Genomic DNA, 72089 nt, shown 5'->3' with positions numbered 1-72089 from the left:
AGCTTAGGTGTTTGAATCTGGAGTGAGCTATGATTGTGCCACTGCACTCCAGCAAGAATGACAGAGCTAGATCCTCTGTACAAATATATACATATTGTATATATTGTCAATGACCAGTCGTAGGTCTTACAATGCTATTTATACAATATGGTGAAAATGGTGTCGATAAAGAAATTAACAAAATAATAATAAAAGCCCAGGATGTTATTATATTATGTAAGTTATTTATACATTTAATATAAATGAGGCAGAGTATGAAGATCTGTGGACAAATCATGTCTTTTTTTTTTAATCTCAACATAACAGAACTTTTTTTTTTTTTTTGAGATAGAGTCTCACTCTGTCAACCAGGCTGGAGTGCAGTGGCTCGATCTTGGCTCACTGCAACCTCTGCCACCCTGGTTCAAGCGATTCTCCTGCCTCAGCCTCCTGAGTCCCTAGGATTATAGGCTCCTGCCACCGTGCCTGGTTAATTTTTGTATTTTTAGTAGAGATGGAGTTTCACCATCTTGGCCAGGCTGGTCTTGAGCTCCTGACTTCGTGATCCATCCACCTCAGGTTCCCAAAATGCTGGCATTACAGGCATAAACCACCGCAGCCAGCCAAAATTTCTTTTTAAAAGTATGCAAGCTCTTTGACTATCATGTCTCTGTACATCACTGTAATAAGACATCCAGAGTAACTGTTTCCACTGTGGAGTTGGAGGAGATAAAGACACATCCTTTGTACTTTGGATGCTCTGGTCAGGATCAAGGGAGGTCCTGCACTCTGACTTTATCTCTCCTAAATGTGCAAAGTGCAGAGATTTTTAACATGAATAATTTTAGGAGAAATTTAATATTCTGTTATATTCAGGGACATGCGTGTTTCTATTGATCGTGTTTCTTCTTGATATTTTTAGGCCCTGGCAGGCCGCAAATGAATAATCTCTATCATCATCATTGTGTTCCTTTGTGTTTTAACCTATCCTGATTCCATTCTCTCTGCCTTTTATTTTGAAAAAGAATAGACACCGGAAAATCCTATCCCTGCCAAATGCAAAAAATAACCAAAATTATAAATATTAACATTTACAAGTCACGTTTGTGAATAGATGTTTTGATTAAAAAATTACAACTTGAAAGTTTCAGAGGAAATGGTAGTAATATAAAACAGAGGACATTTTTATAATAAGGAACTCTTATATTCTTAATATTTTGCAAATTATTATTCTCTCATCACCAAATAATCTTACCTAAAGTAATATATAACCAATTTAACAACTTTAGTTAAAAAAAAACACAAAATTACAGAATAATTAATACAATACTTGAAATCATGATGCATATTGCAAGCCTCCCTTCGGGTAAAGTTTTATTAACTCTACAAAACTTTTATAAATGGCAGATGTTACATTTCCAGATAGTTTTATGGTAACCAATAAAGAATTGATTTATTAGCAATTTTTGTAACACATTGAGACAAAATATTATATGTGATAAATGTCATTATTGTAACACATTTAGAAGATCTCAGGTATTAAGAAATCACAATTTAGATGTGGCCAAGCTGGCCGATTAGAAGCAACTGTGGCCAGTGGCTCTCACTGAGAGCAATGAATACTACAGTGAATTCTGCACCTTCAATTGAGGTATCCACGTTCTTGCATTGGGACTGACTAGGCAGACAGCTAGACCCACAGAAAGTGAGGAAAAGCAAGTGGGGCGATGGCCCACCCAGGTGTGGGGCGGAGCTAGGGCAGCCCCCACTCACAGACAAGAGACGCGGTGAGTAATTGTGCAACTCTGCTCTGGAAATCATGCTCCTCCCACGGATCTTTGCGACCTGCAGATCAAGAGATTCTTTCGTGAGCCCAGCCACCATGGTCTTGGGTCTGAAACACAGAGCTTGTGGAATCTCAGGTGAGTGCTCGATGGCTCACAGGGGCATGCGTGGAAAAGCAGGAGTTTTTCATACTCTGCCCCAGGAATTCCAGCAAAGCAGGAGATGCATCCATGCATTCCCCTAGGAAGGGTGCTGAATCCAGGGAGCCAAGTAGCATCATTCTGCGGGCCCCACTCCTGCAGCAACTCACAATTTTAAGACCTACTGGCTTGGAATTCCAGCTGGCCAGCAGCAGCAGGCTGGACATAGCCAGAGAGGGACCAATTTCCCAGGGTGAGGGGCAGCGCTATATCTGTGATTTGAGTTGGCCGCTCTAGGCTGCTGGCACCAGGGACCAGGAGGAGTTCCCCACACGCAACACAACTGCTGTGCCTGATCGTGGCCATTCTGCTTCTTTAAGTGAGACCCCAATCCATCCCTCCTCATTGGATAGGGCCTCCCCATCGGAATTTTAGCAACTCCAGCCAGAGTTGTATGGACAGAACTCTGATTTCTCCCTGGGATGAAGTCCAAAGGGAGAGGTGCAGCTGCTGTCTCTGCAGTTCAGCCGCCATACTAGAGATACAAGATTTGTTCAACATAGGCAAATCTAAAAATGTAATTCATCACATAAACGGAACTAAACACAAAAACAACATGATTATCTCAATAGATGCAAAAAAGGCCTTCAATAAAATTCAACATCTCTTCAAGTTAAAAAAGGCAGTTAGCCTTTTCAGCCTGCAGGCTCTGGAGACCCCTGGCGGTCGGCACAGCACACCTGCTCTGCCAAGGGACAGCCAGACTTCTTTAAGCAGTCCCTGATCCTGTTCCTCCTGACTGGGAGAGAATTCCCAACAGGGGTCTCCAGACACCTCCTACAAGAGTGTTCCAGTTGGTATCAACTCGGTATCCCCTTGGACGGTGCTCCCAGAGGAAGGATCAGGCTGCCATCTTTGGTGTTTTGCAGCCTTCACTGGTGATACCTCCAGGTGCAGGAGAGACAGAGGTGACTAGGGTCTAGAGTGGTCCCCCAGAAAAGCACAGCAGCCCTGGGGAAGAGTGGTCTGACTGTTAAAAACAAACAAACAGAAAGCAACAGCAACATCCACAAAAAAGACCCCGCAAAAACCCCATTCAAAGATCAGCGACCTCAAAGATCAAACGTAGATAAGCCCACAAAGATGAAAAAGCATCAAAGCATCAACAAAAAAACATTGAAAACTCAAAAAGGCAGAATGCCTCTTCTTTTCTAAATGACAGCAACACCTCTCCAGCAAGGGAACAGAACTGGGCTGAGGCTGAGATGGCTGAATTGACAAAAGTAGGCTTTAGAAGTTGGGTAATAGCAAATTTCACTGAGCTAAAGGAGCACATTCTAACCTAATGCAAAGAAGTTAAGAATTATGATAAAACAATACAGGAACTGATAACCAGAATATCCAGTTTAGAGAGGAAAATAACTGACCTGGTGGAGCTGAGAAACACAACATGAGAACTTCACAATGCAACCACAAGTATCACTAGCAGAATAGGCCAAGTGGAGGAAAGAATCTCAGAGCTTGAAAACTATCTGTCTGAAATAAGACAGGAAGAGAAGAATAGAGAAAAAAACAAAAAAGAATGAACAAAACCTTCAAGAAATATGGCATTATGTAAAAAGACTAAATCTATAACTGATAAAGGTACCTTGGTCCACCATTACAATCAAGATGGCTTCATCCCCGAGATACAAGGTTGGTTCAACATAGGCAAATCTACAAATGAAATTCATCACATAAACAGAACTAAACACAAAAACAACATGATTATCTCAATAGATGCAGAAAAGGCCTTCAATAAAATTCAACATCCCTTCATGTTAAATACTCTTAATAAATTAGCTATTAAGGGAACATACCTCAAAATAATAAGAGCCATATATGACAAACCCACAGCCAGTATCTTACTGAATGGGCAAAAGCTGGAAGCATTCTCCTTGAAAACTGGCACAAGACAAGGATGCCCTCTCTTACCATTCCTATTCAACATAATATTGGAATTTCTGGCCAGGGCAATCAGGAAGGAGAAAGAAATCAAGGGTATTCAATTGGAAGAGAAGTCAAATTATCTTTGTTTGCAGATGACATAATCCTATATCTAGAAAATCCCATCATCTCAGCCCAAAATCTTCTTAAGCTGATAAGCCACTTCAATAAAGTCTCAAGACACAAAGTCAATGTGCAAAAATTGCTAACATTCCTATACACCAGCAACAGGCAAGCAGAGAGCCAAATCATGAATGAATTCCTATTCACAATTGCTACAAAGAGAATAAACCACCTAGGAATACAGTTAACAAGAGATACAGCTAACTCCTCTTCAAGGAGGACTACAAACCACTGCTCAGATAAATCAGAGAGGACACAAACAAAAGAATAAACATTTCATGTTCATGGACAGGAAGAATTAATTATTGAAAATGACCATACTGCCCAAAGTAATTTATAAGATAATTTAATGCTATTCCCATTAAACTACCATTGACATTCCTTATAGAATTAGAAGAAACTTTAAAAATTCACATGGAACCAAAAAAGAGCCCAAATAGCCAGGACAATTCTAAGCAAATAGAACAAAGATGGAGACATTACACTACCCAACTTCAAACTACACTATAAGGCTACAGTAACCAAAACAACATAGTACTGGCACAAAAACAGACACATAGACCAATGGAAGAGAATAAAGAACTCAGAAATAAGTCTGTACACATACAACCATCTGATATTTGACAAACCTGACAAAAACAAACAATGGAGAAAAGATTCCTTATTTAATAAATGGTGTTGGGAAAACTGGCTAGCCACATGCAGAAAACTGAAACTGGACATCTTCTTTACACTTTATACAAAAATTAACTCAAGATGGATTAAAGACTTAAACATAAGACCTAAAATCATAAAGACCCTAGAAGAAAACCTAGGCAATACCATTCAGGACATAGGCATGGGCAAAGACTTCATTACTAAAACAACAAAAGCAATGGCATCAAAGGCCAAAATTGACAAATGGGATTTAATTAAAGAGCTGCACAGCAAAAGAAACTATCATCAGAGTGAAGAGAAAACCTAGAGATTAGGAGAAAATTTTTGCAATCTATCCATCTGACAAAGGGCTAGTATCCAGAATCTACAAAGAACCCAAACAAATTTACAAGAAAAAAACAAACAACCCCATCAAGAAGTGGGCAAAGGATATGAACAGACACTTCTCAAAAGAAGACATTTATGCAGCCAACAAAAACATGAAAAAAAGCTCATCATCATGGGTCATTAGATAAATGCAAATCAAAACCACAATGAGATACCATCTCACACCAGTTAGAATGGCAATCATTAAAAAGTCAGCAAACAAGAGATACTGGAGAGGATGTGGAAAAATAGGAACACTTTTACACTGATGGTGGGAGTGTAAATTAGTTCAACCATTGTGTAAGACAGTGGAGTGATTCCTCAAGGATCTAGAACTAGAAATACCATTTGACCCAGCAATCCCATTACTGGGTATATACCCAAAGGATAATAAATCATTCTACTATAAAGACAGATGTACACATATGTTTATTGCAGTACTGTTCACAATAGCAAAGACTTGAAACCAACCCAAATGCCCATCAATGACAGACTGGATAAAGAAAATGCTGCACATATACACCATGGAATACTATGCAGCCATAAAAAAAGAATGAGTTCAAGTCCTTTGCAGGGACATGGATGAAGCTGGAAACCATTATTCTCAGCAAACTAACACAAAAATGGAAAATCAAACACCACATGTTCTCACTCATAAGTGGGAATTGAAAAATGAGAACATATGGACACAGGGAGGGGAACAGCACACACCAGAGCCTGTCAGGGAGTGGGGGACTAGGTAACGGATAGCACTGGGAGAAATACCTAATGTAGATGACAAGTTGATGGGTTCAGCAAACCACCATGACACATGTATACCTATGTACCAAACCTGGACGTTCTGCACCTGCATCCCAGAACTTAAAATATGACCAAAAAATAAATAAATAAATAAATAACTTTACATAAATGTATAAAGTCTAGTATAGCTAATATATTATAATGAAATGTCAACTATAATCCTAGCTCAAAGAGAACACCACAAAATTATGAAGGCTTTCCACAAATCTCTAAATTTGTGTTCTCATAACATTACGTTTCTAATTCTTCTTGCATAATTTCTTGATTTTAGCTATGGTTCAGTGATAGTAAGATGGTAATTATGAGAAGAAATTTATCCTAACACTCCATTGAGAAAATCCTGCCTCATTTCACCACACACCTGCATCTTAAGCAGCCACTTCTAATGCAGCTGAATAACAGATACTTACCCAGCTGATTCTATGAATTGAATCTATGGTAATAAGCTGGGAATGTCATCACCTCATCTTCCTTCAGGGCTGTATTTGTCATGGTTTCTTGTAGAAGCAGGACAGTGCTAGCATTGGGATTGTTAGAAACAGAGGGTATCAAAGTGAAAACCAGACTTCCTTAATTTTTGGAAAACAGCAGATTGGAAACAGATGGGCTCCAATGTTTTCCATGTATGAGGTCATTGTCCCAGGTGGCCTTGGTCAGGTGGGTGGTCTGGCCTCATTTCTTGTCAGCAAAACAGAAATCAAACAATATTTCTACCTTCCAAGAGAATAAAACATGATGTCAGAATTTCTCATGGATTCCCACTAGTTCAAAAAGTTTTGTGGCCTTCCATTTATTTCTTCTGTAGTTGTCTCAGGGTAACCTAGAAATATAAGCTTCTTAGTTGGAGTTTGGAAGATACCTCCTGCTCCAAAACTACTTTAAAGATGTGCTCTTTCTCCTTGGGAACAGAGCCCCAAGTCTAAGCATCTGGCGTGGGAAGCAGAATGTAGGCTGTTTTTCACCTCTCACATAGGAGGACTGCTGTATTTATCAAAGGCAGAAAAAAACACCTCCATTTCAGGCAACACTGATGACTGAGATGGACACTGTCTTTCTTTATATACCTTATTTTGATGTAAATTTCCAGGAACCTGTGTTTGCCATCTCATCCATTTTTCTCCTTCACTGTTTCTAGTCCTGTGGCTGTTTTATTTAACAGATTAGAACACCCACTTCTTGGCAACAGACAAACTTTTTGCCTTGTGACACCCACCAACCAAATGTAATTATAACTTTAACCTTAACACTGATTATAACTGCCACATTTGTGATTCTTTTAATAAAAAAAAACTTGATATTACAATGGTAGCTTTTCTTCCCATAAACCTATATTTCTTTGCACAGAGCACTAGCTCAGGCTGTTTGGGGTGGGCATGGTGTGTTCCCATGCATTGTCTTTGATTCTATAACAAACAAGTCTTCCAATTGACCTCATTATGACACCCTCACCCTCAGACTTCTGCTGTCTGCAAATACAATTCTGCCTGAACTCTCTGACTGAATCCATTCTCTCATTCGCTGCCATAACTACAACCTCAATACTCAACCTTGTTTGTTTCTTAGCTCTTGATTTTTTCATTTAATTTCCTTATTTGAAGTTCCTTTATTTCTTCTTTTTAAACTTTCCTTGGCCAGTGCTCGTAGAAAAAAAAAACTGTCAACTAAGGATTCTACACCTAGCAAAGCTATATATCCAAAATTGAGAATTGCTTGAGTTCAGGAGTTCAAGACAGGCCTGGGCAACATAATGAGACCTCATCTCTGCTAAAAAATAAAAAATATATATTAGCCATGTGTGGTGGTGTGAACCTGTAGTCTCTCAGCTACTTGGGAGGCTGAGGTGAGAGAATTGCTTGAGCTCAGGAGATCTAGACTTCAGTGAGCTATGATTGTGCCAGTGAATTCCAGCCTGAGTTGACAGAGTGAAGTCCTGTCTCAAACAAACAAACAAAACAACAAGAACAACAACATAGAACCTTAGGGAATCTAACAAAAATGTAGTTTTGGTCAATTTTTGCTAATTTAAATTCCTGATTTTCCCTTACATTCTAAAGCAAAGGGAAATGAAAGCACTGGTGAGACCTAGGCTGGAGGGGCTTGCCTTAGGCTTACCATATGTTGCCTCTGGGTGACCCCTGCAAAATCTCCAGAGACATCTGGGCTGAGGAATAAGCCAATGTCAGCATCTCAGAAAAGGTTTTCACTTTAGGCCTTCCTGAAGCAAGATCCTAAGACACTTGGGATCTAGCCGGAACACATTGTGCTCTCTTAAGCATTTCCCACCAAGTGACCTGGATAGAGGGCTGTCTCTAGGATGTGGGTGCTTGGTTACCAGAGTTCTAAGTTCTGTTGGGGTCTGTCACCAAGGAAGTAAGATCACTTTTACCTCCCACTTCCTAGTACTCTTACACTGGGGGCTAGGATTTCAACATATACAATTTTTGGTGGGAAAATGTTCAGTCTATTGCAACTCTCATTATGTTATTATCAAAAAAGCTGTCATTTTCTCCTAGTCACTTTTTTCTGTGTTTTCTCCCTCAGTCTCTCTGTCTCTCTGTTTCTCTCATCTCTTCTACTTACTCTGTCCAGTGCTTTCTCCCTTATTCTCTGCCTATGTCTTTCTCTTTCTCTGTCAATATGTTTCTCTCCCTGTCTTTCTACTGCATTCCTCAAATTCAGAAAACAAGCTTCAGTGTTATGAGCTGCCCTACCCAGAGGCCTACACAACAGAGAATAAGGGAGTGCCCAGGCCCCCAGAGACACGCAGGCTCTCAGTCTACATTGAATCCAACCAATACCCACATGAGTGTGCTTGGGAGCCGATCCTCCCACAGCTTCAGCTGAGAACATAGCCTCAGCCTCATGGAGCCCAATGTGCAGGCAGCCAACAAAGCTATGTCCAGATTCTCATCCACATAAATCATGAGATAGTATTTGTTGTTTAAATGTGATACATTTGGGGACAATGTTGTCAAAGAGAAGCAGATCACTATCTTCTTCTTCCAGGCCACAGAGTCTCATTCTCTCTCCTCTTCTCTTCCCTAGGCTCCCTCTAGCCCCACCAACCTCTTTCTTACATCCTGTGCCAAAGTCACTTCTGCCTGCATGTTTCTGCACCAGGAGTGGCATCTCTCTGGCACACCGTTCCCAGACTTATGCAGGGCTGGCCCTCTGTTGTCATCCTGGTCATGTCATAAATGTCCCCTCAGTAAGGCATCTGGGTCCCTCGAATGCTATGGCTACCCTGACCTCCCTCCCAACATCCTACTTTATTTTTATTATAGCATTTACTCTTCTTTTACATGCACTTGCATTAGTGTTTTCTCTATATATCTTCAGACTGTGGGCTCCTTGAGTGGGGTAAAGGGCCATTCAATCATTTCTCAGCACCACATGCTGGACCCACCAGGGCATTTGGCACAGGTTTAGTTCTGTGACAGGGTTGCTGAGTCTATGAGGAAATGTCTAGCCTCCTTGTCTGCTTCTGATTACCTCATAATGGTATATTTCTTTATTTTTAGAAACACAATGATAATTATAGTTGACAGTAAAATACAAATGGCAAAATAAAAATTTGTGAAGTTTCCTGTTGAGTATTTTTAATAGCTTTTATTATATAATTATCTCTGTTATTGTTAAGATTTTAAGTTTTATGATAACTTTAACATAAGTAGTTTGATTTTTAATGAAAACCTATTTTATTTAACTCTGAGTTGCAATAATAAATTTTATAGTCTATCTCCAAATTCTTCTATAGTTTAATAATTTTATTCTTGTTTTTATGAATGATTTTGACCCTGATGTTTATTTTGGAAAGAGGAATTCTACAAGTTTCCTACCAAGTCAGACCAATTACATAGTGTCATCCAGGATTTAGCATCTGATCTTCTAATTAACAGTTGTGCAAGGTGATATGTCAAGTAACCCTGGGCCATATGTGACCTAAATAATTCTAAATTGCTTGATGAATATTTGATTTTTTGTTTAGTTTTCAAAAGTTGTTAATTATAACTTGTTGGTTCATGTACAACTCTGTACTCATGCACTGGATTTAAATTCTGCAGTTGCTTACATATCTGGCTCATGGTAAAGGTGGATCTTTAGATGAAACAAACAATTTGGGAATTTATGACAGTTGGGAAAATAATTTCAGAACAAAAAGCAAGAAGAAAAAGTCAATGGTGGGGCAGAAGAAGAGAGATCAGAATCATAAGGGGCAGGAGGGAGAGCTGCACACCAGAAGGCAACTGAAGGACAAGGAGGTGAAGGATTTACTAAAAAATGTGTCTAGTTTTGTTGCTTCTGATTATAAAATTTTTCATCATTAGTCATCTTTAACCACAGAATATTTCAGTGGAGCAATGTTTAATTCAGAATTACATGTGGAGTCCTCTGCCTACCAATTAAAAATACTGCCCACTGGACCTAAGGAATCTTTATTTTTCTAAAGTGCCTCTCAAAGGAACAATGTTTCTCTAGTCAACATTCATTAATGTGGCCATTAAAGGTTCAAATAATCCTTGATTATTTTCTATTCAGAAAAATAAGTGTAAGAATTGAAATGAAAGTATATATAATTACCAATAATTTTATCTTACAATGAGTATTTAGAGTACGGTTTATATGTAATTCTGATTTTTATTATACTTTAAGTTCTGGGGTACATGTGCTGAACTTGCAGTTTTTTTACATAGGTATACACATACCACAGTGGTTTGCTATTTGATTCTTCTCTCTTTTCTTCTTTATGAGTCTGGCTAGTGGTCTATCTATTTTGTTGAACTTTTCAAAAAACCACCTCCTGGATTCATTGATTTTTTGAAGGGTTTTTCATTTCTTTATCTCCTTCAGTTCTGCTCTGATATTAGTTATTTCTTGTCTTCTGCTAGCTTTTGAATTTGTTTGCTCTTTCTTCTCTAGTTCTTTTAATTGCGATGTTAGGGTGTCGATTTTAGATTTTTCCTGCTTTCTCTTGTGGGCATTTAGTGCTATAAATTTCCCTCTAAATACTGATTTAGCTGTGTCCCAGAGATTCTGGTTAATTGTGTCTTTGTTTTTATTGGTTTCAAAGAACTAATTTATTTCTGCCTTCATTTCATCTTTTACCCAGTAGTAATTCAGAAGCAGCTTATTCTATTCAATTTCCATGTAGTTGTGCAGTTTTGAGTGAGTTTCTTAATTCTGCATTTTAATTTGTTCACACTGTGGTCTGAGAGACTGTTAATTATGATTTCTGCTTTTTTTTCCATTTGTTAAGAAGTGTTTTACTTCAAATTATGTGGTCAATTTTAGAATAAGTGTGATGTGGTGCTGAGAAGAATGTATATTCTGTTGGTTTGGGGTGGAGAGTTCTGTCAATGTCTATTAGGTCCACTTGGTCCACAGTTGAGTTCAAGTCCTGAATATCCTTGTTAATTTTCTGTTCTGTTGATCTGTCTAATATTAACAGTGGAGTGTTAAAGCCTCCCACTATTATTGTGTGAGAGTCAAACTCTCTTTGTAGGTCTCTAAGAACTTGCTTTATGAATCTAGTTTCCCTTGTATTAAGTGCATGAATATTTAGGATAGTTAGCTATTCTCATTGCATTTATTTCTTTACCACTATGTAATGCCTTTCTTTGTCTCTTTTGATCTTTGTTGGTTTAAAGTCTGTTTCACCAAAGACTAGGATTGCAACCCATGCTTTTTTTTTTTAACTTTCCATTTGTTTGGTAAATATTCCTCCATCCCTTTATTTTGAGCCTATGTGTGGTTTTGCACCTGAGATGAGTCTCCTGAATACAGCACACCAAAGGGTCTTGACTATCCAATTTTCCAGTCTGTGTCTTTTAATTGGGGCATTTAGCCCATTTACATTTAAGGCTAATATTGTTATAGGTGAATTTGATCCTGTCATTCTGATGCTAACTGGTTATTTTGCCTGTTAGTTGATGCAATTTCTTCATAGTGTTGATGGTCTTCACATTTTGGGTATGTTTTTGCAGTGACTGGTACGAGTTGTTCCTTTCCATATTTAATGCTTCTTTCAGGAGCTCTTGTAAGGCAGGCCTGGTGGTAACAAAATCTCTCAGCATTTGCCTGTCTGTGAAGGATTTTATTTCTCCTTTGCTTATGAAGCTTAGTTTGGCTGGATATGAAATTCTGGGTTGAAAATTATTTTCTTTAAGAATGTTGAATATTGGCACCTACTCTCTTCTGACTTGTAGGTTTTCTGCAGAGAGATCCACTGTTGCTTTGATGGGCTTCCCTTTGTGAGTAACCTGACCTTTCTCTCTGGCTGCCCTTAATGTTTTTTCCTTCATTTCAACCTTAGTGAATCTGACAATTATGTGCCTTGGAGTTGCTCTTCTCAAGGAGTATCTTTGTCATGTTCTCTGTATTTCCTGAATTTGAATGTTGGCCTATCTTGCTAGGTTGGGGAAGTTCTCCTGGATAATATCCTGAAGAGCATTTTCCAACTTGGTTCCATTCTCCCTGTCACTTTCAGATACACCAATCAAATGTAGATTTGGTCTTTTCAAATAGCCCCATATTTCTTGGAGGCTTTGCTCATTCCTTTTCCTTCTTTTTGCTCTAATCTTGTATTCATGCTTTATTTCATTAAGTTGATCTTCAATCTTTGATATCTTTTCTTCTGCTTGATCAATTCAGCTATTGATACTTGTGTATGCTTCACAAAGTTCTCATACTGTGTCTTTCAGCTCCATCAGGTCATTTATATTCTTCTCTAAACTGTTTATTCTAGTTAGCAATTCATCTAAGCTTTTTTTCAAGATTCTTAGCTTCCTTGCACTGTGTTAGAACATGCTCCTTTAGCCTGGAGAAATTTGTTATTACTCACGTTCTGAAACCTACTTGTGTCAATTCATCAAACTCATTCTCCATCCAGTTTTGCTCCCTTGCTTATGAGGATTTGTGATCCTTTGGAGAAGAAGAAGCATTCTGGCTTTTGGAATTTTCAGTCTTTTTGTGCTGGTTTCTCCCCAGCTTCATGGATTTATCTACCTTTTGTCTTTGATGTTGGTGATCTCTGGATGGGGTCTCTGAGTGGAGATGCTATTCCTTTCTGTTTGTTAGTTCTCCTTCTAACAGTCAGGCTCCTCTGCTGCAGGTCACCTGGAGTTTGCTGGAGGCTCACTCTAGACCCTCTATGTATGGGTATCTCCAGTGGAGGCTGCAGAACAGCAAAGGTTGCTGCCTGTTCCTTTCTCTGGAAGCTTTGACCCAGAGGGGCAATTGCCAGATGCCAGCCAGAGCTTTCCTGTATGAGGTATCTGTCAGTTATATGTTACAAACAGATAGATGGGAGGATGAAACAATGGATTGATGGACAGATGTTTAAAAAAGCAGGAAGAAGAAAACAGTCAAAAAGAGAATGAGAATATAATTGAAGAATCAGGACAGATGCATGGAATAGAGGCACAATCTCCAGCCTTCTTTTGTCTCATCCAGCCCCACCACCACCTACCTTGAGCAGCAGTGGCATGTGCCTTTAAATGATGTCCCCTGTCACCATGCTGCTGCTGCAGAAGGTGCCCTAGATCTGGAGCCAATCATAGCTCATGAGGATGTGCTGAGGGCCAGTAGGAAAAGCCTCAGCACAATGAAGCCAATGCAGGTCTTTTCATCTGCCATGGCTACCTGACCAGGCCCTAATGTGACATTCAGTGTAAACACCCTGACAGGCTCACAGGGAGGGGTAAAATTCTGTGATCACTGCAAATCAAAGCTTAACGTTAAAGTGGGAGTAAGACCCTTCCAGGTCCAGAAACAGACCCTGGGTCCACAAGTTCAACAGGCCTAGAGACAGCATGCTTTAGTGGATTAATGCACCTACCAACCCACCTTCACTCCTCACCTTCTCCCTGGGCCATGCAGGCCTGGATTGCATGCATAAATCTGAAGAGGGAGCATGCATGAGAGCCAACGCTTTGACATCACTTTATCTGCCAACTGTACGGCTTAACTGGTTGTCTCCAAGAAGCAGTATACAATTCTGCAGCCAAAAGATGTTAGAATGCTGCTGGAGGATTCCAGGATCCCTCAGTCTGGCATTTTAGAATCCTGAACTTTAGACTCATCAAGGACATGTGCTCATCTGTGGTTCAGACATAATACACTATATTTGCTAGATGCTAACTGTATGCATGGCACTGTTCTAAATATGTTTCAGCTATTAAGTCATTTAAGGGACTCCATGACACTGATGCTACTATCCCCTCTTTACAGAGGACACTGAGCACAAACAAGTAACTTGCCCACTGTCACAAAGTTGGAAATGGCTGAGCAGCTGGGATGTGAACCCAGAGGCTGTGTACCTAACCACAGTGCAATTCTGCTTAACTGCAGAACAAGGTTATGGGTGCAAGCTCTGATGACAAGGCAGGCTGCACGGGTTTAGATTCTGCCTCCTCTACTCTGGGGCAGCATGGTCTTGAGTGAGTTAGCTGCTTGTGCTTCAGTTTCCTTCTCTGTAAGATGGGCATATAACAGTACCTCCTATGATTAGAGTTTTGTCAAGACTTAGTATTCCTGGGCTCCTCTGTCCCCTTCTTATTCTGTGCATCATCAAGACTTGCTTGTAATGAGCTCCTCCCATCACCCGCCAAGACTTTGGTGAATTAATGTCCCTTCAGGGTGTGAATGACTGATAACAACTTCCTCAATTTCCTTTCAGCCTAATCTAGTAATGTGCCTTCCTAAGAATAGCATTCTATTGTGGGATTTTATTCCTGAGGACAGGCTGATGGGAGAAATTAGATTCCTTTACAGCATTACTGGAAAATGAGGACTATCAGTATCTCCAAAAGAAAATGCTGTCTTAGAGTGTTGATGGGGTTAAATGGTCAATGCAGGATAAAAGGCTTTCATTTGGCTCCCTGATTTGCTGAGTTTTGGAATTTTCCTGTTCTTGGTTATCACCTTCTCCCTTCTGCTCAGCATGGCTGTGCTTGGTCCCTAACCTTACACCTGTGTTCACACCTACAGGGTGGGGACATTGTTTCATTCACAGCTATATACCCAGGGGCTAGAACAGAGTAGGCTCTGGATATATATGTGTGAATGGAGGGGCAGATTCTAAGTGCCTGGGAGAGGGAGATGGGGATAGGAAAATACAGGCAAGAACCCTCCTGAAGCTGAAGCATCTGATATTCCTCACAGAGGTTATGCAGGGGAGAGAAATGAATCAGAGATTAATTTTCAATTAGGAAACAAAAGATTCAACTGAGCAATAATTAGCAGCTGGTGGATAAATGGGAAATTTCTGACTGGGACTGCCTGGGTTAAGATAGAGAACTCCAAAAAAAAGGGTCACCAGCCCACCCAGAGTGTAACAGAATCCCAGAAATACCCCAAGGAAAGCATGAAAGAGGTCTGAGCTCTGAGGTCCCCTGACACCCAAGCCTCTAGTGGCCAGCATAAGATGGGGTCTGAATAGTGGGTGAAGAAACTAGACAGTTGGATCCAGAAGGAAGAAGACCATGGAGGAAATAGATGCCTACTGGAGGCTGCAGAGTGGCAGAGCTGGCTGTCATGTGGCTTCTTTGTCAGGCATCCTGCCAGTGAGCATAAGAAGCCCATGTACACTGCAAAGCCACTCAGGCTCTTAGAATGGGACAGAGGCCCACTTTGGTCAGGAGACTGTCTACCTCTGTGGCCCTGACTCAGCCCCCTCCAAGGTTCTGGTGACCTTGAGCAAGTCCCCACCCCTCCTGCAGGCTTTTTGTTAGGACATAGATGAGTGGATTAGAGACGAAAGCAGAAAAGGTGTTTCTGTGCTTCCAGCCCTCCCCTCCCCTGTCCCTTTAGCACCTGTCTGGTAAAGTGATGCCTCTTGGTCGTGCATGCAACTCATTAGGTCACCTGTTCTGGGGGATATTTCTCACATTGGGGTTAGGAGGTTCTACTATTAACCCTTTAGGAATTGCAGATGGTCTAATAAACCCAGCCCTATATGTCCAGCCCAATGTCACTTTAAATCTACACCTTTAGACCCCTAGATTACCCTCAGTTAATACTAAGATGGGAGAAGCCATGAAAGGAGAGAAAGAGAGGAAGTGCAGAGACAGAGGAGGGGATCTGGGGTTTGGTGATGGGGGAGGGTAAGGGTTAAAAAAGATCTGCTGGTGTTGAGAAGCCAGGCCCTGAGAAGAGCTTCTGAAGAGAAAGAAGACAGTGCAGAGGGGCCCCAGTGATCTTGCTAGAGCAGAGTGCAAGGGGGAGAAAGTGGAGTACATGGGAAAGTTAGAAGGGAAGGGAAGGGTCAGAATTCAGAGACCCTTTCTCCCCAGACCAGCATGATGATTTTTAAGGGGAGTTAACAGGGGGACACACACTAACCTGGGCTTCAATGCCTCACTCTGGCTTGGTAGTATAAAAGCTTTCTTTGTAGATTCTGGATATTAGCCCTTTGTCAGATGAGTAGATTGCAAAAATTTTCTCCCATTCTGTAGGTTGCCTGTTCACTCTGATGGTAGTTTATTTTGCTGTGCAGAAGCTCTTCAGTTTAATTAGATCTCATTTGTCAATTTTGGCTTTTGTTGCCATTGGTTTTGGTGTTTTAGACATGACGTCCTTGCCCATGCCTATGTCCTGAATGGTATTGCCTAGGTTTTCTTCTAGGGTTTTTATGGTTTTAGGTCTAACACTTCAGTCTTTAATACATCTTGAATTAATTTTCATATAAGGTGTAAGGAAGGGATCCAGTTTCAGCTTTCTACATATCGCTAGCCAGTTTTCCCAGCACCATTTATTAAATAGGGAATCCTTTCCCCATTGCTTGATTTTGTCAGGCTTGTCAAAGATCAGATAGTTGTAGATATGTGGCATTATTTCTGAGGGCTCTGTTCCATTTCATTGGTCTATATCTCTGTTTTGATACCAGTACCATGCTGTTTTGGTTACTGTAGCCTTATAGTATAGTTTGAAGTCAGGTAGCGTTATGCCTCCAGCTTTGTTCTTTTCGCTTAGGATTGATTTGGTGATGCGGACTCTGTTTTGGCTCCATATGAACTTTAAAGTAGTTTTTTCCAATTCTGTGAAGAAAGTCATTGGTAGCTTGATGGGGATGGTATTGAATCTATAAATAACCATGGGCAGTATGGCCATTTTCACGATATTGATTCTTCCTACCCATGAACATGGAATGTTCTTCCATTTGTTTGTATCCTCTTTTATTTCATTGAGCAGTGGTTTGTAGTTCTCCTTGAAGAGATCCTTCACATCCCTTGTAAGTTGAATTCCTAGGTGTTTTAGACTCTACAAAGAACTCAAACAAATTTACAAGAAAAAAACAACCCCATCAACAAGTGGGTGAAGGATATGAACAGACACTTCTCAAAAGAAGACATTTATGCAGCCAACAGACACATGAAAAAATGCTCATCATCACTGGCCATCAGAGAAATGCAAATCAAAACCACAATGAGATACCATCTCACACCAGTTAGAATGGAGGTCATTCAAAAGTCAGGAAACAACAGGTGCTGGAGAGGATGTGGAGAAATAGGAACACTTTTACACTGTTGGTGGGACTGTAAACTAGTTCAACCCTTGCGGAATTCAGTTTGGGATTCCTGAGGGATCTAGAACTAGAAATACCATTTGACCCAGCCATCCCATTACTGGGTATATACCCAAATGATTATGAATCATGCTGCTGTAAAGACACATGCACACATATGTTTATTGTGGCACTATTCACAACAGCAAAGACTTGGAACCAACCCAGATATCCAACAATGATAGACTGGATTAAGAAACTGTGGCACATATACACCATGGAATACTATGCAACCATAAAAAATGATGAGATCATCTCCTTTGCAGGGACATGGATGAAGCTGGAAACCATCATTCTCAGCAAACTATCGCAAGGACAAAAAACCAAACACCGCATGTTCTTACTCATAGGTGGGAATTGAACAATGAGAACACATGGACACAGGAAGGGGAACATCACACACCAGGGTATGTTGTAGGGTTGGGGGAGGGGGAGGGATAGCATTAGGAGATATACCTAATGTTAAATGATGAGTTAATGGGTGCAGCACACCAACATGGCACATGTATACATATGTAACAAACCTGCACGTTGTGCACAGGTACCCTAAAACTTAAAGTATAATAATAATAAAAAAGAAGCTTTCTTATGCAAGAAGGCTGATGTTATAATAGTAGCTAAAAACATAATTGGGAAATATGTTTTCCTCATGGAACATCTCTGAAAAAGTCTCCAATGGCAAAGATACATATTTCACTAGACAAGTTATAAAACTGTTAAAAAAAAAAGGTATTATTTAACAGATACATTACTGCTCAGATACAACAGTCTTGAGCAGAGCTAAATAAATTGACTGGATTGCTTTTGTAATTGAATGTCAATGATAATCAGATCCAAGTAGAGTGGAAAATATGTGTTGACCCTTATAAAATAATCATTATACAGCCTATGCACCTAATAATAAAACCTTATGTATCTTCTGCTACTGAAGTCTAATATTTCTAAATGCAGAAAGGTTTTAATGCATTATGACAAAGCATATTTTAACCAGGTAAAGAAAGCTTTTAATAGTCTGCTAACTGAGGACAGTAAAACCCTTCATAATTTAGAACCCAGAGATTGAGTCTGCTTGCCATCTACAATGCAGTAAGATTTCAGAACCTTAAATCTGGGGTTCATAATCTTATAACTCAGACAGGTCCCTCCCCAAACTCTTGCAACTGTATACCCATTGGAGATCTTAAGGTAAAGCTAAGCAGGGGAGTTTCTCCTCAAAAGCAGATGGCTATCTTGATGTGGATAGCTTTTTTTTTTTTTTGTAAAGGATTCTGCACCCAACCTTATATGTGAACAAACTTATGCCTTGATAGATAAAAGATAAAAGGCCAATGTGAGTGATAATTTTTTTTGAGATGGAGTCTCACTCTGTCACCCAGGCTGGAGTGCAGTGGCATGATCTCAGCTCACAGCACCCTGCACCTCCCAGGTTCAAGTGATTCTCCTGCTTCAGCCTCCTGAGTAGCCTCTACTACAGGCATGTGTCACCGCACCCAGCTAATTTTTGTATTTTTAGTAGAGATGGGTTTTCACCATGTTGGACAGGCTGGTCTCGAACTCCTGACCTCAGGTGATCCACCGCCTTGGCCTCCCAAAGTGTGGGGATTACAGGCATGAGCCTCCGCGCCCGCCCAGTGGGTGAGAAATTTTAATGGGACATTTATTGCCTCATAATATTAGAAACAGAATGTTGGTCCACTGCTCTTAATCTACTTCATAAGTTAAAAAAAAGAACTTATTCAAAATAAGTTAAAGAGTGTTTCTAGAAAGCCAATACTATTTTTAATGGGCATCATTTGTTAGGCCTTTTCTTCCATGGTTTAGAGTAAATGAGGCAATGGTTAGAAATTTGTCTCCCATAATAGGGCTCTATAGCAGATTTTACTGTAAAGGCTATGGTTACACAATAGAATTTAAATTTTCTTACTAACATTGCACTAAATAATAGAATTTTCTGGATTACTTACTGGATAAACAGAAAAGTATCTGTGCAGTTGCTAATACTTGTAGTTGCACATGGAGAAATACATTGGGTATTACAGAGATTCAGTTGTACGGGATTAGTAAACAGGCTCCTTGGTAAAAATGAGTAGACCATTTATCCAGCTAATTGTTTCATCTATTTAATTTTAGTTGGCTGTTCATGGGGACCCTGGTTAAAAATCATGCATCACACTCTTGGTATTATCCTCCTAATATTCAAAATAGTAGTCTCCCTACTGCACTGTATTCTCTCAAAAGTTATAAATGTTTTCATGCAGTCATCTCCAGAATGTCAAATGGTCTCCCTTTAACTGGAATGACAAAAAGTCAAAGACACATGTGAGTATGAAGACACCATAATCTATGAATGACATAATAAAAACACAAACCCAAAATAATGGAAACTGAGAGGAGGACTAAGGCCCTGAGTTGATCACACTATGACCTATATGAGAACTTTACCAAAAATAGGGAATTTTTAAAACAATACAATTGTAGGTCATTATTCTGATCTCAGCTTGTGCACAAGGTCCAAACAGACCAAGCCAAACCAAAATGGAGTCACTCATGCTAAATGTGACATAATCAAACTGAAAATTTAAAGAAATAGGAAGATCCTAAAACACTACAGATTTTGTTTTTCTTCTATAAATATCAGATTTGAACACAAGGAGGTCCCCTCTACTGTAACCCTTTAGAAATAATAATCTGAAATCTTTGTTTCCACTTTACAAAACCCACAGTTCTGTTTTTTAAACAAAATAAGTACATTTTTGATGGTGACAGAGTGATATCAATGTCTAAAGTTTTGGTCTATCAAACTTGAGAAGATGACCAAAATGGAGAAATTGTCAAATTAATTATACCCTAAAGCTGCCCTTTTTCATGTTTAATTTTGGTCAGTAGGTTTTTTTGTACATAGTTAATTTAAACCTAGCTGAATATGTAAGTAGACTGTAACCCATTCTTGTACCAACCGCTGTGTTTTAGCCAATTAAAGGACATCAACTGTTCAAACCATGTTCAAATAAGGCAGATCCCAAGTTGTAATCAATCTGGCTGTTTCTGTACCTCACTCCCATTTTCTATAAGTCACTTTGTTGTTTCTGTTCACAAATCTTTGTCCACCATGTGGCTGTGCTAGAGTCTGTCTGAGACTACTCTGGATCCATGGGCTGCCCAGTTTGCAAATCATTCCTTTCTCAATTAAACTCTGTTAAATTAAGTTTCTCTAAAGTTGTTTATTTTAAAGGTTTTTAAATTTTTTCTATTATGAAAAATAAATAATGCGTTGTTGGGCTTTGATTTTCTAAACTCATCCCTCAGCTATTTCCCCAAATTATTCTGTGTCCTTTCAAAATGATTCTGCAATTTTTTTTTTCTTGAGATGGAGTCTCCCTCTGTCACCCAGGCTGGAGTGCAGTGGCATGATTTCAGCTCACTGCAATCTCAGCCCCCCAGGTTCCAGCGGTTCTCCTGTGGTAGTCTCCTGAGTAACTGAGATTACAGGTGCATGCCACCATGCCTGGCTAATTTTTTGTATTTTCAGTAGAGACAGGGTTTCACCATGTTGGCCAGGCTGGTCTCGAAATCCTGACCTCAGGTAATCCACCTGCCTCAGCCTCCCAACGTGCTGGGATCACAGGCATGAATGACTGCACCCGGGCATTTCTTTTTAAGACAGGATCTCATTCTATCACCCAGGCCAGAGTACAGTGGTGCAACCAATTATAGTTCCCTGCAGCCTTAATCTTCCAGGCTCAAGCAATCCTGCCCCAGCCACCAGATTAGCTGGGACTACAGGTATGTAATATCATGCCTTGCTAATTTTGAAGTCTTTTTTTATGGAGACAGGATTTTACTATGTCAGCCAGCCTGCACTTGAACTCCTGCGCTCGAGTGATTTTCCCATCTCAGCTTCCAATGTGCTAGGATTCCAGGTGTCAGCCATCATGTGCTTCTGCAATTTCTTGAAAGGATTATTATCAATAATAAATAGTACCATATTGATACAAATATAAAAGGAATCTGGCTTTGTTGTATAAGTGTCAGTCTCAAATATTTCAAGAGTCTGAGGCAGCTACTTTAGTACTGTGATCTACGGAGGCGCGTGGACTTTGGAGTCAGACACAGTCGATCCTTAGTCTCAGCCCAGTCACTTAGTAGCTGTGGGTCTTTGGACAAGTTTTTTGATGTGGAAGAGTTGTATAAACCAAATATGCAAAACAGCCAGGATGATACTGAATGCAGAAATTGTAGCAATTTTTTATCCCTCCCGTATCCACTGCCAGGTGCTTTTACAGCTATTACCATGGACATCCAAAATCTGTTTTCCAAACCCTAGATCTGGCTGGCCTTATTTGCTCAAGACAGTAGAAACCTATGAACATGACAATGCTCTAGTTTGGGGCCTAAATTTAAAGAGTCTTGAATACTCTTTTTATTTCAGAATGCTGTCATCTCCATGAATTAAGCCCTTGTTAGCCAGCTGGAGGGTAAGATACCATGAGGAGGTGAAGCAAGTTGCCCCTGTTGACAGCCCCAGAAGCAGAGGCTCACCCCAGAAGCACAACTGCCTAGTCAACAAGCAGCTGATTATACATGCCTGAAAGCACTCAGATGAGGCCAGAAGAATGGCCCCACCAAGCTCAGCCTAAATGGATGACCATTTCAATTATGAGCTAATAACTTTTGGATGGGTTGTTATGCTGAATAGCTAACTAATACATACACCCAGTGGAGATAAGATGCCAGGATTCAATGACAGTTTGGTTACTAGTTACTTCTAACAGTGGGCACCCTAAAAGTACTGATTTTTTTAATCTGATTTTACTTGGCTATCTTGTAACATAATAATGATAATGCAGAAATACATGTAGACATGTATGCATGTGATTGGTGCTTATACTCACACAGTCCTCCACAGCACAAGAGAAAACAGATAACCACAGCCTGACCACTAGGGCCAAGGCCAAATAGCAAAATAAGTTTGCCTTTAATCTATTTTCTTCATATCTAAACATTGTCAACATATCTAAACACAGTCAAGACTGTGAACAGATCTGAAGACATCAGTTTCCTACTCCTCTGGCCCCAATCATCCTTTGTTTACTGTCTGATCTCTGGAAGAAAAATGGGCAACAGGTTATCAGCAGTGATCTGTCTACCTGTCTTTATTTTATTATTGCTGCTCTCTGCTCTTTCTATGACCACTATCTGTTCCACCCACGGAACTGAAGAGAGATGTTGGTAGAGAGACCCTGTTCCCTCACCTCTGGCAGAAAAGGGATGTTCAGGCCCTTCACTCCCCTGATATCAGAGCTCCATTTTATTGTGGCAGCTATTGGCTGTGTGTGGCTACTGGGTGCCTGGAATGTGGCTGGTCTGAACTTCAATGTGCTACAGAGGTAAAATATAGAGTTACTTTCAAAGATTTAGTTATAAAAATACACATGCTTCATTAATAATTACACATTGATCACATATTAAAATGAAAATATTTGCAGTATATTGGGTCAATTAAATTGTTACATTAAATTTCACTTATTTCTTCACCAGACATGGTGGCTCACACCTGTAATCCCAGCACTTTGGGAGGCCGAGGTGGGCAGATCACTTAAGGTCAGGAGTTCAAGACCAGCCATCATGATACCCCATCCCTACTAAAAATACAAAAATTAGCCAGATGGTGTGGGTGCCTGTAATCCCAGCTACTCAGGAGGCTGAGGCAGAAGAATCACTTGAACCCAGAAGGCAGAGGTTGCAGTGAGCCTAGATCGTGCCACTGCACTCCAGCCTGGGTGACAGAGACCCTGACTAAAAAAAAGAAAAAAAAAGTTTTAGAAATTATGCATAAAGCTGCTATAAGCATTCACGTGCTGGCTTTTGTGTGGACAGTTTACCTAGGAGCGTGATTGCTGGATCAAAGGGTAAACCTATGTTTAGTGTTGGAGAGTATTCTTTCATTCATTCACCCAGTCCACAAACCTTGATGAGGGGTGAGTGTGTGCTGGAGATAAATACAGAACAGCTGCTGTCCTTAAGGAGCTGGGGACAGAAAAAAAATGCATAAGCAATTAGCTATAACGCCATGTGGTAAGTAAACATCATTGGTGAAGTCGGACAAAATACTCGGGAGGCTGAGGCAGGAGAACAGCTTGAACCCGGGAGGCAGAGGTTGCAGTGAGCCGAGATCCCATCATTGCACTCTAGCCTCGGCAACAAGGGCAAAACTCTGTCTCCAAAAAAAAATTTTTTAAACCTATTTCTTGTTTCTTTTTAAAGTTTGAGTACTAGAAAATTTAAACTTCACATAAAATGTGGCTCACATTTTATTTCAGAGGATTGCCTGCATTTTAAAATCTCAGGCTGCTTACTCAAAGGATCAGAAGCCAGGAAGGTCATAAAATCTAAAATTGTTAAATAATTGTTATTTTTATTTGTGAATTGCCATATGATATATTATTTATAAATGCACATGACCTTATACACAAGGTTAAATGCAAATACCCTCTGGGGTGGGCCTGGTTCAGCTCAGGGCGCAAGCCCTGCTTGAAAAGACTGCAGCTGCTGGGGACGGTGGGTGGCTCAAGCCTGTAACCCCAGCACTTTGGGAGGCCGAGGTGGGTGGATCACTTGAGGTCAGGAGTTCGAGATCAGCCTGGCTAACATGATGACACCTTGTCACTACTAAAAATACAAAAATTAGCCGGGCATGGTGGCACGTGCCTGTAATCCCAGCTACTGGGAAGGCTGAAGCAAGAGAATCGCTTGAACTCGGGAGGTGGAGGTTCCAGTGAGCCGAGATCGCGCCATTGCACTCCAGCCTGGGCGAAGAAGTGAGACTCCGTCTCAAAAAATAAAAAAATAAATAAAAAATTTAAAGAGGAAAAAATAAAAGGCTGGGCTGCGGGTTAGGCTGTCACTCTTCATTCAGCCCAGCATCTCATCACATCTCATGTCGCTCACGGCCTAAAAGGGCAGGGTCTTAAACGTTATCCAATCAGGGACGCTGGTCTGAGAACCTTCCAATCAGGCCCGCTGCCGGAGCAGACAGGACGGCTTCCGGGAATTGGCAGGGCTTTTATTCTCGCTGCAGCTGGAGCTCCAGATCTCGACTGCTCTGTGTCAGCTGCTCCTAGAGGCGCAGCCTATGTGGCCCCGTGACCTGCAGGTATTGGGAGATCCACAACTAAGACGCGAGGACCCCCTGGAAGCCTGGAAATGGTGAGAGTGCTGGGTCTGGCATCCTGAGAGGGGAGATGGGGCTGGTTGGAACAGATGGGAAGTGGCTGTGGTGGGACTCTGGGCCTCCTCGCAGTCAGCTCCATAATCTGCGGCCCCCGATTTCTCTGTGGCGCAGCTCGGCCCTCAGTCCCCTTCAGCCATAGGATGGCGGCCGGGCTGACAGCCGGAACCCCGGACGTCCTGTCTCCTCCCTCCGCAGTGACTGCGCACTGGCCTGGAGCCTTCTGGGGTCAGCTCTGCACCCACAGCGCGGCATCTCTCCCAGACTGTGCAAGGAGGACGGAAGGTCCCCAGGAGAGAATCCTGACTCCGGGTCCGGGGTTCATAAATAAAAAGAGCTTTGGTCCGTGGGGTTCCCAGTCCCTTTTTTCTTCTATTAAAAATTTGTGGGAGTCACCGCAAAAGTATTAAAGAATTTAATCATAGAGTGATTCAAGAATTGTAGACCATGCAGCTATGATTTGTCGTTTGTGGTTCATGGAAGGGGCTTGAGGGAAAGACTTGTATAAGGTGCATGATGAAAAAACTCAAATTCAATAATTGGTTAAGTACAGTTTAGTAGTTTCTTCATTTGTATGATCAACGTGGAAATTTCCTGGTTAAGTAATCAGCGCTTAAGTGGCAGTTTGTAGTTGGTTAAGCCTGAATTTGGTTTCCCACATTGTACTAATTTACAAAAAAAAAAAAACCAAGCATTTTAATTTGTTTTTTTTTAAGTAGGTACCCAGGGACTAGAGCCGTCTCAGTCTAACTGCCTGCCACTTAACTATTTTCACACTCCACAGGGGACTGATTTTCCCCTGGATTCTTCACATGTTTCCCAAACAGCATCTCAAGTCCACCTCTTACCCCCACTCCTCCAGCCTAACTCTGGCTTGCAGTGCAATACTAAATTTCCAATTTTTTCTGACAATCCCAAATGCCAACTTCCCCTTCCTAATTCACATTATCAACTATTTGTCCTTTAGTGTACATTTTCGATGTAGTATTTTAATCATTTTTTCACAAAGCATTGGATGGCACTTTTAAAAAGATATGTTTTCTGTAAATATTTTCCATGAAAAGAAAGCAAAGAATAGTCTCCTGGCACTGTATTGTAAAAAAAATCTCTGTGCCTCTTTTCCTTTTATCATCTCTAGGCACAGAGAGCTTATCAGAATGTCTTTGGGTCAAGGTTTCCCTTTGGAAACTTTTGGGGTGATGTGTCCTCAGCCAACCCTTGAGGTTTTTCCTGGTCCTGGTTTTCAGCACAGTCTGGGGATAAACCAAGATATGCACCATGGCTATGTCTTCTAGAGTGTCTAGTGACTATCATCAGCTCCTGGATTTTTTTTTTCAGAGGAAAACCTGAGGTATGGAGTGTAGCCTCTCAAGGGAGCAGGTGGCTGCCCTGGGGTTGACAGAAATCTCCTTGTTTAACACCTTGAGACATTAAGATTGTCTTCACCCAACCCAGCTTCCATTTCTTGGAGACACATTGCTGGTCAGTCAGTCATATACTGGAAATGATGGGAATACAGAAATAATTTCTGTCCCTGGATTCCCTTAAGATTTGCGAGAGAAAAAAATATTATGCCAAAAGACACACACATACACACACACATACACACACACACAACAAAACCCAAAAACCTGATCTCAGTGAGATGATGCAAGAACTTGCAAAGTAAAATGTACCTGGGGCACTTACAGGGGCATAGTGCAGTGTTCCTGAGAGAGTGGTCATTGAGCACTTCAGTGAGCAGGATGGGGTGGGTGAATCTCTCAAGTGATTGGATGGTCTGATTTGACATGAGTCAGACACATCTGTTTTCTAATCAGCACTGCCAGTCCCTGGGTTTGTCACTTTGAAAAGATTTGTTCAGTTTTTTAATTGTAAATTGCATTTTATTAGTAGGATTTGAAAGGTAAGGAAGTATTTACTAAAGGCATAAAAAAGGTGAGTTTCAGAAAAAAGTATCTAATCATATATTCCATTTGGTAACAATTCTCATTTACCTTTTCCATAGTGAGTTTAGAAGTTTTCACAGGTGTGTTTATGGCTGGGTGATTTCAAACACAATTCCAAGGCTTAGCTTTTGGAATGCTACCAAGGAAGAGAATAGGGAAAATCTTTTATTTTGGCTGTAGAAAATGAATACATTTTCACAAGGAAACGTGGTAGACAATTGGTGAGTTACATTAATTCATGAAAACATCAGTTCCATTTTTTTGCAGGGTAACCTTGTGACAGTGAATATCTGTCTTCTGTGTTTTGTTATCTTGGTTTCTGAGTTTCATGCTAAATTTTGTGACATAAAACTTGATACCTTCTATAAGTGTTCCCATATGGCTAATTGTTTACTACATGATTTTTAATGGAAATCATACAATAATACATTTATTGTCTGAAAGGTATAGACACTTTTGCTTTTCTTATTGAGGTATGAAATGTAAGCAGCTTAAAATTTTCTTTCCTTATATGAACACTGTGTTTGCATGATTTTCTGGATTTTTCAAACAATTTAAAAAACTAAAGGAATTACTCTGATATGGAAATTAAAGCTTGAGCCCAGTGACTCCAATCTAAGGCTAATATTGAGCCTGCAGAAGGATATTACTAAAGGCCCAGTTAGTTCTTTCTGGGGAACTTCTCCTGCAGGTGTCCCAGCCCACTCACCCGAGACATGGAAGAAGTCTTTATCCTGAGAGAAGCTACACAGCGCTGGAAAACTGAGGTCCACAGACAGATGCAGTGAAGATTAAGGAGATTGGGAAGATCTTACTGAAAATGAAGTTGGTTTTGATTTGAGGCAGTTTCTAGACTTTGTAAAATATAATAAAGTTATATTGATGTAAAAAAAGTTAATTCTAAAGGAGAATCGCAACAGGAGGGAGTACCAACCGTAAGATCTTTAAGGATTGCAGAGTTTAGGCAGACAAAGGATGTTTTCATAGGGAGGAACAAACAATATTAGAAAGAAGGTGGGAGGGGAATGGCAAATGGAGGGTTAAAAAATTAGATTCTAGATCAGAGAATGTTTTACTCTAAAGTCAGCATGTTCTCAGGATGGATATAAAATAGGGTTGTATGCTGGCTCAGACTTAAGATAGCTCAAAGTTCAGGAGCCTATGGGAAGGAGATTAACTTAAGTTTTTATTATTATTATTATTTATTTATTTATTTATTTATTTTGAGGCAGATTCACACCTCATCACCCAGGCTGGAGTACAGTGGTGAGATCTTGGCTCGCTGCAACCTCTGCCTCCTGGTTTCAAGAGATTCTTATGCCTCAGCCTTCTGAGTAGCTGGAATTACAGTTGTGTGCCAACATACCCTGCTAATTTTTGTATTTTTTAGAGATGGGATTTTACCATGTTGGCCAGGCTAGTCTCAATCCAGATCCCAAGAGAGGGTTCTTGGATCTCATAAATGAAATAATTTAGGATGAGTCCATAAAGTGAAAGCAAGTTTATTAAGAAAGTAAAGGATAAGAATGGCTACTCCATAGAGTACTCCATAGAGTATTCCATAGAGCCATAAGGGCTGCTGATTGTCCATTTTTATGGTTATTTCTTGATGATATGCTAAACAAGGGGTGGATTATTTATGCCTCCCCTTTTTGGACCATGTAGGGTAATTTCCTGACATTGCCATGTCATTTGTAAACTGTGATGGCACTAGTGGGAGTGTAGCAGTGAGGACAACTAGAGGTCACGCTCGTGTTCATCTTGGCTTTGGTAGGTTTTAACCAGTTTCTTTACTGCAACCTGTTTTATCAGCAAGGTCTTTATGACCTGTTTCTTGTGCCAACCTCCCATCTCATCATGTGACTTGGAATGCCTTAACCATCTGGGAGTGAAGCCCAGTAGGTCTCAGACTTATTTTACCAGGCTCCTATTCAAGATATAGTTGCTCTGGTTTAAACACCTCTGACAAAACTCCTGACCTCAAGTGACCCACCCACCTCGGCAACCCAAAATGCTGGGAATACAGGCATGAACCACTATACCCAAATTTGATTAAGAAGTATTTTATTTTGACCACGGAAGACATATTTAGCTGATTTTTTTTTATGAGAAAAAAAGATAATTTGCACAGAGTTGGCTGGGCTCAGTAGCTAATGCCTGCAATCCCAGCACTTTAGGAGGCCAACGCAGGTGTATCATTTGAGGTCAGAAGTTCAAGACCAGCCTGGCCAACATGGCAAAACTCCATCTCTACTACAAATAGAAAAATTAGCTGGGTGTGGTGGCTGTTATGTAGATAAAATTGTGTCCGCTACTCGGGAGGCTGAGGCAGGAGAATTCCTTGAACCTGGGAGGCAGAGGTTGCAGTGAGCCATGATCACACCACTGCACTCTAGCCTGGGCAACAGAGTGAGATCCATCATAAAAAAAAAAAAGAAAAAAAATTTTTTTTTGCACAAAGTTTGTGCCTGTCTATGTGATTGGTCAGAAAAGAGAGCACAATCTAAGTCATAATGGGAATGTTGTTTCTTTCCATAAACTATTACTGGAGAACATAAACAACAGAGAATTTTATTAATCACAGCTATTTACCTGGATTATCTATGTGCTTCATCTTTCCCCACCTTTTTTCTTTGTCCTATGTATTTCCTTCATTTGACTTTTCCTGGGTTGTATCTTTTATAATAAACTGGTTAACATAACTACAGTTTTTTGCTGAGTTCTGTGAGTAGCTCTATCAAATTATTGGACTTGAGGGAGGTTATGAGAATCCACAATTTTTAAACAGTAGCTCAGAAACATAGATGAGGTAATGGGGTTTGTGACTGGATTCTACAGTACGAACAATGTTGTGAGACTGAGCCCTGAATAAGGGTCTGTGCTGACTCTAGGTGATATTAGAATTCAAATGTTAGACAATGAGTTGGTGTTGGAGAATTGCTTGGTGTTCAGCAAACTCTACATATTTGGTGCCAGAAGAACAGATATCACAGAGACCTGGCCTGGAATAAATCTCTGGTTTTCTGGTAATGGGAGCCTCTGCTCTCTTGTACACAGGCTGTCACACTACTCATTGTCCTGCGATTCCAGGTTTCATCCCAGGGTGAGAGATGACTGAAAACTTAGAGGAAAGAGCTCTGATGATAGACACTCTTTCCTCACAGCTACCCCCACAGGATTTCCACCCACTTACAAACATACCCACTAGACATTGATGTGTCCACACCACTCCCAAGTCTAGTTGCCACCCTCAGAAATTTCACCACAACATTTTTGATCCTAGTGTTTCTTGCCAAAAACCCACAAAACTGTCTACAGATCTCCTGGCATATCTTCACCCTCAGTCACTGAATCTGCAGAAGCAACCTGCTTTCTCCACCAACATAGGTTTCTGGGCCACCTGTTTATAATCTCATCTTCCTGCATGGACACAGAAATAAATCAAAGTATGGCCCCACCTGGGCCACTGTAGCACAATCGAGTTCTTCCACTTATATTAAACTCCTCCCTGACTTATGATTTTTTTTTCCTTATAGCTTTTTTTTTGGTGCAGGGGTACACGTGCAGGTTTATTATATAGATTAAATTGTGTCATGGAAGTTTGGTGCAGATTTATTTTGTCACTGAGGTATTAAGAATAGCCCAAACAGGTATTTTTTCTGATCTTCTTTGTTTTCCCACCCTTCACCCTTAACTAGGTCTCAGTGTCTGTTGTTCCCTTCTTTGTGTCCATGTGTTCTTATTATTTAGCTCTTTATTTATAAATGAGAACATGCATTTGGTTTTCTGTTTCTGCATTAGTTTTCTAAAGATAATGGTCTTCAGCTCCATCCATGTTATGGACATGATCTTGTTCTTTTTTTAATAACCAAACTGTATTCCATTATGTTTATGTACCATATTTTCTTTTAAAAAATATTTTATTTTTGTTGGGGGGTAGTGTGGAAACAGGGCCTCAGTCTGTCACCCAGGCTGGATTGCAGGGGTGTGATCTTGGCTCACTGCAGTCTCAACTTTCTGGGCTCAAGCAATTCTCTTTTCTCAGCCTGCCAAGTAGCAGAGACTATAGATGCACACTACCACACCCAGCTAATTTTTCTTGTACTCTTTGTAGAGATGGAGTTACCCGTGTTGCCTTGGCTGATCTCAAACACCTCAGCTCAGACAATCTGCCTGCCTTGGCCTCCCAGAATGCTGGGAATACAGGCTTGAGCCACTGTGCTAGATCATATCACATCTTTATCTAGTCTGCAGTTGACAGGCATTTAGGTCGATTCCATGTCTTTGCTATTGTGGGTTGTCCTACAATGAACACACATGTGCATGTATCTTTATGATAGAATAATTTATATTTATTTGGGCATATACACAATTATGAGGTTTCTGGGTCAAATGGAAATTCTGTTTTTAGTTCTGCAAGGAATTGCCACACTGGTTTTTTACAATGGTTGAACTTACACTCATACCAGCAATGTATAAGCATTTTCTTTTCTCCACAACCTTGTCATCATCTGTCATTGTTTGACTTTTTAGTAATAGCCATTCTGACTAGTGTGAGATGGTATTCATTGTAGTTTTTCTTTGCATTTCTCTATTAGTGATTGCATTTTTTTCATGTGTTTGTTAGCCACATGTATGCCTTTTTTGGAAAGCACCTGTTCATGTCTTTTGCCTACTTTTTAATAAGGTTTTTTTTTTAAGTTCTTTATGGATTCTGGATATTAGACCTTTATCAGAAGCATAGTTTGCAAATATTTTCTTTTATTCTGTAGGTTTTGTTTACTCTGCCAATAGTTTCCATTGCTGTAAAGAAGCTCTTTAGTTTAATTAGTTCCCAATTGTCAAGTTTTGCTTTTGATGAAATTGCTTTTGGTATTTTATCATGAAATCTTTGCCAGTTCCTATGTCTACAGTGGTATTTCCTAGGTTATCTCCCAGGTTTTTTTTTTTTATAATTTTAAGTTTTACACTTAAGTCTTTAATTCATCTTGAGTTGATTTTCATATATGGTGTAAGGAAGGGATTTACTTTCAACCTTCTACATAGTGCTAGCTAGTTATTCTAACATCATTTATTAAATAAGGAATTCTTCCCACATGCCTCTTGTCAGCTTTGTAAAAAATCAGATGGTTGTAGGCAAGCAGCATTATTTCTGGGCACTTTATTCTGTTGCATTGGTCTATGAGTCTGTTTTTGTACCAGTATTATGCTGCTTTGGTTTCTGTAGCCCTGTAATGTAATTTGAAGTCGGGTAATGTAATGCCTCCATCTTTGTTCTTTTTACTTAGGATCCCCTTGCTATTTGGGCTCTCTTTTGGTTCTGGATGAATTTTAAAAAAGGATTTTTTTAGTTTTGTTAAGAATGTTCTTGGTAGCTTGATGGGAATAGCATTAAATTTGTAAATTTTGGGGAGCAGCATGGCTATTTTAATAATATTAATCTTTTCTATCCAAATAGTTTTCCATTTGTTTGCATCATCTCTGACTTCTGTAAGCAATATTTTCTAATTCTTGATGTAGAGATCTTTCAACTCCCTGTTTAGCTGTATTCCTAGATATGCTGTTCTTTTTGTGACAGTTGTAAATGGAATTGTGTTTTTAATTTGGCTTTTGGCTTGGATGTTGATTATGTACAGGGATGCTGCTGACTTTTGTGCATTTATTTTGTATCCTGAAATTTTGCTGAAGTTGTTTGTCAGTTTAAAGGGCTTTTCTGCCAAAACTGTAGGGCTTCCTAGATATAGAATTATGTCATCTGCAAACGGATAATTTGGCCTCCTCTCTTCCTGTTTGGATGCATTTTATTTCTTTCTCTTTCCTGATTGCTCTGGCCAGGACTTCCAAGTCTGTGTTGAATAGGAGTGGTGAGAGAAGGCATCCTTTTTTTGTGCCAGTTTTCAGAGGAATGCTTCCAGCTTGTGACCATTCAGTATGTTTGTTGTGGGTTTGTTATAGATAATTCATTAGTTTGAAGTGTGTACCTTCTATCCCTAGTTCAAGAGTTTTTAACATGAAGGATGTTAAATTTTATGCAAGCTTTTTCTGCATCTATTGAGATACTCTTGTGGTCTGTAGTTCTGTTTATGTGATCTATCACATTTATTGATTTGCCTATGTTAAACCAACCACATTTCAGGGATAAAGCCTACTTGATAATAGTGGATTAGCTTTTTGACATGTTGCTGGATTTGGTTTGCCAGTGTTTTGTTGAGGATATTTGTATCAAAGTTTATCAAATATATTGGCTTGAAGTTTTCTTTTTTTGTTTCATCCCTGCCAGGTTTTGGTATCAAAATGATGCCTTTTTTTTTTTTTTTTTTTTTTTTTTTTGGTATGGAGTCTCACTCTGTTACCCAGGCTGGAGTGCAGTGGCATGATCTTAGCTCACTGCAACCTTCACCTCCCGAGTTCAAGCGATTCTCCTGCCTCCGCTTCCCAAGTAGCTAGGATTACAGGTGCCCACCACCATGCCCAGTTAATTTTTGTATTTTTAGTAGAGACGAATGTTCAACATGTTGGCCAGGCTGGTCTTGAACTCCCAACTTCAGGTGATCTGGCCACATCTGCCTCCCAAAGTGCTGGGAGTGCAGGCATGAGCCACTGTGCCCAGCTGATGCTGTTCTTATATAATGAGTTGGGGAAGAATCCCTTCTTAATATTTTGGGATAGTTTTAGGAAGTATAATACCAGCTTTTCTTTTTCATCTGGTAGAATTCAGCAGTGAATCTGTCTGCCCCTGGGCTTTTTTTTTTTTTTGGTTGGTAGGCTGTGTATTACTAATTCAATTTATTAATCTATTCGGGATTCAGTTTCTTTATAGTTTAGACTTGGAAGGATGTATTTTTCAGGCATTTATTCATTTTTTTTCTAGATTTTCCTGTTTGTGTGTCTAGAGATGTTTATAGTAGGTGTCAATATTTATTTGCATTTTTGCAGAGTCAATGGTAATGTCAATTTTGTCATTTCTAATTGTGTTTATTTGGATCTTCTTTCTTCATTAATCTTGTTAGTGGCTTATCTTACCAATTTTTTCAAAAGCTTAACTCCTGGATTTCTTGATCTTTTATATACCTTTTCATGTCTATATCTTTTTCAGTTCAGGTTTCATTTCAGTTATTTTTTACTTTCTGCTAGTTTAGGGGTGAGTTTGCTCTTGGTTCTCTCATTCTTATATTTATGATGTTAGGTTGTTATATTGAGATCTTTCTAACTTTTTGATCTCAGCATTTAGTGGTATAAATTTTCCTCTTAACACTGCCTTAGCTGTGTTGTAGAAATTCTGGAATGTTGTATCAAATGTTCTCATTTGTTTCAAAGAACTTCTTGATTCCTGCGTTAATTCTATTATTTACCCAAAAGTCATTTTGGTGCAGGTTGTTTAATTTCCATGTAATTGTATGATTTCAAGTGGGTGGTTTTTTTTATTATATCTTTATCAAGCTCTGGTCTAAGTATGAGGTTGGTATAATTTTGAGATTTTTTAATTTGCTGAAGATTGTTTTATTCCTGATTGTGTGGTCAATTTTAGAGTATGTGCCACATGATGATGAAAAGAATGTATACTATGTTGGTTTTAGATGGAGAGTTCTGTAGATGTGTATTAGAAGTATTTGGTCAAGTGTTGAGTTTAGGTCCTAATATCTTTGTTAATTTTCTTCCTTAATGAATCTGTCTAATAGTGTCTGTGGGGTGTTGCAGTCTCCCACTTTTATTGTGTCATAATCTTAATTCTCATCACAGGAATATAAAAACTTACTTAATTCATGTGTACCCATGGATTTTTTTTCATTTATTTATTTATTTATTTATTTATTTTTCTTATTATTATACTTTAAGTTTTAGGGTACATGTGCACAATGAGCAGGTTAGTTACATATGTATACATGTGCCATGATGGTGTGCTGCACCCATTAACTTGCCATTTAGCATTAGGTATATCTCCTAATGCTGTCCCTCCCCCTTACTACCACCCCACAACAGTCCCCAGAGTGTGATGTTCCCATCCCTGTGTCCATGTGTTCTCATTGTTCAATTCCAGTCTATGAGTGAGAACATGCGGTGTTTGGTTTTTTGTCCTTGCGACAGTTTACTGAGAATGATGATTTCCAATTTCATCCATGTCCCTACAAACGACATGAACTCATCATTTTTTATGGCTGCATAGATATCCATGGTGTATATGTGCCACATTTTCTTAATCCAGTCTATCATTGTTGGACATTTGGGTTGGTTCCAAGTCTTTGCTATTTTGAATAGTGCTGCAATAAACATACGTGTGCATGTGTCTTTATAGCAGCATGATTTATAGTCCTTTGGGTATATACCCAGTAATGGGATGGCTGGGTCAAATGGTATTTCTAGTTCTAGATCCCTCAGGAATCCCAAACTGAATTCCACAAGGGTTGAACTAGTTTACAGTTCCACCAACAGTGTAAAAGTGTTCCTATTTCTCCACATCCTCTCCAGCACCTGTTGTTTCCTGACTTTTGAATAACTGCCATTCTAACTGGTGTGAGATGATATCTCATTGTGGTTTTGATTTGCATTTCTCTGATGGCAAGTGATGATGAGCATTTTTTCATGCTTTTGGTTGCATAAATGTCTACTTTTGAGAAGTGTCTGTTCGTGTCCTTCGCCCACTTTTTCATGGGGTTGTTTGTTTTTTCTTGTAAATTTGTTTGAGTTCATTGTAGATTCTGGATATTAGCCCTTTGTCAGATGAGTAGGTTGCAAAAATTTTCTCCCAATTTGTAGGTTGCCTGTTCACTCTGATGGTAGTTTCTTTTGCTGTGCAGAAGCTCTTTAGTTTAATTAGATCCCATTTGTCAATTTTGGCTTTTGTTGCCTTTGCTTTTGGTGTTTTAGACATGAAGTCCTTGCCCATGCCTGTGTCCTGAATGGTAATGCCTAGGTTTTCTTCTAGGGTTTTTATGGTTTTAGGTCTAACATTTAAGTCTTTAATCCATCTTGAATTGATTTTCGTATAAGGTGTAAGGAAGGGATCCAGTTTCAGCTTTCTACATATGGCTAGCCAGTTTTCCCAGCACCATTTATTAAATAGGGAATCATTTCCCCATTGCTTGTTTTTCTCAAGTTTGTCAAAGATCAGATAGTTGTAGATATGCGGCATTATTTCTGAGGGCTCTGTTCTGTTCCATTGATCTATATCTCTGTTTTGGTACCAGTACCATGCTGTTTTGGTTACTGTAGCCTTGTAGTATAGTTTGAAGTCAGGTAGTGTGATGCCTCCAGCTTTGTTCTTTTGGCTTAGGATTGACTTGGTGTTGTGGGCTCTTTTTTGGTTCCATATGAACTTTAAAGTAGTTTATTCCAATTGTGTGAAGAAAGTCATTGGTAGCTTGATGGGGATGGCATTGAATCTATAAATTACCTTGGGCAGTATGACCATTTTCACGATATTGATTCTTCCTACCCATGAGCATGGAATGTTCTTCCATTTGTTTGTATCCTCTTTTATTTCATTGATCAGTGGTTTGTAGTTCTCCTTGAAGAGATCGTTCACATCCCTTGTAACTTGGATTCCTAAGTATTTTATTCTCTTTGAAGCAATTTTGAATGGGAGTTCACTCTTGATTTGGCTCTCTGTTTGTCTGTTATTGGTGTATAAGAATGCTTGTGATTTTTGTACATTGATTTTGTATCCTGAGACTTTGCTGAAGTTGCTTATCAGCTTAAGGAGATTTTGGGCTGAGACAATGGGGTTTTCTAGATATACAATCATGTCATCTGCAAACAGGGACAATTTGACTTCCTCTTTTCCTAATTGAATACCCTTGATTTCAATCTCTTGCCTAATTGCCCTGGCCAGAACTTCCAACACTATGTTGAATAGGAGTGGTGAGAGAGGACATCCCTGTCTTCTTCCAGTTTTCAAAGGGAATGCTTCCAGTTTTTGCCCATTCAGTATGACATTGGCTGTGGGTTTGTCATAGATAGCTCTTATTATTTTGAGATGCATCCCATCAATACCTAATTTATTGAGAGTTTTTAGCATGAAGCGTTGTTGAATTTTGTCAAAGGCCTTTTCTGCATCTATTGAGATAATCATGTGGTTTTTGTCTTTGGTTCTGTTTATATGCTGGATTACATTTATTGATTTGCGTATATTGAACCAGCCTTGCATCTCAGGGATGAAGACCACTTGGTCATGGTGGATAAGCTTTTTGATGTGCTGCTGGATTCAGTTTGCCAGTATTTTATTGAGGATTTTTGCATCAATGTTCATCAAGGATATTGGTCTGAAATTCTCTTTTTTTGTTGTGTCTCTGCCAGGCTTTGGTATCAGGATGATGCTGGCCTCATAAAATGAGTTAGGGAGGATTCCCTCTTTTTCTATTGATTGGAATAGTTTCAGAAGGAATGGTACCAGCTCCTCCTTGTACCTCTGGTAGAATTCGGCTGTGAATCCATCTGGTCCTGGACTCTTTTTGGTTGGTAAGCTATTGATTATTGCCACAATTTTAGATCCTGTTATTGGTCTATTCAGAGATTCAACTTCTTCCTGGTTTAGTCTTGGGAGAGTGTATGTGTCGAGGAATTTATCCATTTCTTCTAGATTTTCTAGTTTATTTGCGTAGAGGTGTTTGTAGTATTCTCTGATGATAGTTTGTATTTCTGTGGGATCAGTGGTGATATCCCCTTTATCATTTTTTATTGCATCTCTTTGATTCTTCTCCCTTTTTTTTCTTTATTAGTCTTGCTAGCAGTATATCAATTTTGTTGATCCTTTCAAAAAACCAGCTCCTGGATTCATTAATTTTTTGAAGGGTTTTTTGTGTCTCTATTTCCTTCAGTTCTGCTCTGATTTTAGTTATTTCTTGCCTTCTGTTAGCTTTTGAATGTGTTTGCTCTTGCTTTTCTAGTTCTTTTAATTGTGATGTTAGGGTGTCAATTTTGGATCTTTCCTGCTTTCTCTTGTGGGCATTTAGTGCTATAAATTTCCCTCTACACACTGCTTTGAATGTGTCCCAGAGATTCTGGTATGTTGTGTCTTTGTTCTCGTTGGTTTCAAAGAACATCTTTATTTCTGCCTTCATTTCGTTATGTACCCAGTAGTCATTCAGGAGCAGGTTGTTCAGTTTCCATGTAGTTGTGTGGATTTGAGTGAATTTCTTAATCCTGAGTTCTAGTTTGATTGCACTGTGGTCTGAGAAACAGTTTGTTATAATTTCTGTTCTTTTACATTTGCTGAGGAGAGCTTTACTTCCAAATGTGTGGTCAATTTTGGAATAGTTGAAGTGTGGTTCTGAAAAAAATGTATATTCTGTTGATTTGGGGTGGAGAGTTCTGTAGATGTCTATTAGGTCCGCTTGGTGCAGAGCTGAGTTCCATTCCTGAGGATCCTTGTTAACATTCTGTCTCATTGATCTGTCTAATGTTAACAGTGGGGTGTTAAATTCTCCCATTATTATTGGGTGGGAATCTAAGTTTCTTTATAGGTCACTCAGGACTTGCTTTATGAATCTGGGTGCTCCTGTATTGGGTGCATATATATTTCGGATAGTTAGCTCTTCTTGTTGAATTGATCCCTTTACCATTATGTAATGGCCTTCTTTGTCTCTTTTGATCTTTGTTGGTTTAAAGTTTGTTTTATCAGAGACTAGGTTTGCAACCCCTGCCTTTTTTTGTATTCCATTTCTTGGTAGATCTTCCTCCATCCTTTTATTTTGAGCCTATTTCTGTCTCTTCACATGAGATGGGTTTCCTGAATACAGCACACTGATGGGTCTTGACTCTTCATCCAATTTGCCAGTCTGTGTCTTTTAATTGGAGCATTTAGTCCATTTACATTTAATGTTAATATTGTTATGCGTGAATTTGATCCTGTCATTATGATGTTAGCTGGTTATTTTGCTCGTTAGTTGATGCAGTTTCTTCCTAGTCTCAATGATCTTTACATTTTGGCATGATTTTGCAGCAGCTGGTACCGGTTGTGCCTTTCCATGTTTAGTGCTTCCTTCAGGAGCTCTTTTAGGGCAGGCCTGGTGGTGACAAAATCTCTCAGCATTTGCTTGTCTGTAAAGGATTTTATTTCTCCTTCACTTATGAAGCTTAGTTTGGCTGGATGTGAAATTCTGGGTTGAAAATTCTTTTCTTTAAGATTGTTGAATATTGGCCCCCACTCTCTTCTGGCTTGTAGAGTTTCTGCCGAGAGATCTGCTGTTAGTCTGATGGGCTTCCCTTTGTGGGTAACCCGACCTTTCTCTCTGGCTGCACTTAACATTTTTTCCTTCATTTCAACTTTGGTGAATCTGACAATTATGTGTCTTGGCGTTGCTCTTCTCGAGGAGTATCTTTGTGGTGTTCTCTGTATTTCCTCAATCTGAATGTTGGCCTGCCTTGCTAGATTGGGGAAGTTTTCCTGGATAATATCCTGCAAAGTGTTGTCCAACTTGGTTCCATTCTCCCCGTCACTTTCAGGTACACCGATCAGACGCAGATTTGGTCTTTTCACATAGTCCCATATTTCTTGGAGGCTTTGTTCATTTCTTTTTATTCTTTTTTCTCTAAACTTCCGTTCTCACTTCATTTCATTCATTTCATCTTCCATCACTGATACCCTTTCTTCCAGTTGGTCACATCAGCTCCTGAGGCTTCTGCATTCTTCACGTAGTTCTCAAGCCTTGGCTTTCAGCTCCATCAGCTCCTTTAAGCACTTCTCTGTATTGGTTATTCTAGTTATCTATTCATCTAAAGTTTTTTCAAAGTTTTCAACTTCTTTGCCTTTGGTTTGAATTTCCTCCTGTAGCTTGGAGTATTTTGATCGTCTGAAGCCTTCTTCTCTCAACTCTTCAAAGTCATTCTCCATCCAGCTTTGTTCTGTTGCTGGTGAGAAACTGTGTTCCTTTCAAGGAGGAGAGGTGCTCTGCTTTTTAGAGTTTCCAGTTTTTCTGCTCTGTTTTTTCCCCATCTTTGTGGTTTTATCTACATTTGGTCTTTGATGATGGTGTTGTACAGATGGGGTTTTGGTGTGGATGTCCTTTCTATTTGTTAGTTTTCCTTCTAACAGACAGTACCCTCAGCTGCAGGTCTGTTGGAGTTTTCTAGAGGTCCACTCCAGACCCTGTTTGCCTGGGTATCAGCAGGGGTGTCTGCAGAACCGTGGATTTTCGTGATCTGAGAATGCTGCTGTCTGATCGTTCCTCTGGAAGTTTTGTCTCAGAGGAGTACCCGGCCATGTGAGGTGTCAGTCTGCCCCTACTGGGGGGTGCCTCCCAGTTAGGCTGCTTGGGGGTCAGGTGTCAGAGACCCACTTGGGGAGGCAGTCTTCCCATTCTCAGATCTCCAGCTGGGTACTGGGAGAACCACTGCTCTCCTCAAAGCTGTCAGACAGGGACATTTAAGTCTGCAGAGGTTACTGCAGAGGTTTCTTTGTCTGTGCCCTGCCCCCAGAGGTGAAGCCTATAGAGGCAAGCAGGCCTCCTTGAGCTGTGGTGGGCTCCACCCAGTTCCAGCTTCCCGGCTGCTTTGTTTACCTAAACAAGCCTGGGCAATGGTGGGCGCCCCTCCCCCAGCCTCGCTGCCACCTTGCAGTTTGATCTCAGACTGCTGTGCTAGCAATCGGTGAGACTCCGTGGGCGTAGGACCCTCTGAGCCAGATGCGGGATATAATCTCCTGGTGCCCCATTTTCTAAGCCCGTCAGAAAAGCTCAGTATTCGAGTTGGAGTGGCCCGATTTTCCAGGTGCCATCTGTCACTCTTTTCCTTGACCAGGAAAGGGAACTCCCTGACCCCTTGTGCTTCCCTAGTGAAGCAATGCCTCGCCCTGCTTCAGCTGGCACACAGTGCATGCACCCACTGACCTGCGCCCACTGTCTGGCCCTCCCTAGTGAGATGAACCTGGTACCTCAGATGGAAATGCAGAAATCACCCGTCTTCTGCGTCGCTCACACTGGGAGCTGTAGACCAGAGCTGTTCCTATTCGGCCATCTCCCCATGGATTTTTATAACTCTCTTTTCTCCTCTGCTTTTTCCCCCAGAAACGTTCATGTGCACATAATGTGCCCAAGGCTACTGTGTCTGATGATGCCTGAATCCAGTGTCTGCTAAAATTCAGATTCCAATAGTTCAAGAACGTGTCCAGAGACCTGGCTGTTGTAGAAGAAAATATAAATTTGAAATAAGAGGTTTTATTCTTCTACATGAAAATAAGGGAGAATATTTTGTTCTTCTCTTTTTCTTAAAGCATTTAAATTATATGTAGAAATTTTTCTCTCCTTTTTTGAAATATATATAAATTATATTGACAGCTAAGTAAATCTTTTGTCATTCTTTTTGACTCAGGGTTGTCTTTAGAACCTCAGAACCATTGCTTTGTTTTTGCTTTGGCAAATGTTTACTTTTTTTATTTTTAGTCTTTTCAAGTGGACAGAGATTTGTTTAGATTAAAGTTCATTTTGAGAGCTCATGGAAGTTGAGCACAAAGATACTATTAAATTTAGCATTACAGAATGACAAAGACTGAAAGATACTAAGTTCCTTTGACAGAAAACTGATTATTCAAGGTAATTAACTGATATTTGAGGCTTGAACTACTTAACACTGCAAAAGCAAGAGCAGTTCAATGTATAAAGTGAACAGTGGAATCTGTAGCTATATTTTGGTTTCTGTTTATTCAGAAAAATTAGCATAGTTATGTGTAGTGTTTGTAGTGACTTGCATTCATATAAGTTGAACAGCATTTTCTGCAATAGTATAAACATAAGGCCACAATATTTACTTTGAATAAATCCCTTAAAATGTCATGTTAATATTGTTATTCATACTTTTGAAATATAAAGTGTTTTAACTAATTATGGTTACAGACATTTTTTTAAAAATCCTACATACATTATGACTAGTACACTGAAATTATTTATACTTAGATATGTATATCTAATATCCAAAGAAAATTTACTACCAGAGTGTTACAGTAGATATTAGGCTGACATGCTTATTAATTTATCCAATAGGTATAGTTATAGTTAAGCATAATTTTAGTGTCTTTTATTTGACTAAATTTGAATGCTGCTGTTACAGGACAAACAAACACAGATGATGTGGCCACCCAAAAACCCTAATAGGTCTTAAGTTAGCTATGTTGCAAGCTCAAATATATTCTACTATATAAACAAAGTCAGAGTCCAATTCTTCATCAAAATATGCTGGTAGAAATTGTCAGATGTATTCCAATATAAATCCCCCATTCAGTGGCTATATGAGAGAACAGCAGAAATGAAAGAGAAACCTTATAAAATTCTGCTTAGAATATGCTTCCTTTTTTCATAATGCTCATTTTTTTCATGCTGAGAGTAGCTGTACACTTTGGGTGTTTAGAGATACATTCCTTTGAGGGTAATATTTTCTGGCTATTTTGATCTGTCTTATTATCTAATCTAAGTTTTTTCTTAAGATACTTTAATTTCTTTTGTCCTCTCAATACTATCTTCCTCAGACTGACAGCTGATTTTCTCTTCAGTGCTTTGGGTGTCTTTCAGAAGCCCTGTTAGGATTCCATGGTATCTGTGGATGAAGTGGGCTGTCATAGTGAGAAATATTCAGACTCATGCTGAAAATCCAGCATTATTTTTTCCATGTCACTATAACAAATACAAACTGAGGCTGAAACACTGCTTCATTTCCCATTATTGTGAAGGTGCAATTCTACCCAGGAGGCCTGCAGACTCTCCTCCTGCCACTCAGGCTTCACTCTCTGATGTAGCATTGAAGTGCTGCTGTGGCAATTAAGGTAAGATGTGAGCTGCCAGCTGTGAGCTCTGTGCTGTGGGCTGTGCCTTAGTGGCAGATTGTAGGAGTCAAAAAAGGACACAAACCACCAGGAGAGAACAAACTGGATTGATACAGTCCAGTGCTCCAGGAGTAGAGATTCATTGCTTTAAAATGTAACTAGCCAAAAAGCACCCTTCCAACCATTTCTACTGCAGAATGAGAGCCTAATTTTAGCAGGCACCTGGCTTCAAGTTGCAAAATAACCTCCTTTTATGAAAATTTTAAAAGTTTATTTTTTCATTGAATATAACCAATTAGTATACATGGATGGCCTCCCCAGTTGCCAAGTGAATTCGGAATGAACTATTTATGACATGGTGCTGTAAATTCTTACATTTGTGGACTGATTTATGGTGACCATCCTTCTGTCTTTGCAGTCTCTTAAGCAGACTGTGATGCAAGTCACATTTTGTTTAATTGTGTAATAAAACAGTTTTCTTTCTGTTCTATCATTGTGGAGTTCCTCTGGGGCTGGAGAAAATTTTTCTTTTAACTATATTTTGCAACAACTGTCTAGAATTACCAGATATGATATGAACATATAAGGTGCAAACCAAGCTTTACTCTAGAGAAAACTTACCTTATCAGCCTTCCAGTTGTGCTGTAAAGTGTATACCATCCACTAAATGTGCGGGCAGAATTGTATCTGCATATTTGGTATTCATAGTCCTCTATAGTCACTTTTAGTGAAGCTAGATAAGATTTCTACAAACCTCCCAAGGCAGCAATCAGCCATTTTACCTCTTTCAATGACTCTTGTATCTTCAGAACTGAAACTGATTCAGAGACTATGGGGCCCAGAAACCCAATCAGAGTAGTATAGGTGCATTGAGTAGACATCTAGACATGAGAATCTCCACTTTCGCCTTCCTCCTTTTGGTAAAATACCTACAAATGTGCAGGTAACACATGCTGCTACTCCACCCATCCAGGCCCTAAATCTGCAGCTCCAGATACTGAATCTAGCTCTTGAGATGTGGGAAGAAATACAAACTTTTATCTGAAGAATGCAAGTCTTTTTAGTTGTCAAACTTAAAAAGACCTTAAAATGAAAGCACAATTATGTCTTTCACCCCCATTTGAACTATGCATTCTATCTGTTGAGACTGTTCACTATTGAAACAAGTAGCTAAAAATTAAACTAATAATGCCACACTGGACAATATAACTTATACCCTAAGTCATAACAATGTATATTCGATCAATGCTCAATGTTATTTCTGTAATAAATAAGAATGTTTGACAATGGACTTTGTGTCAGCTCACATTCTGTCCCTCTCTTTTTGCCTTTAAAAATCCACTTGTAACTGCTGCTAATCAAAGTAGATTCCAGGCAACTTGAATCTTTGCTCCCCCATTATGATCCTCAAGCTTGGCTTAAATAAACTGTCTACTTAAATTCATATTGCCTCAGCATTTTTCTCTTAGGTAGATATTATTTAGAATGTGCTAGAGCAGACTCTGAGGGAAGTCCTTCTTTTGATTGTATTCTGCTTGCTCTAACACCCAAGAATGCAGAGCCAGGTTGATCCTAGAATCTGCATATAAGGTCTGGTCTCTGCCTGGGATTTCAATACAGAGCCAGACTTTTGATTGAGAATGTACAGGAAACCAACAGAAGACATTTTCTGCACTGAGTCATGTCAGCATAGATATCTTAAAGCCTCTGTTTGAAACTGGCTCTTTCAGCTTTTTAGATCTTTTCCAGTAACCTGCTACAGTTATGTGAGAAGCTGCAGGTGTGAATTGAATCTGATGGCAGAATCTGTTTTTTGCTTTGTTTTGTTTTGTTTTTGTTTGTTTGTTTTTGAGACAGGGTCTCACTCCCTCCGTCACCCAGGCTGGAGTGCAGTGGCACCATCTTGACTCACTGCAACCTCTGCCCCCCAGGTTCAAGTGATTCTCCTGCCTCAGCCTCCTGAGTAGCTGGGATTACAGGCATGTGCCACCATGCCTGGCTAATTTTTATATTTTTAGTAGAGATGGGGTTTCACCATGTTGGCCAGGCTGGTCTCGAACTCCTGACTTCAAGTGGTCTGCCCACCTCGGCCTCCCAAAATGCTGGGATTATAGGCATGAGCCACTATGCCTGGCCTGATGTCAGAATCTGTAAGTGTAAACAAGCATCTTAAGAGTGGGAGATCAAGGCCACAAAGTACCCAGAGCCATGACCACACCTATACCCACCCACCCATAACATGTGATACTAGAGTATTGTTGATGTTCTTCTCACCCAAGAGCTAGCTGATCTGGACAATTGATCCAGGTTTTGAAGCTCCACCAGAGAAGTTTTATTTTCTATTTGAAATCAGCCTGAGACTCTCCTGCCTGGCTTGTCATTGGGCCATCAGCCCAGGGTCACTAGGAACCCTCTCACAATCAGCTGGGCATCTTTGAGACATTTGAGGATGTCCAGGGGAGAATTGTGTCAGTCTGATCAGAGTGGTTAATTCTGCTTCTGTGTCAGTATAAGAGAAATGAGCCATCTTATGTTCCTCCCCTCATGCAAGAGATGTCTTTGGTTGGTACCCAGATGAGAGTTTCTCCCATTTCCTGGTACTTGGGTAAAAAACAAGGAGGCAGTCTGGAGACTCAGATAAACTAATTGCTTCCATTTCATATGTCGATGTCAAAAATAGATGAAGAAGTCATGGCCCCTACCATCCACAAACTTTTAGTCTAGACTAGCAACTAAAGAATTAAGCAACATATGGTTGTTGCAATGAATAGATGTGTGTAAAAAACCTTGGGCTTTATTTTGGCCACTTTATATTGTTGTAACTTCTGATGTAATCACCTAAAGGGATATTTATGGAAAGAAGAGTTGTTGTTAATATTTTTATTATTTGAGACAAAGTCTCACTCTGTCACCCAGGCTGGAGAGCAGTGGTGTGATCTTGGCTCACTGCAACTTCTGCCTCCCGAGTTCAAATGATTCTCCTACCTCAGCCTCCCGAGTATCTGGGACTACAGGCACCCACCACCACACCCAGCTATTTTTTTTTTTTTTTTTTTTTTTAGTAAAGACGGGGTTTTGCCATGTTGGCCAGGCTGGTCTCGAACTCCTGACCTCAGGTGATCCACCCACCTCAGCCTCCCAGAGTGCTGGGATTACAGGCGTGTGCTACTGTGCCTGGCCAGGAGTTATTATTATTTTTATTTCTTTTACCTTGCTAAGAATACATATTTATCTTCTAATAAAATTACCCTAGAAAACCTTAAGAGATTTGTTTACATTGCTTGTTAGTATATCTTATAAAATTGATAAGGCAGTAGCTTAAAAAAATTAAAATTACAGAAACTCTGAGATTTAATTTTCTCTTAGGTAAGCTTAGCAAGAACACTACTGGAAATACCCCCAGTGGCATAGAGAACAGAATTCTACATAGGGTTCACTCCCTGCCCCAGTTCTGTTCAGATTCACTTTTTGGAGGGACCTTATTTAGGTCTGGCCCTACCCTGGCATCCTGCCTCACAGAACTAATTAGAATAGATCAGAGTTTCGGTGGTGAATCCTGCTGCCATTTTAGAGCTCGTATTCAATTTCCTGAAACCCAAAAGCAGATACATGGGAAAAATAAAGTATGTATTTTAGGGTCTTAATTTTTAATTTTTTTTAAAAAAATGAGTGTTTGCAGAAACATTTAGCAGCTGATTTTCTATACCTTCAGATCCAGTAGTTGCACCACAAGTCATAAAAAAGTAAATATAAACACAATAAACATTTTTCTAAACTACATTAAACTTTTTTTCTGTATCCCTCTCATCTGTCTATATTTAGCTTTTATTCTATACATGTTTTAAATCAATGACAGAGAAACAGAAAAAGAAATAAAAATGCTGGGCCCTTTATCTAAATCCTGAGAATTATTAAACACTTTGTAGCAACCTTCAGGGTGTTATGAGAATTAAATCACATAACGTGTTATTCCCAGCACAATGAGTGATCTCTAACATACTCTTGAGCACATATTATCTGCTTAATAAACATTGCATTAGTACATGCATGCATGTTGTTTTCCAAATGCAGACTTATTCAGACATTGTTGCCGTCTGTTTATTTGTAAACTTGAAAGAGCCAGAAAAGAATATGATATTTTAGGATGGCAATTGGTTGTTTTCCTTTCTACTAGAAGTATTTGTGTTGTGATAAGTGTGATGGCTGTAAGGGACTCTGTGCTGTGCCTACTTTCTCTAACTAATGCTGATAATGAACCCAGTGGGAGCAACATCAGCATTGACAGGGGGCATGTTTAACACAACACCCGGGGGGAGGAGCCAAGATGGCAGAATAGGAACAGCTCTGGTCTACAGCTCCCAGCACGAGCGACACAGAAGACGGGTGATTTCTGCATTTCCATCTGAGGTACCGTTTTCATCTCACTAGGGAGTGCCAGACAGTGGGCGCAGGTCAGTGGGTGAGTGCACCATGCACCAGCCGAAGCAGGGGCGAGGCATTGCCTCACTTCGGAAGTGCAAGGGGTAAGGGAGTTCCCTTTCCAGGGGTGACAGAGGGCACCTGGAAAATTGGGCCGCTCCCACCCGAATACTGTGCTTTTCCGACGGGCTTAGGAAACGGTGCCCCAGGAGAGTATAGCCCACACCTGGCTCAGAGGGTCCTATGCCCACGGAGTCTCGCTGATTGCTAGCACAGCAGTCTGAGATCAAACAGCAAGTCGGCAGCGAGGCTGGGGGAGGGGCGCCCGCCATTGCCCAGGCTCGCTTAGGTAAACAAAGCAGCCTGGAAGCTTGAACTGGGTGGAGCCTACCACAGCTCAAGGAGGGCTGCCTACCTCTGTAGGCTCCATCTCTGGGGGCAGGGCACAGACAAACAGAACGACATCAGTAACCTCTGCAGACTTAAATGTCCCTGTCTGACAGCTTTGAGGAGAGCAGAGGTTCTCCCAGCACGCAGCTGGAGATCTGAGAATGGGCTGACTGCCTCCTCAAGTGGGTCCCTGACCTCTGACCCACGAGCAGCCTCACTGGGAGGCACCCCCCAGCAGGGACAGACTGACACCTCACACGGCCAGCCAGGTACTCCAACAGACCTGCAGCTGAGGGTCCTGTCTGTTAGAAGGAAAACTAACAGAAAGGACATCCACACCAAAAACCCATCTGTACATCACCATCATCAAAGACCAAAAGTAGATAAAACCACAAAGATGGGGAAAAAACAGCAGAAAAACTGGAAACTCTAAAAAGCAGAGTACCTCTCCTCCTCCAAAGGAACGCAGTTCCTCACCAGCAACGGAACAAAGCTAGACAGAGAATGAATTTGACGAGCTGAGACGATCAAATTACTCCGAGCTACAGGAGGATATTCAAACCAAAGGCAAAGAAGTTGAAAACTTTGAAAAAAAATTAGAAGAATGTATAACTAGAATAACCAATACAGAGAAGTACTTAAAGGAGCTGATGGAGCTGAAAACCAAGGCTCGAGAGCTACGTGAAGAATGCAGAAGCCACAGAAGCTGATGCGATCAAATGGAAGAAAGGGTATCAGCCCTGGAAGATGAAATGAATGAAATGAAGCGAGAAGGGAAATTTAGAGAAAAAAGAATAAAAAGAAATGAGCAAAGCCTCCAAGGAATGTGGGACTATGTGAAAAGACCAAACCTACCTCTGATTGGTGTACCTGAAAGTGACGGGGAGAATGGAAACAGGTTGGAAAACCCTCTGCAGGATATTATCCAGGAGAACTTCCCCAATCTAGCAAGGCAGGCCAACATTCAGATTCAGGAAATACAGAGAACACCACAAAGATACTCCTCGAGAAGAGCAACTCCAAGACACATAATTGTCATATTCACCAAAGTTGAATTGAAGGAAAAAATGTTAAGGGCAGCCAGAGAGAAAGGTTGGGTTACCATCAAAGGGAAGCCCATCAGACTAACAGCAGATCTCTCGGCAGAAACTCTACAAGCCAGAAGAGAGTGGGGGCCAATATTCAACATTCTTAAAGAAAAGAATTTTCAACCCAGAATTTCATATCCAGCCAAACTAAGCTTCATAAGTGAAGGAGAAATAAAATCCTTTACAGACAAGCAAATGCTGAGAGATTTTGTCACCATCAGACCTGCCCTAGAAGAGCTCCTGAAGGAAGCGCTAAACATGGAAAGGCACAACCGGTACCAGCCACTGCAAAATCATACCGAAATGTAAAGACCATCGAGACTAGGAAGAGACTGCATCAACTAACGAGCAAAATAACCAGCTAACATCATAATGACAGGATCAAATTCACACATAACAATATTAACTTTAAATGTAAATGGACTAAATGCTCCAATTAAAAGACACAGACTGGCAAATTGGATAAAGACTCAAGACCCATCAGTGTGCTGTATTCAGGAAACCCATCTCACGTGCAGAGACACACATAGGCTCAAAATAAAAGGATGGAGGAAGATCTACCAAGCAAATGGAAAACAAAAAAAGGCAGGGGTTGCAATCCTAGTCTCTGATAAAACAGACTTTAAACCAACAAAGATCAAAAGAGACAAAGAAGGCCATTACATAATGGCAAAGGGATTAATTCAACAAGAAGAGCTAACTATCCTAAATATATATGCACCAAATACAGGAGCACCCAGATTCATAAAGCAAGTCCTGAGTGACCTATAAAGAGACTTAGATACCCACACAATAACAATGGGAGACTTTAACACCCCACTGTCAACATTAGACAGATCAACGAGACAGAAAGTTAACAAGGATCCTCAGGAACTGAACTCAGCTCTGCACCAAGCAGACTTAATAGACATCTACAGAACTCTCCACCCCAAATCAACAGAATATACATTTTTTTCAGCACCACACCACACTTATTCCAAAATTGACCATATACTTGGAAATAAAGCTCTCCTCAATAAATGTAAAAGAACAGAAATTATAACAAACTATCTCTCAGATCACAGTGCAATCAAGCTAGAACTCAGGATTAAGAATCTCACTCAAAACCGCTCAACTACGTGGAAACTAAACAACCTGCTCCTGAATGACTACTGGGTACATAACGAAATGAAGGCAGAAATAAAGATGTTCTTTGAAACCAACGAGAACCAAGACACAACATACCAGAATCTCTGGGATGCATTCAAAGCAGTGTGTAGAGGGAAATTTATAGCACTAAATGCCCACAAGAGAAAGCAGGAAAGATCCAAAGTTGACACCCTAACACCACAATTAAAAGAACTAGAAAAGCAAGAGCAAACACATTCAAAAGCTAGCAGAAGGCAAGAAATAACTAAAATCAGAGCAGAACTGAAGGAAATAGAGACACAAAAAACCCCTCAAAAAATGAATGAATCCAGGAGCTGGTTTTTTGAAAGGATCAACAAAATTGATAGACCGCTAGCAAGATTAATAAAGAAAAACAGAGAGAAGAATCAAATAGATGCAATAAAAAATGATAAAGGGGATATCACCACCGATCCCACAGAAATACAAACTACCATCAGAGAATATTAAAAACACCTCTATGCAAATAAACTAGAAAATCTAGAAGAAATGGATAAATTCCTCAACACATACACCTTCCCAAGACTAAACCAGGAAGAAGTTGAATCTCTAAATAGACCAATAACAGGAGCTGAAATTGTGGCAACAATCAATAGCTTACCAACCAAAAAAAGTCCAGGACCAGATGGGTTCACAGCCAAATTCTACCATAGGTACAAAGAGGAGCTGGTACCATTCCTTCTGAAACTATTCCAATCAATAGAAAAAGAGGGAATCCTCCCTAACTCATTTTATGAGGCCAGCATCATCCTGATACCAAAGCCTGGCAGAGACACAACAAAAAAAGAGAATTTCAGACCAATATCCTTGATGAACATTGATGCAAAAATCCTCAATAAAATACTGGCAAGCAGAATCCAGCAGCACATCAAAAAGCTTATCTGCCATGATCGAGTGGGCTTCATCCCTGGGATGCAAGGCTGGTTCAATATGCGCAAATCAATAAATGTAATCCAGCATATAAACAGAACCAAAGACAAAAACCACATGATTATCTCAATAGATGCAGAAAAGGCCTTTGACAAAATTCAACAACGCTTCATGCTAAAAACTCCCAATAAATTAGGTATTGATGGGACATATCTCAAAATAATAAGAGCTATTTATGACAAACCCACAGCCAATATGATACTCAATGGCAAAAACTGGAAGCATTCCCCTTGAAAACTGGCACAAGACAGGGATGCCCTCTCTCACCACTTCTATTCAACATAGTGTTGGAAGTTCTGGCCAGGGCAATTAGGCAGGAGAAGGAAATCAAGAGTATTCAATTAGGAAAAGAGGAAGTCAAATTGTGCCTGTTTGCAGATGACATGATAGTATATCTAGAAAACCTCATTTTCTCAGCCCAAAATCTCCTTAAGCTGATAAGCAACTTCAGCAAAGTCTCAGGATACAAAATCAATGTACAAAAATCACAAGAATTCTTATACATCAATAACAGACAAACAGAGAGCCAAATCATGAGTGAACTCCCATTCACAATTGCTTCAAAGAGAATAAAATACCTAGGAATCCAACTTACAAGGGATGTGAAGAACCTCTTCAAGGAGAACTACAAACCACTGATCAATGAAATAAAAGAGGATACAAACAAATGGAAGAACATTCCATGCTCATGGGTAGGAAGAATCAATTTCATGAAAATGGCCATCCTTCCCAAGGTAATTTACAGATTCAATGCCATCCCCATCAAGCTACCAATGACTTTCTTCACAGAATTGGAAAAAACTACTTTAAAGTTCATATGGAACCAAAAAAGAGCCCGCATCGCCAAGTCAATCCTAAGCCAAAAGAACAAAGCTGGAGGCATCACACTACCTGACTTCAAACTATACTACAAGGCTACAGTAACCAAAACAGCATGGTACTGGTACCAAAACAGAGATATAGATCAATGGAACAGAACAGAGCCATCAGAAATAATGCCACATATCTACAACTATCTGATCTTTGACAAACCTGACAAAAACAAGAAATGGGGAAAGGATTCCCTATTTAATAAATGGTGCTGGGAAAACTGGCTAGCCATATGTAGAAAGCTGAAACTGGATCCCTTCCTTACACCTTATACAAAAATCAATTCAAGATGGATTAAAGACTTAAATGTTAGACCTAAAACCATAAAAACCCTAGAAGAAAACCTAGGCATTACCATTCAGGACATAGGCATGGGCAAGGACTTCATGTCTAAAACACCAAAAGCAATGGCAACAAAAGCCAAAATTGACAAATGAGATCTAATTAAACTAAAGAGCTTCTGCACAGCAAAGGAAACTACCATCAGAGTGAACAGGCAACCTACAAAATGGGAGAAAATTTTCACAACCTACTCATCTGACAAAGGGCTAATATCCAGAATCTACAGTGAACTCCAACAAATTTACAAGAAAAAAACAAACAACCCCATGAAAAAGTGGGCGAAGGACATGAACAGACACTTCTCAAAAGAAGACATTTATGCAGCCAAAAAACACATGAAAAAATGCTCACCGTCACTGGCCATCAGAGAAATGCAAATCAAAAACACAATGAGATACCATCTCACACCAGTTAGAATGGCAATCATTAAAATGTCAGGAAACAACAGGTGCTGGAGAGGATGTGGAGAAATAGGAACACTTTTACACTGTTGGTGGGACTGTAAACTAGTTCAACCCTTGTGGAAGTCAGTGTGGCGATTCCTCAGGGATCTAGAACTAGAAATTCCATTCGACCCAGCCATCCCATTACTGGGTATATACCCAAAGGACTATAAATCATGCTGCTATAAAGACACATGCACACGTATGTTTATTGCAGCATTATTCACAATAGCAAAGACTTGGAACCAACCCAAATGCCCAACAATGATAGACTGGATTAAGAAAATGTGGCACATATACACCATGGAATACTATGCAGCCATAAAAAATGGTGAGTTCATGTCGTTTGTAGGGACATGGATGAAATTGGAAATCATCATTCTCAGTAAACTATCCCAAGAACCAAAAACCAAACACCGCATATTCTCACTCACAGGTGGGAATTGAACAATGAGAACACATGGACACAGGAAGGGGAACATCACACTTCCGGGACTGTTGTGGGGTCGGGGGAGGGGTGAGGATAGCATTGGGAGATATACCTAATGCTAGATGACGAGTTAGTGGGTGCAGCGCACCAGCATGGCACATGTATACATATGTAACTTACCTGCACATTGCGTACATGTACCATAAAACCTAAAGTATAATAATAATAATAATAATAGTAATAATAATAATAATAAAAGAAAAAAATGCACTTTGAAAAAAATAAATAAATAAAAAATAATAATAATAAAACAACACCCATTCATGAACCCTTTGCAAGCATTCAGAATCTCATTACATAGAGTAGGGCCAAAATTACTAAGTAATTTATTAGCTCATTACAGCTCAACAGGTAATGCTTAGCTAGATGGTTGTCAGCCCAGACTTTTAGTTAGGATTACATAGCCAATTTGCAGAAATCTCTTTACTTGTGCCCTCCCCACAGATTCTGCTTATTGTTCTGGGTGGAAGCATTGATGTTGTTTTAATTAAGTGCCTCATGTAACTCTAAGATGAGGCCAGAATCAAGTGTGAGGGGTTCAATATCCATTCATGAGAGCTATGTTTCACCTTTATACTTAAAGGGTCCCCACAGGGCCTGTTCTGCTTTGGTTTGGTAGGGTCAGAACATGGTGGCCCATATTTCCATTACTGTAGCAGAAATTGCTGGTGTCTGTGAAAAGGAAGGGCACCTGAGGACAGAAAAGGTGAAATTTACATTTTTGTGTCCATGGAGCAGCTCATTGTTCCCGAATCTCTTCTGTTATAAAGGACAGAAATGGCCATACTTTTCCTTTGGGTCTTGGTCCTTCTGCCTGTGGGTATGATGGTAGTAGTAAACAGACGGCGCGATGCCTTTAAAGGAATATTCTTAAGATGCAGGTGTAATTTGTCCAGAGAATCTTATCTGAGAAGGATTCCCAGAGAAGGAGGAAAAAATGACTTTTTTTTTTTTTCTTTAAGATAAACATGTCTCAGATCAAGAGTTTTGTGCATGGTGCCTCCTGGAATGCTATGTATTTAGTACTTGCAAACCTTTACTTCTCTACTTGTGTTTTTCCTCTATAATGAATTTAACTACACAGTCAAGGGTCTCTGAAAAATGTTCTTTTCTGCATATCAGAGCCTTCTGTATATTTTCTAAATTATGGCTTCTTCTATGCCCTGAAGAATTCTCACGATGAATTTATAGTTTGCATTATTAAAAATCTTTCCTTTTTGACTGTTGAATATGGGAAGGTATGGATACTCAAGTTTTCTATTGAGGAAAAGCTTTGATTCTTAATAAAGATGGGGAATATGTAATGAGGTTCAATCTATGTTCTCTATTAGCTCTATGCAGAACAGGATTAAGAAAATGCTTTTTAAAATAGGATGGCATTTATTGCCCAGAAAGTTCTGAAAAAAACTTTTAGGAGATATCTGCTCTCTAGGGTGCTAAAAAAGACTACCTAAAATCACTATTAAAAATTACAGAGGCCAGGCACAGTGGCTCACGCCTGTAATCCCAGCACTTTGAGAGGCCAAGGTGGGCTGATCACAAGATCAGGAGTTCTAGACCGGCCTGACCATCATGCTGAGACCCCATCTCTCCTAAAAATACAAAAATTAGCCGGGTTTGGTGGCACATGCCTGTAATCCCTACTCAGGAGGCTGAGGCAAGAGAATCACTTGAACCCAGGAGGCAGAGCTTGCAGTGAGCCGAGATTGCCCCACTGCACTCCAGCCTGAGTGACAGAGTGAGACTCCATCTCAAAAAAAAAAAATTTACAGAATATGGGAAATATCTGTGTCTTTAACTTTGCATAAAACTGATTCTTTTTATGGTTAAATTCAGACTATACTTTTTTGGGGGGGCAATATTTAAGCAATGATGCTGTGTCCTTCGGTGTGCATCAGTACATCCTAAAAATTTGTCCTAGTGCAGTTAATGTTATTGACTTGGGTAGTGAGCTCTGTGACAGATTTTTTTCATGGTAGAGTTATTTTTCCCTTTGTTGTTAAATATCTTTATGCAGCTGATGTGCATAAACCATCACCTTTAGTCTGGCAGCTGCTCTTAGGTTTTCTTTGTTTATATCTGTGTTTGGAAAAGGAAAGCTCTCATCTTTGCTTACAGGCAAGAAAAACTGGGGAAAGCTGGCTTTTTCACTGCTGGATGTTTAACAAAATAGTCTTTTTGGGATAAAAACATTGGCATTATTGCTGAGCTTGTTAGAAATGCAGAAACTCAGAGTTTATTTCAGATCTTCTGAAAAAGTAATCTGCATTAACTAGATCTCCAGTTTATTATACACATTAAAGTTTGAGAGCTACCTTCTAACTCAACATGTCTTTTCCATCAAAAAAAAGTACACAGAACTCATTCTGAATAATGTAAATATAACACTCAAAAATGTACGTTTGTGTTTATCCCCTTAATTTTATACTTTATCATCCAGAAAAGTTTCATATATACACTGATGTGGATCTTATGCCACTCTCTTCTGAGAGTTAGAGAATACATTAGAGGATATTTCTGTGTTGAAAATTATTTTATTGGATAATTTCAGTCATTCTTGTAAGTCAGAATCAGTTCTTTTTACTCTCTCATTTCACCTTGAGTCAAATTTAAAATTTTGCACATGGCACTTGGTAAATGTGTTTATGTGTGTGTGTGTTTCAGGAACTGTTGACATTTATGGATGTGGCCATAGAATTCTCTCTGAATGAGTGGCAATGCCTGGACCCTGCACAGCAGAATTTATATAGGAGTGTAATGTCAGAGAACTACAGAAACCTGGTCTTCCTGGGTGAGGATAACTTCAATACACAATTCCTAGTATACCCCAAATGTTTTATTTCTCTTTTTTAGAATATTTTTCCTGATAGTTTATGTTTTGCATAAATGCATTTCAGATTCCCATTTTCAAAAATATATATTGGTGATTTGTCCATGTGAAAAAGAATTTATTCAAGATGTTTCATCTTGACCTGAACTTTCTACATTCCTGAGCTGATCTGTATCCTTTCTTCTAGATTAGTGGTAATTCCAGAAACTTAGTGGCATAAAATATTGTTGCCAACACCTTTAAATCTAATTGTCACCACCAATTTTTGATTCAGTAGTACCAGGTAGTGAATAAGGAACCTACAAATTTAAAATATTTTCAAAATATTTAGAAATTCTGTTATAAGTTAGTATTTGGAGATTAATTTACTAGAATATTTTATGTCCTCTTTATTGAGCACGTTATTAAGTTGGTGATTGGAGAATTTAAGCAAGATTCATGTTATTTATTTTTAATAAAACAGGTATTGCTGTCTCTAAGCCAGACCTGATCACCTGTCTGGAGCAAGAAAAAGAGCCTTGGAATATGAAAAGACATGGAGTGATAGCCAAACCCCCAGGTAGGTGAGAGTGAAAACAAAAGATGAGAGGTCCAAAGGTCAAGGTGAAAGCCAGTGTTTTTGGAAGCTGTGTTCCAAAGGAGATAGTTTCTGAGAAGCCTGAGTTCTTTTTCTTTTATTCTCAAAAAGGGCATCTTCTGTCACCTTTTTTTTTTTTTTTTTTTTTTTTTTTTTTTTTTTTTTTGAGGTGGAGTTTCACTCTTGTTGCCCAGGCTGCAGTGCAATGGCACAATCTTGTCTCACCACAACCTCCACCTCCCGGGTTCAATCAATTCTCCCACCTCAGCCTCCTGAGTAGCTGAAATTACAGGCATGCACTACCATGCCCAGCTAATTTTATATTTTTAGTAGAGATGGGGTTTCTCCATGTTGGTCAGCTGGTCTAAAACTCCCAACCTCAGGTGATCCGCTCGCCTTGGCCTTCCAAAGTGCTGGGATTACAGGTGTGAGCCACCGTGCCCAGCCTGTCTTAGACTTTTAAATTCTCCAAGGATTCTAATCTCCCTTCAGTGCTCTTTAAGTTTACAGAAAGAGCCACAGTCCTTTTCATGGAATACGAGAGTGCACAATCTGACTGCTTTATCATTTTTTTATAGGCCACACAAGTATCTGCGTAATTTTAAAAAACTTTATGTTAAACCATTTTTTAAGTTCTTTTTTTGTATTATGTTTGAAATGTGTGAGCGTAGTGGTTTCTGTTCCACTGGCTTTTTTGTTCTTTTTTTTTTTTTTTTTTGCACAGTCCATCCTGTTTTTATTGCTATAGTCTTGAAATATAGTTTGAAACTATAAAGTATGATGTCCTTCTGCTTTGCTCTTTTTCCTCAAGATTGCTTTGGCTATTCAAAGTTTATTGAGGTTTCATGTAAATTTTAAGATTGTATTTTTTATTACTGTGAGAAAAATACCACTGGAATTTCGATAGGGAGTTTATTGAATCTATAGATCACTTTGGATAATATGTCACTTTTACACTATTCCTTTAACTCATAGACATGAAATGTTTTACAATTTATTTGTGTCTTCTCTAATTTCTTTCATTGATACAGCTTTCATTGTAAAGATTTTTTATCAGTTTGGTTAAATTTGTTTTATTATTATTTTATTTGTATTATTTATTATTTTAATGCTATTGTAAATAGAATTGTTTTCTTTATTATCTCAGATGGTACTTTTTTACATGTATAAAACCATAACTTATACTTGTATGTTAATTTTATATTTTGCTAATTTACTGAGTATATTCATTAGTTTAGACAGGTTTTAATGTACTTTTTTTTATACATATAGGATCATATGATCTACAACCAGCAACTTTTTACACTTATTTGTCTTCAATTTTAATTGCTTTTTTTCTTTTCTTTTCTTTTTTTTTTTTTTTTTTTACTAATTCTGCCACATGCTTCCAGTGTGATATTAAAATAAAAGCATTGACAATGGGCACAATATAGTTTTGCATTGGTGTCTGTGAATATGAGAAACACCTCTTTCAAGTTTTTATAAACTGGTTTCAGAAAGTAGAGATCTTGTTTTTGTTTTGTTGAGCCCCCAGGGTGATGAGGTGCCCTCTGGGTTTGTAGTGGAGAGGAGTTGTAGCTTAGTCACAAAGCTGCTGGGTGTGCACTAGGGTCCACTTTTAGTTGGCTTGTTACAAGAGGCTTGGGCAGTTGTAATTTCCATTATATATTTGAACAAACTGAATTTCCTTCAGGACTTTTCTCTGTAGGGCAAACACTAGGGCAGGATTTTGCAGTCAGGTGTGCATATGATGGGACTTATATCAGGATATGGATGAGTATGGCTTTCACTGAGTACCAGAGAGGATTTCCCCAGGTCACTGTATGGGTTTCTATGTAGGCAGAAGTGGCAATGAACTGTGGCTCAGGGAGCTGGAACTGAGTCCTTAAAACTGCTTCAGAGACCACAATAAAGGTCAATATCTGCAGGCCTCCCTGCATGGATATAAATGAGTATCTTTCTTAAGGCTTCTGGAAGGACAGGACTTCTCCCAGACTGTGGCTGGGAGAAGTTTGGAATATTTACAGAGTAAGTTCAGAATTCTCAGGGGGACCAAGTTGGGTGGGCCATTTTCTGGTATGTAGCCAAGAACAGAGGTTTCATAGTTTGCCACCTGAATGAGGGCCTGCTTAGTGAAAAGAGCACTCTAATTTTAGGCTTTAGCAGTTTCACAAGTCCCTCCCTGGGTATCAAAGCTATCTTAAAGGCACTTACTTTGGAGATGAGGTATTGCTGCATAACTCAGAATGGTCTTGAAATTGTGGCCTGAAGTAATTCTTCAAACTTAATGTACCATGTAGCTGTCATTACAGATGTGAGCCAAGATGCCTGGTTCTCTCATAAAGACATTTTTATCAGTGATGGCTGACAAATTTTCTTGCTGTGGGAAAAGAAGAAAATAGGGCACCTTTTATTTTTCCATCTTATTGTTGTCCCTCTATACATTTTTACTTTCTATTTTCCATTTCAAATTTGTCTGTAATTTTAGATTCAGACATTTAGGACAATATACCAGAATTTACATGTTATGCCTGAAGTAAATTAGATAATTAGTAGGCACTTCATATTTACTAAAATAATTACTTACAAATCTGCTTTCTGAAGGCAAAAAGAAATTATAGGATTTGCACCCACTTTCTTCAGTCTGTATCTAAATAATGGCATAATTTATTTCCAAATATTTATTTTATATATCAGAGGCTCTTGCCATATTCTGCAAAATATAAATTTTTTTGTTTTTGTTTTTGTTTTTGTTTTGAGATGGAGTCTCACTCTGTCACCTAGGCTGGAGTGCAGTGGCATGATCTTGGCTTACTGCAACCTCCATATCCCAGGTTCAAGTGATTCTACTGCCTCAGCCTCCCTAGTAGCTGGAACTATAGGCATGCACCACCACATCTGGCTAATTTTTGTATTTTTAGTAGAGACAGGATTTTACCATGTTGGCCAGGCTACTCTCAAACTCCTGACCTCAAATGATCTGCCCACCCTAGCCTACCAAAGTGCTGAGATTACAATAAATTTTTTCTTTACTTAGCAATGTAAGGCTATTCTTTGCTTCTAAAATTGGATTACAGCAGTTTGATTTTGTATAAGAATAGCATTTATTTAAAACATAAAAATTAACTTGTTTCTTCTAAATGCTTATTTATTAAAAGTTTTCCATTGAAATCTTCTATTTATGATTACACTGTATTTTCTCTGAAAGTTTATTGCCATACAATGCATGCCAGTGGTTCAAAATACCTGCCTTCCATGAGTACACAGTTACAGTCAAATATCGTAGTTACCTAGACAACTTCTTTTTAAGTGGTACATCAATATTGCTTATCAGATTTTATGAGTAAATATTCTTCTTATTATTTTACAGTTCCATATTAGTGCACTTTTTCAAAACATGTTTTTTAACATCGATTTATTTTGTTTTTTGGTTTTACTTATGTATTATCAATTTAGACAATTTGTAATTCTGTTTGTACACTTGAAGTTAATGTGTAGTTTAATTAAGAGATAAATCAGTCACAGGCCTATCACAATCAGAGTGTGTGTGTGTGTGTGTGTGTGTGTGTGTGTGTGTGTGTGTGTGTGTGTGTTCATCTCCAAATATAACCCCAATTTTGGTTATGGCTTATTTTGTATATATTCTTTTGCAATGGTTGTTTTTACCTTGCCTAAGTGAATGGAAATAGTCTTGGAAGTCATGGAAATAGTCTTGTTTTCACCATGTGTTTAATAATGAATATATATTTTCTTTCTGTAAAACATTTTTGTAATTTTATGGTAATTTTTGGAAAGATTTATAATTCTGTATTTTTTCAGTTTTTCTTTTTAAAAATATTCATTGTTGTAAAAATGTAACAGTCTTTCATTGTCTGAGATAATGCCTGGAGTTCTTTGTCCTACCTCCAAGAAAATTAAGGAGCGCATACACAAAGGGGAATTTAGAGCGAAAGTTTAATAAGTGAAAACAGAAAGCTCTCTGCCAGCAGAGAGGGGGTCCTGAACGGGAGTACCCACTATGCGGCCTGTTCTGGGGTTTTTATAAACTGGAAAGGGGAAGGAATGTGCTTAGTCTGTAGGCTTTCTTGGTGAACGTGTGACTCAGCTTGGCCAGGGACCTTGGCCCAGGACCAATCAGGAACTGAAATGATGATTCATGGAGGCTGCTTAGCTTGACTTGAGACCTATCAGAAGCTGAAGTGAAAGTTTGGCCCGGATCTTGGCCGAGGACCAATCAGCGACTGAAGTAATAATTCATACAACCCGGACTTACAGTCCTAATAAAGAAAAGTACAGCACCCACTGGAACCTACTGGAGTCCACTGCGCCCTTGCCCACCAAAAAATAAAAAAAAAAAGAAACTTTTTCTGGGAACCTGCTGAGTATACAAAGGACAAAGGCATTTCTACCAGGCTTTGTTCCCTTTTCTGAGTGAGTTGGAGGTTTTGTGCAAGTTTTTATCCAAATGGGCTGGAGGTTTTTCTATCTGTGCAGCTGTGGGCATGTCTCTAGGCACAACTCCCTGTGCTAGTTCCCTTATCCATGCTTGCAGCCTGAATTTTTGTTTTCCCAGGCTGCTTTTTATGTTATGTGGGGATGAGGCAGTGACCTATGGGCCAAGGGCTCTCCAGAGACCCTTCCCTTGCTATCTACCTAAGGCAAGCTAACTCCTTTCAAAAACACATGCTATAAAATTTACCATCTTAAATCTATTTAAGTGCACATTTCAGGGCCAGACATGATGAGGACTCACCTCTGTAATCCCAGTATTTGGGGAAGCCAAGACAGGAGAATAACTTGAACACAAAAGTGTGAGACCAGCCTGGGCAACATATGAGGAACCCCCTCTCTACAAAAAATTTTTATAAATAGCCAGGTATGGTGGTGTGCACCTGTAGTTACAGCTAATTGGGAGATTGATCAGGCAGCATAACTTTAGCCAGGGAGTTTGAGTCTGCAGTGAGCCATAATTGTGCTACTGTACTCCAGCTTGCATGACAGAGTGGGAGACCCTGTCTCAAAAAAAAAAAAAAAAAAAAAAAAAGGTGTACATTTTGGCATGTTAAGTATATTCAACTTCTTATGCAAAAGACCTCTAGAAATTTTACATCTTGTGGAACTAAAACTCAATATACATTAAGTAACAGCTACCCATTTTACTCTCTCTCCTCCAGCCCTTGACAACCCTTTCACTTTCTGTTTTTATGAATGTGAATACTTAAGATACTTTATGAAGTGGAATCATATAGTATCCATTATTTTGTTATTAGCTTATTTCAGGTGACATGATATTCTCAAAGTTTGACTAAAATGTGACAAGATTTTCTTTTTAAGGCTGAATAATATTCCATTGTGTATATATTGTTTATATATTTATAAATCAAGGGACATCTGGACGGCTTCAGCCTTTTGGCTTTTTTGCATACTGGTACAATAAACATGGATGTTCAAATTTTTTTAGGTCCTTTGTTGCATATTTTAGATGTAGATTCATAAATTGGATTGCTGTAGTTCATGATAATTTTATTTTTAATTATTTGAGGAATACTTAAAACATTTTAAAATAATAGCTGCATCCTTACTTTCACCAATAGTTAATGTGGGTTTCATTTTCATTTTATTATCAACAGATTTGGTTTTTTAAAAAAATTTATAGTGGTCACTTTAATGGGTATAAGGTGTTTTTTTATTGTGATTTTTATGCATTTCTCTACAAATTAGTAGTTTTGCATGTTATTTCAAATACTTTTCCCCATTTGTGTGTCTTAATGAAAATTTAATTTGTTCATTTTTAAATTGTTAGTCAACTTTATTGTTTAGTTTTAAGAGTTGTTTACATATTCTGAATATTGACTCATCACATGTGATTTGCAAATATTTTCACTTATTTTCTAGGAGGCATTGCCACTCTATTAAATGTTATTTTTGATATGCAGAAATTTTGAAGTATAGTGTAGTTAAATTTTTCTGTTATTCTCTTTATTGCCTATGCACTTAATGTCATGTCTAAGAAAATGGTGCCAAGACCAATGTCAAGTCTTTCCCCTATATTTTTTCTAACAGATTTGTTAATTTTTTTAAGTCTAACTATGTTATTTAAAAAAATTTTTGTATATGGCTTAAGGAAATGATCCAAATTTACTGTATCAGTGTAGATATCCAGTTTTTAACATTATATTTTGAAGAGATTATCTTTTCTCTATTGTGTGTTGATGGCAACTTTGTGGAAGAGCATTTGATCACATATAGAAGGGTTTATTTCTGGATTCTCATCTGTTTATTTGTCTTTAAGTCATTACCACATTGCTTCTGTTATTGTAGCTTCTAATATGTTTTAAAATCAGAAATTATAATGACTTTGTTTTTTTAAATGGGTGTATCGCAAAAGCTCATAATAAAATTTAAAAATTTTAAACAATATTCCTGTAAAAAACTGTTATTGGGATTTTTATACAGATTTCCTTGAACTTGTTCACCACTGTAGGTTGTGTTGATATCTTTAAAAAATTAAATATTTTGACCCTTGAGCAAGAAATGTTGGATTTTATTTTATTTTCACATATTTTTGGTTTGCCAATTTTACTTTGGCTCTCAATTTCTAGTTTTATTTAGTTTCAGTCAGAAGACACAAAGTATATAATTTTGATCTTCTTAAATTTATTTGTTGTTATGGTTATTTTGAGATATGATATTACTCTATCACCTAGGCTGGAGTATGGTGGCATGATTTTGGCTCCCTGCAGCCTCAACCTCCTGTGCTCAACTGATCCTTTCACCACAGCCTCCTGAGTAGGCGGCAGTACAGACATACACTACCATGTCTGGCTAACTTTTTGATTATTTTAATGAACAGGGTCTCACTATGTTGCCCAGGCTTGTCTGAAATCTGCAGCCCCAAGTGATCCTCCCACCTTGGTCTTCCAAAGTGTTGGGATTACAGGCACATGCTACCCACAAGGTATTCTTACATTTAATAAGACTAGACTTGTTATATGGCTTAACAGAATACACCAGGTGCAAATAAGAATATTGTGTATTTGCTTGCTTTTGACTGGAAAGTTTTGTACATGTCTGTTAAGCCCATTTGGTCAATGATATGGTTTCATGTCCATGTTCTCCAAACCTTATGTTGCAATGTAATCCTCAATGTTAGATGTGAGACCTGGTGGGATGTGTTTTTGTCAAGGGTGGCAAATTTTTCATGAATGGCTTGATGCCATCCTCTTCGTAATGAAAAAAATTACACTCCATTAATTCAAATGAGAGTGACTTTATTAAAAGAACATGGCTCCTTCACCTAACACTTGCTCTGTCTTTTACCATGTGGTATGTTCAGTTACTTTTTGACTTCTATGATGATTGTAAGCTTCCTGAAACCCTCACCAGAAGCAGATGCTGGCACATATTTTTTGTACAGTTTGCCAAAATGTAAGTCAAATAAACCTTTTTTCTTTATAAATTATCCACTCTCAGGTAGTCCTCTATATGCAAAATAATCAGTAGTCTCTAATGTTGTCTGTGTTTTATGTTTTCTTATTGATCTTTCATCTGAATTTTCTATTTATTATTGAAAATGAGGTCTTATTATGTTGCTATATATTTCTGGTTTCACTTTTGTTAATTTTGCTTTATGTATTTTGGAGGCTGATATTATAAATACACACACTTATAGATAGATAAATATATTAGTTATAGATTCTTGGTAAATTGACCTATTTTACCATTATATAATGCCAATATTTGTCTCATGCTAGTACTTGATATAAACCACATTCTGCCTAATATAATTATGATGACCTCACTGAATTGTACTCACTATTTGCATAGAATAGATACTGTTTCTACTCTTACTTTCAGTCTATTTGACTCTGCTAAAATGAGTCTCCTGTAGCTAGCATATTGTGTGCATTTTTTCATAAGCCACTCAGGCATTTTATGTCTTTTGCTATATATATATTTATTTGTTTACTTATTTATTCATTTATTTTTGAGATAAGGTTTCACACACACTGTCAACCAGTCTGTTTTGCAGTGACATGATCATGGCTAACTACAGCCTCAACCTCCCAAACTCTGATGATCTCATTTCAGCCTCTCAATTAGCTGGGTTACAAGTATGTGCCATTACACCTAGCTAGTTTTTTTTGTTGTTGTTGTTTTCTGTTTTTTTGTTTTTTTCTTGTATATTTTGTAGAGACAGGGTTTTGTCATGGTGCCCAGGCTGGTCTTAAACTCCTGAAATAAGTGATCAGCCCATTTTGGCCTCCCAAATTCCTGGGATTACTTTTTTTTTGTTAAGTAGTTTAATTAATTTATATTTAAAATGAATGTTTGTTTATTTTTATTTTGCAGTGATGTTTATTTTTTATTTTACATACTTTCTATAAATATTTCTTTATAATCATCTTGGAAAATGGAGACCACATAAAACATCTTAAAGTTAAAACAGTATATTTTAATCTCAAACAACTTTAATTGAATAGAAAAACTATATCTCTATATTTTGTTTGTTATTGATACTAAAAATCATTTTATATTGTATATCTATTAACAGATTTATGCAGATTTATGTTTTGTTTTTTATATTATATGGATGAACTTTCAGGGTTCTAGGCACCATCATTATAATAGTAAAGGATTCTATAAGTGTCTGTATATTTACATTTAATAGATGTTTACATTTAATAGAGCTTTATATTTGTATACAGTTCTATGATGCTGTCCAGTATCACTTTATTTTTCAACATAATGGACTCATTTTAGCATTTCTCTTTTTTATATGCAAAATCTCACTATGTCACTCAGGCTGATCTTGAACTCTTGTTCTCACTTAGTCTGACTGCCTTGGCCTCCTAAAGCTGTAGGATTACATGCATGAGCCGCTGTGCCTGGCCATCATGTAGCATTTTTTTGTAGGACTGTGCTAGTGATAACGAACACCCTCACCTTTTATTTGGAAAGTCTATTTATATCTTGTTTTTGAAGTAAAATAATTTTGACTCAAGTATTGGTGAAGAATTTTATTACATCAAAAGTTTGCAGCCTTTTTTATCTTCAAGTAACCTCCATATTACTTTTTCCCTATATTCTTCTACGATTCCTTTCATTAATATATTGATCTACTTAATGGCATCCAATACATTTTACATTCCATGTTTTAAATTTTTGTTTTATATATTTTAGGGTATGCCACCTCACACCAGTTAATTGTGTTTCAATTTTTTTAGTTTATAATATAATTCTGTATGACAATATTTAATTTTGCAATTTAAGACAGTGTGGAGCAGAATCAAATATGAACCAGCTGTATGTCTATTGCCAATATAATTATCTCTACATTTATTTGTCTGGATAAATTTATCCCTGTATTTTTTTATGACATGTATATTTGTTGTGTAGGTTTGTTATGAATGGTTGTTTAATTCTGTCTAGGTGGGTAGTCATGAAAGCTTTTCTAATTCCAACATCTATTTGGGAATCTATATTATTTTTGTGTGGGATAAGCACTTTCAGATTTGATGATAATTTAAAAAGTATCCTAACTCTGAATCTCTTTTAGGTGTTATTGTTGACTTTTACTTGTCAAAAACACAACACGATTTACAACACAATATTGTTAAATATTGAGTTTAGTCATGTTAATCATATTGGCATTGCTATGCAACATATGGCTAGAATGATTTTATCTTACAAAGCTAAATCTCAATACACATTAAACATCTTTGATTTTGATTTTTCTCATTTCCTTCCACTTTTCCAACACCATTCTGTTCTCTGTTTTTAAGGGTGTAACTGCTTTGTATATTTTATACAGTTTCTGTCATTTTGTGGCTGGCTCATTTCATTTTGCATAATGTCATCAAGATTTATCTTTAGAGTTGATAGAATATTTTCTGCTTTTTGAAAACGACGTAATATTCCAGTATTTTTTTATTTCAAATTATATCTACTGAATGACTTGGTGACAGAAATTTGCATTGCTTTTACCCATTGGCTTTTAGTAATAATGCTGCAATAATTGCAAATGATTATTATGATCATATATGTGAAAATTTATATGTGCTGCATTCTATTTTATTAGTCTACTTTTTCACCTTTTGACTCATACCAATTTGTTTTAATTCTGTAGCTTTGTAATCTGTTTTAAAATCAGAAACTGTAATGCCTCCAACATTGTTCCTTTTTTGAATATTGTTGGGTACTTTATTGCCTCTTGAGATTCCATATACTTTTGAGATTACTGCTTCTATTTCTTCAAAAATGCAATGAGAAGTTTGAAGGGCATTGCATTAAATCTGTAGATTACATTGAGCAGTATAGACATCTTCATAATATTGATTACTTCAACCTTTGAACAAGAGCATGTCAAATAGTGTGTTGTTTAATTTCTATATATTTCTGAATTTTTCAGTTTTTTTCTATTATTGTTTTATACTCTCATTCCATTTTGATGATATAAAGAATTTATAAAAGTTCAGTTTTAAAAAATTAGTTAAGACTTTTTTTTGGTCTAACAGGTGGACTATCAAGAAAAATGTTATATCAGCTATTGAGAAGGTTGTGTATTCTGATGTTGTTAAAAGTGTTCTCTGTACCTCTGTCATATATGATTGTTTTATACTGCCTTGAAGTCCTCTCTTTCTTTACTAATATTCTGTCTTTTATTGTAATTACAGAAAGTGGGTTATTGAAATATTCTACCAAAATTATATTGTTCTCTATGTGTTTCTTCAATTCTGTCAATATTTGCTTTATATATTTGGAATCCTAATGTGAGATACACACACACATACACACATACACTTGCAAACACACATATATACACGTATATACAAATTTGACATAGGTTTCTAGTGAATGAATCCATTATTGCTTAATGTCCTACTTTGTGTCTTTGGAGTTTTAACTTCAAGTACATTTTATAAAATATGACAGTTGTTTACTTAACATGTAGCTTGTCTAATATTATTTTTACCTCTTCTGCTCTCATTTGGTTAATATTTACATGAAAAGTTTACTTCTATCTTGCCACTTTTTGTCTTTTTTTCATCATTAGATCTCAACTGACTCTTGTAGAAAAGCAAGTTGGATCTTGATTTTTACATTTTTAAAATAAATTATTTTATTTTAAAAGCATGTATCTTGATTGGAAAATTAAATAGATATATAATTTTCTGAAAGAGAAAGACCTATTAATGTTATTTTGCTTTATTTGATTCTTGTATCTATGTCCCTCATTTTCTGTCTTTGGGTTTTTTGATTTTTTTTATTAATATGCTTTTACTTATTTCTTGTTTTCTTCTGTTTATACATGTAGATTTTTCGGTGTGTGGTACCTTGGAGATTACATAAAACTTCTAAAGTATATAACAATGTATTGTAATCTGACAAAAATTTAACCTCAGCTGAATACAATAGTTTTTCATTATATCTCCTCTCATTTGTTACTGATATTATTAATTATGTTAACAGATGTTTATAATAATTTCTGTGCTTCTATCTTTCAAATTTTAGAGAATAAAAGTGTTTCTGCACCATTGTGGTAATGCTAAGAAATTATGTTTTTGAATATGTAGATATGTTTCCCAGAATGTTATTTATTTTCATATGATTATATGTTTCTTTTTTTGGATCATGTTACTTTTAGTGGATGGAACTTATTTCAGCTGCTTTGATAGGTAGGGCATATAAAGTGCCAATATACTGTCTCAGAATTTGGTTATTTTGGAAGGTCTTTTTCTTTTCATTTGGTAGGACGGTTTTGCTGATTGTATTATTCTCACTTCACACGAAGTTTTGTGGGGGTTTTTTTGTTTTTGTTTGTTTGTTCATTTGTTTCCCAGAACTTTGACAATATCACACAGTTCCATTATGGCCTGCAAAATTTTTGTTGACAAATTCGCTAGTTATCTTACAAGACTATGCTTATAAATGACACATCACTTCTATCATCCAGGTCATAAGATCCTTTTCTTGTTTGTGAATTTTGAAATTGTGCTTATGTATTTGTTTGTTATAAATATCTCTGTGTGTATCCTAGTTTGCTTGTTGAGCTTAATCATTATATCATTTTTTCTTACTTTCAGAATTCTTCAGTTCTTTTTGCATTTATTACCTCCAGTATTTTTGATGTTTTTAATATTTTTGTTGTTATTCCTATTTTTCTGAATTTTAATCATTGTCTGTGTTCCTGTTTCACTCACTATTATTCATTAAAAATTTTTTAAATTAATGTGTACATCTTCATTTTTATATGGTTGCTTTCTGAAAATTTTATAATTTTTTTGATGGGACAATATTGCCCTAATATTTTGTATACATTTTCATTTTTGACTGAGATTTTGGACCATTACAAAAAAAAAGCTGGAGTTGGAGCCAAGATGGCCAAATAGGAACAGCTCCAGTCTACAGCTCCCAGTGTGAGTGATGCAGAAGTTGAGTAATTTCTGCATTTCCATCTGAGGTACCAGGTTCATCTCACTAGGGAATGCCAGACAGTGGACACAGCAAACTGGTTGCAGTGCACTGTGCATGAGCCAAAGCAGGGCGAGGCATTGCCTCACTCAGGAAGCACAAGGGGTCAGGGAGTTCCCTTTCCTAGTCAAAGAAAGGGGCAACAGATGGCACCTGGAAAATCAGGTCACTCCCACCCTAATACTGCACATTTCCAACGGGCTAAAGAAATGGCGTAGCAGGAGATTATATCCCACACCTGGCTCAGAGGGTCCTACACCCATGGAGTATCACTGATTGCTGGCGCAGAGAAGAAAAACTGGAAATTCTAAAAAGCAGACTGCCTCTTCTCCTCCAAAGGAATGCAGCTCCTCAACAGCAACAGAACAAAGCTGGAGGGAGAATGACTTTGATGAATTGAGAGAAGAAGGCTTCAGATGATCAAACTACTCCAAGCCACAGGAGGAAATTCAAACCACAGGCAAAGAAGTTGAAAACTTTGAAAAAAATTTAGATGAATGTATAACAAGAATAACCAATACAGAGAAGTGCTTAAAGGAGCTGATGGAACTGAAAGCCAAGGCTCGAGAAATACGTGAAGAATGCAGAAGCCTCAGGAGCTGATGCGATCAACTGGAAGAAAGGGTATCAGTGATGGAAGATGAAATGAATGAAATGAAGTGAGAAGGGAAGTTTAGAGAAAAAAGAATAAAAAGAAATGAACAAAGCCTCCAAGAAATGTGGGACTATGTGAAAAGACCAAATCTACATCTGATTAGTGTACCTGAAACTGACGGGGAGAATGGAACCAAGTTGGAAAACACTCTGCAGGATATTGTCCAAGAGAACTTCCCCAATCTATCAAGGCAGGCCAACATTCAGATTCAGGAAATACAGAGAATGCCACAAAGATAGTCCTTGAGAAGAGCAACTCCAAGACACATAATTGTCAGATTCACCAAAGTTGAAACGAAGGAAAAAATCTTAAGGGCAGCCAGAGAGAAAGGTCGGGTTACCCACATAGGGAAGCCCCTCGGACTAACAACGCATCTCTTGGCAGAAACTCTACAAGCCAGAAGAGAGTGGGGGCCAATATTCAACATTCTTAAAGAAAAGAATTTTCAACCCAGAATTTCATATCCAGCCAAACTAAGCTTCATAAGTGAAGGAGAAATAAAATACTTTACAGACAAGCAAATGCTGAGAGATTTTGTCACCACCAGGCCTGCCCTGAAAGAGTTCCTGAAGGAAGCACTAAACATGGAAAGGAAAAACCGGTACCAGCCACTGCAAGATCATGCCAAATTGTAAAGACCATCAAGGCTAGGAAGAAACTGCATCAACTAACGAGCAAAATAACCAGCTAACATCATAATGACAGGATCAAATTCACACATAACAATATTAACTTTAAATGTAAATGGACTAAATGCTCCAATTAAAAAACACAGACTGGCAAATTGGATAAAGAGTCAAGACCCATCAGTGTGCTGTATTCAGGAAACCCATCTCACGTGCAGAGACACACATAGGCTCAAAATAAAAGGATGGAGGAATATCTACCAAGCAAATGGAAAACAAAAAAAGGCAGGGGTTGCAATCCTAGTCTCTGATAAAACAGACTTTAAACCAACAAAGATCAGAAGAGACAAAGAAGGCCATTACATAATGGTGAAGGGATCAATTCAACAAGAAGAGCTAACTATCCTAAATATATATGCACCCAAAACAGGAGCACCCAGATTCATAAAGCAAGTCCTGAGTGACATATAAAGAGACTTAGACTCCCACACAATAATAATAGGAGACTTTAACACCCCACTGTCAACATTAGATAGATCAATGCGACAGAAAGTTAACAAGGATACCCAGGAATTGAACTCAGCTCTGCACCAAACGGACCTAATAGACATCTACAGAACTCTCCACCCCAAATCAACAGAATATACATTTTTTTCAGCACCACACCACAACTATTGCAAAATTGACCATATACTTGGAAGTAAAGCTCTCCTCAGCAAATATCAAAGAACAGAAATTATAACAAACTGTCTCTCAGACCACACTGCAATCAAACTAGAACTCAGGATTAAGAAACTCACTCAAAACCACTCAGCTACATCGAAACTGAACAACCTGCTCCTGAATGACTACTGGGTACATAAAGAAATGAAGGCAGAAATAAAGATGTTCTTTGAAACCAATGAGAACAAAGACACAACATACCAGAATCTCTGGGACACATTTAAAGCAGTGTATAGAGGGAAATTTATAGCACACAATGCCCACAAGAGAATGCAGGAAAGATCCAAAATTGACACCCTAACATCACAATTAAAAGAACTAGAAAAGCAAGAGCAAACACATGCAAAAGCTAGCAGAACACAATAAATAACTAAAATCAGAGCAGAACTGAAGGAAATAGACACACAAAAAACCCTACAAAAAATTAATGAATCCAGGAGCTGGTTTTTTCAAAGGATCAACAAAATTGATATACCTCTAGCAAGACAAAGAAGAAAACAAAGGGGAACATCACACTCTGCTGACTGTTGTGGGGTTGGGGGAGGGGAGAGGGATAGCATTGGGAGATATACCTAAAGTATAATAATAACAATAATAATAAAGAAAAGAGAGAAAAATCAAATAGATGCAATAAAAAATGATAAAGGGGATATCACCACCAATCCCACAGAAATATAAACTACCATCAGAGAATACTACAAACACCTCTATGCAAATAAACTAGAAGATCTAGAAGAAATGGATAAATTCCTCGACACATACACTCTCCCAAGACTAAACCAGGAAGAAGTTGAATCTCTGAATAGACCAATAACAGGAGCTGAAATTGTGGCAATAATCAATAGCTTACCAACCAAAAAGAGTCCAGGACCAGATGGATTCACAGCCGAATTCTACCAGAGGTACAAAGAGGAACTGGTACCATTCCTTCTGAAACTATTCCAATCAATAGAAAAAGAGGGAATCCTCCCTAACTCATTTTATGAGGCCAGCATCATCCTGATACAAAAGCTGGGTAGAGGCACAACCAAAAAAGAGAATTTTAGACCAATATCCCTGATGAACATTGATGCAAAAGTCCTCAATAAAATACTGGCAAACCAAATCCAGCAGCACATCAAAAAGCTTATCCACCATAATCAAGTGGGCTTCATCCCTGGGATGCAAGGCTGGTTCAATATAGACAAATAAATAAATGTAATCCAGCACATAAACAGAACCAAAGACAAAAACCACATGATGATCTCAATAGATGCAGAAAAGGCCTTTGATAAAATTCAACAACACTTCATGCTAAAAACTCTCAATAAAATTAGCTATTGATGGGATGTATCTCAAAATAATAAGAGCTATCTATCACAAACCCACAGCCAATATTATACTGAATGGGCAAAAACTGGAAGCATTCCCTTTGAAAAGTGGCACCAGACAGGGATGCCCTCTCTCACCACTCCTATTCAACATAGTGCTGGAAGTTCTGGACAGGACAATTAGGCAGGAGAAGGAAATCAAGGGTATTCAATTAGGAAAAGAGGAAGTCAAATTGTCCCTGTTTGCAGATGACATGATTGTATATCTAGAAAACCCCATTGTCTCAGCCCAAAATCTCCTTAAGCTGATAAGCAACTTCAGCAAAGTCTCAGGATACAAAATCAATGTACAAAAATCACAAACATTCTTATACACCAATAACAGACAAACAAAGAGCCAAATCATGAGTGAACTCCCATTCACAATTGC

At 38.5% G+C, this 72089-nt stretch overlaps 1 protein-coding gene across 1 annotated transcript; it reads left to right on the top strand.

The window, feature by feature from the left end:
- Positions 1–24477: 24477 nt before the first annotated feature.
- LOC129022113 (putative zinc finger protein 730) lies at positions 24478–57297 on the top strand. The gene is made up of 4 exons (XM_054468254.1): positions 24478–24606; positions 55129–55255; positions 55758–55853; positions 57263–57297. The coding sequence occupies exons 1-4, from the start codon at positions 24604–24606 to the stop codon at positions 57265–57267; spliced, it is 231 nt and encodes a 76-aa protein (XP_054324229.1). The 5' UTR covers positions 24478–24603; the 3' UTR covers positions 57268–57297.
- The last annotated feature ends 14792 nt before the right edge of the window (positions 57298–72089 follow it).

The sequence above is a fragment of the Pongo pygmaeus genome, chromosome 21, assembly GCF_028885625.2.
Source record: "Pongo pygmaeus isolate AG05252 chromosome 21, NHGRI_mPonPyg2-v2.0_pri, whole genome shotgun sequence".
NCBI lineage: Eukaryota > Metazoa > Chordata > Mammalia > Primates > Hominidae > Pongo > Pongo pygmaeus.
Note: the sequence above shows the minus strand (reverse complement) of the source record. Positions and strands in the feature narration are given on the sequence as shown.

What these genes read in the sequence shown, in the direction of transcription:
- LOC129022113 (XM_054468254.1), top strand. An exon ending in CAGAAACCTGGTCTTCCTGG is followed by an intron (nt 55,256 to 55,757) that starts GTGAGGATAACT and finishes TTAATAAAACAG; the next exon opens with GTATTGCTGTCTCTAAGCCA.